Source organism: Durio zibethinus, chromosome 20, assembly GCF_047325235.1.
Source record: "Durio zibethinus cultivar Kanyao isolate XHJ-2024 chromosome 20, ASM4732523v1, whole genome shotgun sequence".
Classification (NCBI taxonomy): Eukaryota; Viridiplantae; Streptophyta; class Magnoliopsida; order Malvales; family Malvaceae; genus Durio; species Durio zibethinus.
Genome location: NC_143181.1, coordinates 10,580,324 through 10,652,412, shown reverse-complemented (window position 1 = coordinate 10,652,412; position 72,089 = coordinate 10,580,324). Strand labels below are relative to the sequence as shown.

The window sequence follows — 72,089 nt, the reverse complement described above, 5'->3', positions numbered from 1 at the left end:
TTAAGATGAACGTTTGAATTTTTCGATGAGTTTTCCAACAAATTTTGAATTTTGTGGTGGGATTTCGAGAAAATTTTCAAAAATCAATGGGTTTTTCAATTTTCGGTTGAATGTCTTGGGTCATTTTAGAGAGAGGGAAGGATGTTTGAAGCTAGAGAGAGAGAGGAGATTGGGGCTTCTGAAGAAAAAATAGAGACCTTGACTTAGATAACATCCTTACACGACATCATTTCTAAGTGCCAAAATTCATATGTAACCTGAATAGGATCCACGCGCCACCCTTAGTTCGACTTGACCCGATTACATGTTTTTATTTATTTATTTATTTTATATTTTGATTTTGATTTTATTTTTAGTTTTTTATGTATTTTATTTTATTGATTTTTATTATTTATTTTTATTGAGTAACTTATTATTTATTAGTCATTTTGCTAAAATTCTTTTTTATTTCTAGAAAAAACAAAAAAAAGTAATAAAAAATAGTAAACAAATATTTTCAAATAAATTCATAAATCCTACCAAACTATTGGAGAATTTTTATGGATTTAAATTGTATAGAATCCACCAAATTGTTGGAAAATTTCATAAATAAATTTTAAAAGAATAAAAAATAATTTTTATCTTACTAAAATATTGGAGGATTGCTTCCTAAATTAAGTTTTACCAAACTATTGGGAGATTTAATGAACTTTCTCAAAATAATAAAATTTTTATAAATATTTTCAAATAAAATCTCACTAAACTATTAGAAGATCTGCCTTAAAGTAAATCCTACCAAACTATTGGAAGACTTTACTAATTTTTTTGAATAAAATATATTAATAAATCCAACAGTGAAACCTCTTTAGAGTGAGATACTAGTCTCTATGAGTACTCTTGAAGTGAAAGAATTATCTTAAATTGCTATCAAACTGTTAGGGTAATTTTAAGATTAATTTTCAATATTAAATATCTTGGTAAATTATGAACATATTTAAGGCTTGGATAATTAGAAATCAAATTGGTACCATTCTTTGGTTAGGCGCTGTAAGGGTACTATAATCTTCTTTACACGTAACTATACTCTCGAACCTAAAATTTGGTTTCATTGATCAGAATCTACTATTTAAAGATACCTAAGTCAATCTTAGGACTCTTTTTTAAATGGGACAAATTCGATCAGGTAGTCAATTACACCTAAACAAAAAAGATTGGTGATGACTTTTAAAAACCATGTTTAGCAGTAGGTTCACAGATCTATACCTTATGATAGTTTGGCGACTTCACTACAAAAATCGAGAGTCAAACCAGTAAATGATTTCTTACTATCCAAGCCTTGCTTAATAAATTTGAGATTTTTTTCTCTTTTTCCTATTTCTTTTTTTTCATTGCTAATATTTTGTTTAGTTATTCATTTATTGTATATATCTATCATTCATTTGCATGTGCATAACATAAAGCTCTCCACCTAAGCTCTACCCTTAGGAGGAAGTGAAGTACCTATGCTTTTATGAAATTTCATGTCTCTGTCTGGGCCTACAAAATACTCCCACTCGATTGAACTCTTTCTGTTTGTAGTCTATAATGGGTGAGGATTGGGGTGCCCTACTAGTTTGTGATGGGCAATGATGTAAGAAACAATTTGGAAACCTTTTAGAAATGATCCAAACGACATATAGCTAACTTTAAGAGCCTAACCATAGGTAGAGCCATGTCTTTCCACCCTCTATAGTTAACCCAAAATTTAGGGTGAAGTTGTTATTTTACTTGCTTTATAGTGCTTATTTTGTATTTTTTATTGAGATGACTAATTAATTTTCTTATCTTCTTTTATTTCTTTCTTTTTGTGCATATTCATATCGCATATTATTCTTGCCTTAAAGATACTTTCAACAAAAGCTTTTATGGAACCCATAGAATGTTAGGTTTATGCCTCGTCTATACTTTTCCAATGTGACTTACCCATATATATGAAGTTAGAGTAAAAAAAGAAGCAATAAAAAGAAGGGGATTATTTATCGCCCGATTATGTCTCTACTTTGCCAAAGAAGATTCGTGTGCTCCTCAAACAAAATGATTTGAAAAGCTTATCATATATGTGGAATAGCATGGCTCCTTCAAGGTAGTAGGCATTTTGTCAGAAATTTAGGCATATTGCATATCTCTTATCAATAAAAGTTGATAACTCCCTTATTAAGGTAATGGTATAGTTTTAGGATCCTATTTATTGTTGTTTCATATTTAATGAGGTTGATTTGGTACCAATAATAGAGAAGTATTTGACTTTGGTGGGAATGTATCTTTAGTATCTCGACAGAGTGTATGTGGAAAAACATAAATTAGGGGATCATAAGAAGCTGGTTCATATTTTAGAGGTAGGAAAGGAGCTCATAGATTCATATATTCACGAAAAGGGAAAGCATAAGGGTATTCCATAGGAATGTCTCCAAAATTTCATTGTCAAACATCCAGATGATGATAAAAGAATGAAAGTGTTCACTCTAGCCATATATGAGATGGTTATTTTCCCTAAAGTCTTATGACATATTAAGATAGAAGTGGTGGATTTATTTAAATAGATTAAAAATGGGTGTAATCCTTTACTAGCTATATTGGCAGAAACCATCAAATTTTTAAACTTTTGTAAGTGGAATGACAAAGCATGTTTTCTAGGATGCATAAACTACTGTATCTATGGATAAAGAGTCATCTCAAATGTAAAAAGGGTGCTTTCTCTAAACTCTATTTTTGTAGTGAAAATCTAATTAGGGAATTCTATGAGAGTGAATAGCCAGAGGTAAAGACCCAAAAAGAATGGGAGTGTATGCTACAGAAGCTCATAACTTGTCAAGTGAAATGGTTAGCTCTATAGATGAATCGAGAACCTATGTTGTATCAATGTGGAGATGAGATAGGGGTTCTACTTTTAGGTTTATTGGGGTTAATTTTTTATGCACCATTGATGGTAAGAAGATAGCATGAAACGTTTTAGAGAATCAATGGTATAATCAAGGCTTGGAAAAACCCAAAAGGGTGAGCCCTTGACCATTTACTGATAGAGTCAATCAGGAATATTTGATTTAAAGAGCCAAGAGAAGCCAAGAGGTTGCACTTATGATCGAGGACTATTGTCAGTCAGTGAACCAGGAGATAGGTAAGGTACCTTTAAAGTTAGAACTTATAAGGAAGAAACATGAAGTAGAGAAAGAGAAATTGAAGAAAGAAATTTAAGGCTTTAGGAAGAAAATGAATAGTGAAAAGACAAGACAGATAAGTTAAAAATTTAAGTCCATAAGATTTCTAAAAAATGCAACAAGATTTAAAAGGTTATTAGAGAATGGGATGATACCTTTGAGAAGTTGATGGAACTGCAATAAGAACACAAAAGATTGTGCATATAGGTGCAGGCCAAAGAAATAAACAATACAAATCTAACTTGTGAAAATGAAAAGCTGAAAAAAAAATGTGCCCAGATGGAATATGATTATGTTGAAGCCCAGCATAAAAATGAAATGCTCAAAGAGTACATCCAGATGTTAAAGTAGAAGTTGAATGAGTAAAGAAATCACATAATAACAATCATAAAAAAGCACAAAGAATTATCTTATCAGATGTGGTTTGGCAATAGAGAAAGGTTGGGAAGGTAAAGGTACATAGAGCATCTTATAGCCCAAATAAGTAAGGTAGTGATCAGGGCAAGAGAAATGACAAAAGAGGTTAAGACATTGAGAGCTTTCGTCAGGCCAATAGGGGAGCATAGACAATGACTACTAAACTTCATTGAGGAAGCTAAGGATCAGTGCAAGCAAGTTAGGTGCTTTTACAGAGGGAAAATATTAACTTAATGTAAAACAGACTCTTATGGAATAAATGAAAGTTCACTTTTGTTGAAATCTGTAAAAAGGGTAAATATTTTTTTTTTATTTTTTTTTCATGCATTGCTTCACATTCATTCATCATCACTGATTTTGAATTGTGGTACTAAAGTGCAAGCATAGCTCAACATTCGTATAATACCTAAGTTAGAGTCAAGAAGATAGAGCAAGATAATGTAAACCATTTTGAAAGATTGGAAAAAACTTAAGAGATAATTAAAGGGAAGTTAAAAAAGATCTTCAAAGCTTTAGAAAAGATAATCAAGGGAAAAATAATGGGAAAAGATATCTCAAATGAAGTTACCAATTCATTGTATTCTCTAAGTTTCGATCCACATTAGACCCAAACCACTCTAAGCATTTAGCCACAACAGACCATATTCCTAAATTATAGCTACCTGAGAATGCTTTATGTACCCAGTCAAGGGAATGTTCAAAGTTATACCAATCCTGTCTTTGCTGAAAAGGTAGTTGAGCCCATCCAAATCCCTAATGTAGAAGAGACAAAAGAAAAGGTAAAGTTGCAGAAGGCTGCATCCTCAAAAGATTTTAAGGCTGATCAAGTCATGCGTATGATTGAAGAAAGATTGAGGGTTGTAAAAGGCATTGATTTCTATAGGTCCATAAATGCCGTAAGGCTTTGTTTGGTACTAGATGTGATGATACCATACAAGTTTAAAGTGCTAAAATTTAGAAGTATAACGATACTAATGTCTTATTACACATGTCATAATGTAATGTCGTAAGATGGTAGCATATGATGGTGATTAGAAACTGTTCATGCATATTTTTTAGGATAGCTTAACTGGGTTTGTTACAAGGTGGTATGTTCAATTTGATAGGACTCGCATAAGATCATGAAAAAATTTGACTCGATATTTTATCAATCAATATCATCACATCATAGATACAGCTTTTGATCACCTATCATTACAAGGAATGGAGAAGAAAACATCAGAGTCTTTCAAGGAGTTTGCCCAAATGTGGCAGGATGTTGCTGCTCAAGTAAAACTACCACTAACAAAAAAAAAAAAAAACAATAGTGCTATTTGTAAGCACTTTAAATTCATTGTACTATGAAAAAATGATAGGAAAATGACTAAAAATTTTCCTGATATTGTGATTTCAGGAAAAATCATCGAGAATATCATTAAAAATGGCAAACTTGAAGGAGAAGAGTTTTCTACTACTAAAAGAATGCCTAAAAAGAAAAAGAATGCCTAAAAAGAAAAAAAAATGAGGCTCAAGCTATGAGTTTCAAAGAGTAACAATACAAAAACTACCCTCAGCCAACCTACTTTACATATCACCATACTGTAAATCATGTTTTTGCTATACGCTACCAGCCAACTATATGACCTTTATATCCAACCACACTAAGGCCTTTTGTTCACTCAACCTACGTAATATGTGGCGTACAGGAATCATGGACCCGAGAAAGACCTATATTTGATCCTCTTCCCATAAGTTACACTGAATTGTACCAAGAGCTCTAAAAGAACTATCTGATTACTCCCATTTCTGCTAAATAGCTTGAACCTCCTTATCTCAAATGGTATGATTCCACTACCCATTTTGACTACCATTATAGGGTGGCTAGACATTCTATTGAGAATTACACTTCTTTAAAGCATATAGTGCAAAATCTAATTAAAGAAGCACTTTTAAGCTTTGATACCAATGAAAATTCAGCACCCAATGTTAGCCAAAATCCCCTACCTAATCATATAGTCAATACCTTGATAAGGATAAAAGGTATATAAAAAAAAGAGTAGAAAAGGTCAACATGCCATTTAGGTAGCTATATGATGCTTTATACGAGGCTGGATTGATACATACGATAACCTTATGTACCTATCATGAGAGGTATGTCTCAAATAAAAAATGCAAGTATCATAACAGAGTTTCAAAGAGCTTTATCGATACATGCAAATAATTTTTTAGTGAGGTTTAAAGGTTAATGGATTCATAGTAGATAAAGTTATATGAGGAGTCAAAAACCTCAAAAAATATTGAAGTGGCCATGACAGATAGATGGGTGCCTAAACCTATCACCATCCATTATAATGAGAAGCTAAAATTAGTTGGGAATAAGTTTGTTCCCAAACAGTAACCTTCAAAATCCCAAGTTTTCCCTTACAAAGATGAGAAGGTTGTACTATAAAAATATGGTTGTGAGGTAACTGCCCAAAGGCAAGAAGAAGCTATGCCAAAATCTGAGATTGCCAACATAATAGGTGTAGAGGACATGACCAAAAGTGGAAGATGTTATACTTCGAAGACCTTGGAAAAAGCAAAAAAAATGATGAAAAAACAAATTGGGCCTAAATTGATCATAGAGAAAGACATTCCAAAATCTATGTTAGAAAAAGAGGCCTATAAGTTTTTAAAGCTAGTGAAGCATAATGAATACTCTGTGATGAAACAATTGAACAAGATGCTAGCTTGAATCTTTTTGTTGTCATTCTACTGAACTCAGAATCACATCATAATGCCTTATTGAAGGCATTGAATCAGGCTTATGTGGCACACAATGTATCTATAAAATATGTGAACCATTTGGTGGGAAACTTAGTGGTACCACATCATATATCTTTCAGTGATGATGAGATTCCGCCTGAGGGTAGAAGAAATACTAAGGCTTTGCTTATCACTATTAAATGCAAAACCGCATAATAGCCAATGTTCTTATTGATAATGAATCGATTATTAATGTCATGCCTATGTTTACTTTGACCAGACTACCCTTTGATATGTCTCACATCTAAAGCAGTCATATGATGGTTTGAGCATTTAATGGAACCAGATGTGTAGTATTAGGAAACATTGAGTTACCCATATAGATTAGGCCATGTGTTTTCAATATAAAATTTTAAGTCATAGATATCTCTCTATCTTATAGTTGCTTATTAAGAAGGCTATAGATTAACATGGTATGTGCTGTTCCTTCCTCATTGCCTTAAAAGATCAAATTTAATGTTAAAGGCCAATTGGTGATTATAGTTGGGGAAGAAGATTTGCTAGTAACTCAGCCTATAAATGCCTCAATATGTAAAAGCTACAGAAGAATCATTAGTATGCTCTTATCGATCTTTCGAACCTGTCAACATAATAGGCGAAAGACTTTAGTTTAATAAAGTCATGATGAATCAGATGATCAATAAAAGTTGGAATATCATAGTCGATTTAGGCAAAAGTGTACAGAAGATAAGAGAACTACCAAAGATTAAAGATAACATCAAAAGATTGGGTCTAAGTTATGAAATGAAAGAAATGCCAGACAATAGTAGGAGGGTAAAAATAGGCCAATAGTTGTTTCCTATTTGAATGAAACCTTTATTCTTTGAGGATATATGTACCTAGGAGCTAAGGAACCAAAGTGAAAATAGACTTTCACCAAATTGTCCTTTCATATGGTAGGTGATAATAGCCAAAATAAGAAGGCATTGGTTTACGCATGCCCACCAGATTATAAGCTAAAAATTGGTGTGTCATCTATATACCAGCGGTTTCTAATTTTTTCTCAATGTAACTACAACTCCTAATTGTTTATGCTCAAAAGCATTAGGATGATCTCTTATGTTAGGGCCTTTTATTTTTCATTATTTTAATAAAGATAAAAGCATGCATTTTATCCATTTCTACTATTCCATCCATTTTCCCATCAAAGCATCTCACCAATATATCCTATTTTATTTAATTTCAAGTCCCTAAATGAATATGAAGGTAATCATGATAATGATCAGGGATTTAATTTTAAAAACTTAATTAATACTGATGAACTCGACATTAAAAAAGATTATAAAGAATACACTTTGTCTGTGGATTTAATGATATTAATTGAGTAAGAGAATAAATTTACACTTTGCCAGTGGATTTAATGATATTAATTGAGTAAGAGAATAAATTTATTGAGTCTCATTAGGATGTTATTAAGATGGTTAATCTAGGTGATGTCAAGAACAAAAAAAGAAGTCAAGGTTGGTACCTCACTTTTTAGCAATTGATAGACAATAATTAAAAGATCTATTTCGAGAAATAGATATATTTGCTTAGTCCTATCAAGATATGGTTGGGCTCAACACTGAAATAGTGGAATATAGGCTACCCTTGAAGCCTGAATGTAAGTTAATCCAACAAAAGTTAAGAAGAATAAAACCAAAGATGTTGTTAAAAATTAAAAAAAATGTGAACAAGCAATTCGATGTGAGCTTTTTGTAAGTGGCCAAGTATCTTGAATGGGTGGCTAATATAGTACCTATCCTCAAGAAGGATGAAAATGTACGAATAGAGCTAGCCCGAAAGATAATTTTCCTCTGCCTTACATTAATACATTGGTAGACAATACAACCCAACATATAATGTTCTTTTTTATGGATGGATTCTTCGGTTATAATCAAATAAAAATGGCTTAGAATGATATGGAAAAGACCATATTCATAACTATGTGAGGAACTTTCTGTTACAAGGTCACGCCTTTTGGACTGAAAAAATAATAGGGCAACCTTTCAAAGGGTTATGGTGACACTTTTCCATGATATGATGTACAAAGAGATTGAGGCATATGTAGATGACATGATTACAAAGTCTCAAAAGAGAGAGGACCATGTAGCCAACCTCAAAATATTATTTGAGAGGTTAAAGAAGTTTTCGCTCTAGTTAAATCCATCGAATGCATGTTCAAAGCTAAGTCAGGGAAACTACTAGGGTTTATAGTTAGTGAAAGCGGAATAGAAGTTGACCCAAACAAGATTCAGGCCATTCAGAACTTATCTCCGTCAAGCACACCAAAGGAGGTTTGAGGTTTCTTGGGTGGATTAAATTACATTTCTCGATTCATTTCATAACTTACTTTCAAATGTGATCTTATCTTTAAGCTCCTTCGATAGAACAACCCCAGTGAATGGAATGAGAAATGTCAAAAAGCTTTTGATAAGGTTAAACAATATATGTCAAACCCTACAATTTTAGGGCCACCTATTTTGGGAAGGCCATTGATTTTATATATAGTGGTAGATGAATAGTCGATGGGATGTGTGCTGGGATAGTAGGATGAATCTGAAAAAAAAAAGAGCTATCTATTACTTGAATAAGAAGTTTACAGAGTATAAGTCCAAGTATTCATCACTAGAAAAAATGTGTTGTGCTTTGGCTTTGATAGCTAAAAAACTCAAGCAGTATATGCTCTACCATACAACTTGGCTTATAACTAAACTAGACCTAATCAAGTATATCTTTGAGAAGCCATAATTGTCAGAAAAAATCACAAGATGGCAAGTGATGCTCTCAGAGTATGATATTCTGTATGTAAGCCAAAAAATGATAAAAAGAAATGCCATCACCAAATTTCTTGCAGATCGAGCCACTAACGATTATGAACCCATGAAACTTATTTTTCAGATGAAGACTTAATGGCCATCTTAGAACTACAAAAAGAAAATAATGATAAAAAGTCATGGAGGATGTATTTTGATGGGGTTGCCAATGCCATGAGGCATGGGATTAGAGCAATTTTAATATCTTCAACAGGTTAATACTACCCTATTACAGCCAGATTGGACTTCAGCTATACCAACAACATGGCTGAATATAAAGCTTGTGTTATGGGATTGCATACTGCATTGGACAGAAAAATTGATGCATTAAAGGTGTTTAGGGATTCAACCTTGGTCATTTATCAACTAAAAGATGAATGAGAAACAAAGGACTCAAAGCTTATCCCATACCATAAATACATCTTAAAGTTGTGCAAGCAATTCGAGATCATCTAGTTTGAACATTTACCTCATGAAGAAAATTATATCGTAGATACTTTGGCCACATTGGCTGCAGTGGTGTGAATTGGTAATACAACTAAAATTCAACTTAGCAAGTTAGATGTCAAGGACATGACAATGCATTGTATCAGTTTGAAAGAGGAAAAAGATGGAAATCCCTGGTATTATGACATTATGCAATATTTAAAGGATCAACAGTACCTAAATCAAGCAATAAAAAATGATAAGAGAGTCATGAGGAGATTGGCTATGAGATTCTTTTTAGATGGAGAAGTTTTGTATAAGAAAAGCAAAGATAAAGTGTTATTTCATTGTGTAGGTGCTTTTGAGGCTAAGAAGATCATTGGTGAGGTGTATGATGGTATATGTGGAGTATGTGCAAATAGACATATGATGAAAAAATAGATTTTGGAAGTCGATTATTACTGGTTGACAATAGAGAGAGACTACATTGATTATGCTAAAAAATGCCATAAATGTCAGATTTATGCTCATAAAATTCATGCTTTACCCACTGCTTTACATGTTATGGCACCATCTTGGCCATTTTTTATGTGGAAAATGGATGTCATTGGTCCCATCAACCCAAAGGTACCAAATAGGAATAGATTCATTTTTGTGATGATTGATTACTTCATGAGTTGAAGCTGCTTCCTTCACAACTGTAACTCAGTCAATAGTCTATAAATTCATTAAGAGAGAAATAATTTACAGATATGGACTCTCGAAGAAGATCATTTTAGACAATACAAAAAATTTTAATAGCAAAATGATGCAAGAAATATATGCTCAATTCAAGATTAAGCACCATAATTTAGCTCTTTATCGCCCAAAGATGAATAGAGCAGTAGAAGCTACAAATAAAAATGCCAAAAGGATTTCAAAAAAGATGATTGAGACATATAGAGATTGGCACGAGAAATTAGCTTTTGCTTTGCATGCTTATCGAACATTTATATGTACTTTCACCGAGGTAACTCCAGTTTCTTTAGTTTATGGAATGGAAGTTGTATTGCCAGTGGAAGTAGAAGAAGGTTAGAAAAAGATGAATGGGTCTAAGAGTACTATGAACAACTAAACTTCATTGAAGAAAAAAAGATTAGCAGCACTCTATCATGACTAGTTGTAACAAAAAAAAAATGATGAGAGCTCATGACAAAAAGGTTTGATCTCATCAATTTCGAGAAAAAGAGTTGGTGTTGAAAAGAATTATTCCTAGCCAATATGATGATATGGGAAAGTAGACTCCAAATTAGGAAAAACCATGATGAGCTTTAATTTTATAAAAAATGGATAAAGATATTTTCTTAGTCCCATAAATTCTAATGCCATGAAGAAATACTTTGCTTGAGCAAAAAAAAAAAGTATAAATTGAAAACCTGAAAGGGTAACTTGCACAAAAAAAAGTTTATTTGAAAACCCAAAAGGGCAACTTGAGCCCAAAAAAAAAAAGTGTTCAAGTTGAAAATCCAAAAGGGCTGCTTGAACTAAATGAGGGTTATCTAAGTTAAAAACCTGTAAAGGTGACTTGGATAAGAAGGATATGACATCACTTGAGAGGCAGACCAAAGACAATAAATTTCAAAGAGCTTTGAAATGTCGAGGCATTATATTTTGGTTGAGTTTTTGAAGAAATCCAAGATTTGTTATCATGATTATCTGATTGTTCATCTTGTGGCTCTACTATCCTAAATAGCCATCCTTATACACCTTTATTTTGTTTTGTTGCCATCATTTGTAATTTGTTTCTTCTCCAAATAAATGATATTCATTTCACCTTGTTTATGTTTACCTTTCCCTTTTACGCTTTACCATAGATAGAAGAAGTGTATAACTTGCATTTCATATTTTGAAATTGAGATAATGATTAATAATTAAGTAATATCATAAAAGATTGTGTATTACTTTGAGAGAATTGAAAGGGACGAAGGTCAAGGATGAAATTCTCAAAATAAGATAAAGTCATTGATTTTGAAAGCTTCTCCTAGGACAAAGATAAGTGCTTATCTTGAGCAACAAAGAATGATTTGTAATCTCCTTGCAAGAAATATATAGAATGCAGAAAAAAGCTATTGGAGCCTTAGTACTACGATTAATGTTTCATTTGCATCTTAGATAGGACATATACTTGCATCATTGCATTATCATTCATCACTGGTTTTGATCTCAGCTCATTCTGGATTATCATTGTGACTTGCAATTCAATCCTGGTCATTTGATCTCGACTTGGTTTAGATTGCTTTCCAAACCTGTAGTTCAATCTTGATCATCCAATCTCGACTTAGTTTAGATCATCTTTTCAGACTTGTAGTTAATCATGATCATTTGATCTTGGCTCTGTCCAAATCATCTTTTGATTATGGTTCAACTATGATCACCTAGCTTCAACCTTGACTCAATCTAGGTCAACTTCCCAGACTTGCGGTTCAATCCTGATCGTTTAACCTCAACCTAGTTCAGGTCAATTTTTCAAACTCATGATTCAATCTCAATCATTCAATCTCGGCTCTATCCAAATCACTTTTCAGACTTGCAGTTCAATCTCGATCTTAACTCGATCTAGATTGTTTTTCAGGCTCATGATTTAATCTTGGTCATTCAACCTCGACTCGGTTAAGATCAGCTTTCCTGACTCGTAATTCAATCTAGTGTCGTTTGATTTTGGTTTGATATAGATCATTCTTTTCTAGACTTATGGTTCAGTCCCTTTCATTTTTGCTTATTGATTTGACTCTTGTTTTTAGGCTAAAACATAGTGGATGTTGATGTCTTTGCATTATCCTTGTCTAACAGGGATGTGCAAAGAGGGGCGTTGTAGACACCTATCTGTGTCCAGGGTCAATCAGAGTTGATTTCAATTATTATTATTATTTGTTATTATTATCGTTATTATTACTAGTATTATAGTATAGTATATTCTAATACTATTATTATTATTATTATTATTATTATTATTATTATAGTAGTATGGTATGGTATGGTATGGTATACTACGTTATTATTATATTATGTTATATTATTATGTTATCATCATCGTCATCATTATTTTATTTTATTTTTTTTCCTTTTCTCTTTGGTCAGGGTTTGAATAAGGAAACTAAATTTGGGATTGATTGAAAACAAGGGGCAATTGATTTGCAAAATCAAGGACTTTTAATCTGGAATCAAATTAATTAGATAGATTTCCAGACCTATGCCAAATATCATAGTGGATAGAATCCAACCCTAAGATTCAAGCCTGGATTGATTCTGTTTGTTACCTAAAATCCCTACTGAGAAGTGCCTATAAATTAGATAGTGTTCATTTGAACAGGACATGATTGATTTTTAGGAAAAGAAACTTTGTGTTTAAATTTTAGAAAATTTTTGGGTAATTTATTTTCAAAATTTTGGTTTTGAAAGTTTAGGATTCTAGGTTTTGGTGATTATGAGGAGTTTGGATTTTTTATTTCTACTCTGGAGTATTAGGATTAAGATTTTTGGGTTTTTGGATTGAAGTTTAGCTTTCTGAAAAAACAAATCTGGGATTTTATGAAAAATTTTGGGTTTTGGGATGAATGTTTGAATTTTTTGGTGAGTTTTTTGTTGGATTTTGAATTTTTTGGTGGAATTCCAATGAAATTTTTCAGAAATTGAAGGGTTTTCCAGTTTTTGGTTGAATATCTTGGGTCATTTTAGGCAGAGTGTCTGAGCTAGAGAAAGAGGAGATTGGAGCTTCTGAAAAAAAAAAGCAGAGACCTAGACTTATATACCATCTCTACACGATGTCATTTTTTAGTGTCCAAATCTATGCGTAACCCAAATAGGATCTGTGCACCACATGTGGTTTGACCCGACTTAACCCGATTGCAAGTTTTTTTTTCTATTTTAATTTAATTTATATTTATATTTTATTTTCAATTTTTTTATCCATTTTATTTACGGATTTTTATTATTTATTTATTTTTATTGAGTAACTTATTATTTATTAATCATTTTGCAAAAATTCTTTTTTATTCCTAAAGAAAAAGTTAATAAAAAATAATTAAAAAAATCTTTTCAAATAAATTCATGAATCCTATCAAACTATTAGAGAATTTTCATGGATTTAAATTTTATGGAATCTACCAAACTATTAGAAAATTTCCTAAATAAATTTCAAAATAATAAAAAATAATTTTTATTGTACCAAATTATTGAAAGATTACTTTCTAAATTAAGTCTTACCAAACTATTAGAAAATTTAATAAACTTTCTCAAAAGAATAAAATTTTTATAAATAGTTTCAAATGAAATCTCATTAAACTATTGAGAAATCTGCCTCAAAGTAAATTCTACCAAACTATTGAAAGATTTTACTAATTTTCTTAAATAAAATATATTAATAATTCCGACAATAGAACCTCTTTAGAGTGATACTAGTATCCATGAATACTCCTAAGGTGAGAGAACTATCTTAAATTGTTAACAAATTATTGGGATAATTTTAAGATTAGTTTTCAATATTAAATATCTTGATAAATTATGAACATATTTAAGCTTCTATAATTAGAAATCAAACTGGTACCATCATTTGGATGGGTGCTTTGGGGTGCTATAACCTTTTTCACACATAATCGTACTTCCAAACCTAAAATCTAATTTTGTGGATCAGAATCTACTATTTAAAGATACTTAAGTCAATCTTGGGAATTGTTTTTAAATGGGACAGATTTGATTAAGTAGCCAATCACACCTAAATAAAAAAGATTGGTGGTGACTCTTAAAAACCATGTCTAGTAATAGGTCCATAAATCTATACGTTATGATAACAGATGCTTCTAGGAAAATATGAAAGGTTTGTATGTTCCTTTGCACACACTCATATTACTTTGCATGCATAAGCTCTATACTGAGCTCTATCCCTTTTTAAGAGAAAGGAAAGTAGCTATGCTTTTGTGAGGTGTAAACTTCCGTAATGGCTAGTGAAACACTCCCATTCAGATTGAACCCTTTCCTATCCTAGCTTGTAATAGGTGAGGATTGAAGTGCTGCATTAGTTTATGATGGACAATAATTTGAGGAATAATTTGGAAACCTTTAGATGTATTAATTCTCAGCCTAACATTTAGCAAACTTTAAAAAGACAACCTTAAGTAGAGCTCTACTGATCCTTTTTGTAGAAATTACCAGAAGTAGGATATGTGAAAAACACTCTAATATGGTAATAATGGTGTATATAAAACTAAAATTTTGAAAAAAAATAGGAATAATGATATAAAAGCATTTTTTTAAAAAAATTTTTGATGTATAATTTGATTCGCTTTATATTTGTCCAAATTGTGTATTTTCAAGAAATGTGTTAAAATAAAATTTATTTTTACTATCTAATAAAACAAAAAAAAGAAGCAAAAAAAATTTTAAAAATAAAAAAAAAACAACAAAAAAAAATTTTTTCAAAAAAAAAAAGAAATAGGAAAGAAAGTTTTTCTTAAATTCTTTATTTATTGGCCAAATAGAAAAGACAAAAGTGAAAAAAAAAAAAAAACCCTTTTGAATCCTAGTCATTCTATGTGGAATAAAAAAATGTGTGTTCTTAAATTTTTTCCCTTCTAAAAAAACAAAAGAGAGAGAGTCAATGTTGTTTCCTTTTTTGCATTTCATTTGATCTTGTTTACATACGTATTCATGTTTTTGAAGTTAAAAATAACTAAGATAGTACATGCACTACATTTCATGCACATATTAATAGATAGTATGTGTATTCCATTTTATACACATCTTAATAATATAGTACATGCATTCCATCTCATGCACATCTTAATAGATATTATCTACATTCTATTTCATGCATATCTTAATACATAGTATATGCATTCCATTTCATGCACATTTTAATGGTAGTGTCAACCTCATTAGGTTTGCATAACACAAGCATTGCACTTCATGTAGACATATCTCATGCGTATAATATGTCAATGCATCTCATATAAGTATGTTGCATCAGTCATAGGTATACATCTCATTACTCATGAAATATGTCATTATATTTCATGCATAAGTATCCATGAATGGTAGGATGCTATAAAACATACATTGTACAAATTGCATTTCATGAGAACATACCTCACACTCCTTCAATAGGACATTAGATTTCTTACATGCATATTTATGAGTAATGAAATTTTTATCATTTGGGGCTTTGTACATATAAAAATCTATTGTCTTAGACATTTTTGCATTTCATGACATCCTATTGCATCATCATCATAGTTTGGTGTGCCATGCAAGTTAGAAATTGTTTTATGGCATTCATTCATAAGAATAATAACATAGACTTTTTGGTTTAAACCCCTAAAATAAAATATCTTCTTAGTGGACATCACAAGGGCAAAAATAGGAGATCAATTGGAATCAAGGTGCATTAAAATTGAATCAAGAGGAATTTGAGCACAAGCTTCGAGAGATGAAGCAACAGATCACTCAGTTGGTAAAAATGGTTAAAGGTTGGGTTAGGGATAAGTTTATTTCTTAAAGGTCTTTATCATTTCCAATTCAATAATATCAATATCAATAGGTCCTTGCTAGGTCTAACATCTCTTAGAAAGATCCTAATGTATATGATGTCTTCAGTCAAGATTAGAGTTTGAATAAGTTCATGAAAGGAATGAATGACTTGACCACACAAATGATAGAACTTAAAAGTTTGATGTCCAAGACAGAGTCATTAGGTTTCATACAATTGTTATAATATATTGGTCCGAAAACTTGATTGCTAGCCGTAAAAATTTAAAATCATGAAAACATGACGAGTCACCACTAATCTTTTTTATAATGTGATTGGCTAACCAAAAAAAATTTATCTTTTTAATAAAACAATAAAATGGGTTTAAAGTTTATTAGAAAGTTAATTTTAGTCTACAAAAATAGGATTGAGTTTGGAGTTGATTATGCGTGGGGAAAGATTAGCATCTCTACAGTGCCCATAAATTTTGGTACTAATTAACTATGCACTATTTATAATTTTAGGAAAAAAAGGTCTTTATTTAAGATTTAATAATAATTCCCTTTTTTAAAGAAATAAAATCAATTAAAAATCCTTATTTATGAATATTGTAAAAATATTTAGATTAAAGAAATATCTTATAATTTTCCAACATCGAGGTGGAATAAAAAAATAATCATTTTTGTTTGAGATTCACCACAAAATTCCTTTAAAAGTATAAATAACATTCTTTGCAAATGATAATTTTGATAACTCTCCAATATCTAGGTAGAGTATCAGAAATTATATTTTTGGGAATGTTATTTTAATTTTAATTTTTATTTTAAATCAACTTTTGAAGAACCCCTTTTTTATTAAAAAAATGAAAGATGCTATGACAACAATAATTAAAATACATGCAGATGCATAATGAGTGCAAAAAAATGGATATATGCAAATGTGAATTAAATGATGATGAGATGCGAATTTAAGATCAGGTCATTAAATATAAAAAGACCACCTAGACTCTCTAACTTCTAGATAGAATTTAAGTGTAATTTTTTCTATTTAAAATCTTATTTTTTATTTTTATATTTAATTTTATTATTTTAGATTACAAAATTATATGAAAATTTTAAATGAAATAAAATTTCTTAAATAACCTATCATCTAGGTGCATTCAAGAACAAATTATTTTACAAAAAGTTTTCACATAAATCCTTGAATTTTGGGATGGTTTTGAGGTTTTGGGTAGATTTAGGGTTTCACTTAGGGTTTAGGTTTCAGCTAGGGTTTTGGGTTTAACTTGGGGTTTAGGGTTTCACTTTTAGGGTTTTCCATTATTTTTATGAACCTCTCTAAAAATCCCTAATATTTAGGCAAACTTTCGAAGCAAACTCGTTTTTCATCAATTTTCTAAAAAAATTGGATTTTATTGGCATTTTTAAAATGCCAATGAATACAGCAAGTAACATGCTTGTTAATAAAATGCAAGTGAACATGAGTGCATCACAAAAGTGCATGAGTAATATTGATCATATTTGAACAAATATTGAACAAGAAACAAATTAAATCAAAACAAGTTAATAAAAACTATATGCCAACATGATGGAATTAATTGACATAAAAATCTGACATAAAGTCATGGTGTCTAAGCTCAAGGTAAAGAAAATAAAATGTATGGAACGAGTACACAATATGAAATTTGGAAATATAAATATATATTTACATATATGTATATATACCAAAACCTATTATTAAAATTAATGAAAGGTAAGACAAGGGAATGATTTTAAATGTTTCAAAGCAATTTTTTTTAGAACAAAATAAAGCAAAACTGTAAACTTCCAAACTTCCTTGTATGATCATTAAACTCCCTTCAACCTTCCCCTTTCATTTTTTTTTACAACTTTTGTTTATTATTAACGAAACAGAAAAAAAATATGAGCAAAAAATATAAGGTTTTTGACCTCCCATAACAGCCAGAAAATAATACCAACTCATCCACCTAAACCAGTTTTTATTTTTGTTTTAAAACCTCTATAGATACTCCTCCATTCTCATGACAAAAACAGGCTTTCTTTTCATCAAGAAAGACTTTTTTTTTTTTTTACCGTCAAGCCAGAAAATATTAACAAAAAATGGAGATTAAGCTCCCATAAACAGCCCCAAAAACTAGAACCGAAAATCAGGCATACCTTCGCCTACTTCGTGTCTTGATAAGCTTTTAGTTTCTTAAAGTGACAATCCCCACATTGAAATAACAAGCATGAACCGAAAGGCTTCAAAGTCGTAATGACAGAACCACACGGTAGGAAGCAAAGTCAGAAAACATATCCTATGATAGTAGAAACAAAAGAGGACTGAAACCTGGTTTTAACACCTCCATACACAAACCATCGATTTTTTTATTTCTAAATAGGTTTCATTTAGACACCACACAAGTTAAAAAAGACAAAGAATGAAACCCCAAGCTTTCGTAATCAATCTTTTGTAAGCATACATCGTATATGCAGCAACCAAAACAAAGAAAACAAAAGCAATGCATGAAAGAAAAACGCATGAAAGTATGAAACCTATTTAAAAAAAAACATGACAGATTACCTTTCTCTTTTTTGTTTCTGCTCTGCGAATGTTTTTTCTTCCTCTCTTTTTCTTAGTTAACGCGTCTTGTACCGTCGAATGCTCCCTTTTATTTTTTCTGGTTCCGCTTTCCTTCAGGTTTTTTTCTGCTGCTGCTCGTCTCTTCTAGTTTTTTCCTCCCCCTCTTCGCCTGCTTCCGCTTTTTCTGCTACAGGTTTTGTATTTCTACTTTCTATGGGTATTGCCTTTTTGCCCAGCTTTTCACGTTTCTTTTCTGTTTTCTTTGCTCTTCTGCTCCTCACATCTTCCCCGCTGGCGTTCTTTTCTGCCAATTTTTGATCTTTTTTTTTTTTTTTGCTTTTTATTGTTGTCTTATTTTTGGCTTGTGTTTTCTCTTTCGCCGCTATTAGTCTTTACGTTCCTTTTTTATTTTCTGGTCTCTGCTTTCTTTTCCTGCTGCAGAGTTTCTCTTTTTCTCTTCCAGTTTCCCTGGTTTCTCACGAGCTTCCTCCTTTTTCTTTTTTTTTTTGGTTTTCTCCTTTCTGAATGGCTTTTTTCTTCTTTCTTGTTCACGCCTCTCACTTCTTCTTTCTCTCTGATTTTTCTTTTTTTACTACTGGTATCCTCAATCTTTCGCTGGCAGTTTCCTTTTTGCTTCTATGGTGTTTCACTAGTTTTTTTTCGCTTTCTTGCTATTGGCTTTTTCTCCCACGGTGGCCTGCCACTTCATGCAGCTTTTTTTTTGCAGTAGTTTTTTCACGTAATGGTCTATACATGCACTTGTTTCACGCATGGTTTTTTTTTTTTTTTTTTTTTCACGTGACTTTTACTTCCAAGCAAGGCTAAATAAGCCTCTTTTAATTCTTGGGGTTTGGGTTTGAGGCATGTTTTGTGGCCAACTTGAGCTTTTGATTGGGCTATGTTTTATGGGCTCTCATAATTTTATTTTGGGCCAAGCTTAAATTAGAGATTTTGGCTATTGTTTAATGACTAATTGTGGGCCATTAATGGGCTTTAAGGATAAGTATTTCATCGGACCTTTTATTGAGTCATTTGGGCATTCATTCGAGCTTATATAATGGGCCTCATTATGGGGCCCACATTAAGCCTCATATTAGAGCATTTAAAAATGGATCCGAAAAATGAAGGTCAAGTCTAATTGCAAAAACAAGCTTAGACAAAAATGATAAAATATCTCGAATAAAATTAGATATTTACCATTGTCCTGGTTTGTATATTTATGAGGATTAAGAATAATGTAAAGACAGAAAATAATTTCGTTCAAATGTTTTCGAGAGAGTTTTTTTTTGTTTTGTTTTTTTTTTTTCATTTGTTTTTGTTTTTGTTTTTTAGACTATTTAAAAAACTTGACCACTTGGAAATGAATTTAAAAACTTCTTTTAACAAAGGTTGCACAACTTTTGAAAATAAATTTAAAAGCTCTTTTGAAAAAAAGTTCAATAACTTTAGAAAATAAAATAGGAGATATACCCGAAAGTCTTATAAATCTTGATACAAAAAAAAATTCAGCTTGAAAAACTTACGAATCTTACCTAGTGGACTTAGAGATTATGCCTAAAGGTCTTATAAATCTCAACATATATGAATGCTCTTCTAAAAAGAGGTTTTGAAACTTTAAAAATTTAAAGCATTTTGCTTGAAAGACTTATGAATCATTCGAATTTTTGCCCAAAGTTCTTGAGAAATCATTTAAAAATTTAAAGTTTTGCCCAGAGGTCTTGAAATCCTTGAAAATTTTAAGATTTTACCTTGAGGTCTTTAAAAATCATTCTAAAATCTAAAATTTTATTAGAAATCATTTAGAAATTTGATATTTTGCTTGGAGGTATTTGGAAATCATTTAAAAATTCAAAATTTTGCTCAGAGGTATTTTGAAATTATTTAAAAATATAAGATTTTGCCCAAAGGTCTTGAGAATCATTCAAAATTTTAAGATTTTGTCCGAAGGTTTTGAAAATCATTCAAAAATCTAAAATTTTGCCTAGAGTTCTTAAAAATCATTCAAAAGATTTGGCCCAGAGGTCTTGGAAATCATTAAAAAAAATTTTTAAGGTTTCACCCTAAGGTCTTTGGAAATCATAAAAAAAAAATTTTAAGTTTTGCTTAGAGGTATTGAAAAATGTTCAAAAATCTAAAATTTTACTTGAAGGTCTTGAAAGTAACGTACTCATTCTCTTAATGCTAATCACTTTTAGAGTTTAAATTTTTTTTTTCAAAATTTTCACTTTTCATTTCAAAACATCTTATCTTTTAGATTTGAAAATGCCTAATATTTCAATTTTGTCTTTAGAAGTGTTCCACACCATTTCCAGAGTGTTTTAAATTTCAAAAGAACATAATTTCTCTTTCTTACTTTATTACCCAAAATTTGGCAAACATAACTATGATGCAAAAAATTATTAAAATAATTATGTGGATGCACACTTTACTTCATGCAAAGATGCAAATGAATGCTCTATGTGAATATGTTAATATCTCCTCTCAAATGCAAATACAAATGTCTTTTTCTTGATACCAATGTTCCATACAAATGCAAATTTCTATCCTAGTTATGTAGATATATTGCAATGATGCAAGTGTAAATACCTTTTTTCATAATACAAATGAAAACATGAAGATGCACATGACAAGACCTTTTTTCTCTAACTTTTAGATCGTATTTCTATCGATTTCTTTTTGCTCATCCAATTAGCTTTTCAACTTTCCCTCGAAAGGGTTTCTTCTTTCATTTTCTCATATTCTTTTCTTTATAACTTCACTTATCATCCTTGTGGTCTATTTACCAATTTCTACTTCATTATTTTTTTTAAACATGTTTTTCTTGATTTTCCTTTCATTTTCAACAAGCTTTCATACAAACATGCAACATGTATAACTTAATATGCAACATGTGTTTAGACTTAATAAGAAGACACATCACTATTCTTAAAAACATCTTTTCTTTCTTTCTTTTTCTTTCCTTTCAACATCGTTAATTATTTCATGAAAAAAAAAAACCCTTTTTTCTTTCTTGAATACATACTGGTCTGAACATTCTCACATTTCAATAATTTTTTCAAATATGATTTCTGTGTTCTTCACAAAAATTGTGATTGATTATTCAAAATTATTTTAAAAATGATTAACAAAATCCACCATACATAATTAAATTCTTTAGCCAAAGAGAAGAACATATTTGAACAAATATGGCTCTAGGATTCGCTTGAAAGTTGGCATTCCCTATTAGAAATGAAAAAGGTGATGATTTTTTCTTCAAATGGGTTGGATGGTTCAGCATGTAAATGCTTCAATTAGTTTTTTTTTTTTTGAAAGAAAGTTTCATGACTAGAATAGCATAAAAAAGGTATATACTTTTCCATCCAGGCTCATAAATGAAATATAATAATTTTTTCTTAAGACCACGAGTCTTTTGAAAATCAAACAAGTTCGACATTTTCTTTAGTATTTGATTATGGCATTTTGATTAATATCAGGGTCAGTTGTAGTGGGTTCAAAATTTTAGAATGATGAGGAAAGAAAGCTTAAATTTTCAAAATTAATTCCTCTTATACATCTCAAACTTTTGGGAGCTTCATATATTTGAATCTTTTAAAGGGTTTAGATTGCTTTTGGTTAGTATCACAAATGGCCCTAAAGTTTCAAGATTTGCTCTAGACTACCATTTTATAGGGCTTTCATCCTAGAGTCAAATTCATCTATTTATTTTTCTCTTTTTTTTTAATTTTTTTTTGTTGATTATCACACCATGCACTAAAGAACTTAAACTTATCCAAAATGAATTGATGATCCAAATGGGTAATTAGGTGATAAAGAAAAGTGAAAACAAAAGGTTCATGGGTTTAATGATCATTTCTCAATGAGAAGTTCTTGAATTTTAAGTATCTGTGCTTGATCTAATATAGACTTTCATAGGACGTAACGTAGGCAAAGGTTTAGGATTTTTAAATAATGGGATAAATAGGCCCAAAATAAATGTTTAAGGATAATTAAAACTAAAGATCATTCTTTCATTTGAAGGATTCACTTTGGGGTATATTCCTTATCATTTTCTTGTGCTTTTCACCCATTGATTGATTTTTTTTCTTCTTTTTTCTTTTTCTTTCTTTCATTTTTTTCCTTTTTTTTTTCTTCACCTTTTTTTTTTCATTCTTTTTTTTTTCTTTTCCTTTTCTCTAAGTGGATTCAAAAGTTTTTGGAAACTTTTATATTGAGCTTTTGCCCTCGACATATGGGATTCCTTTTGAACATTATCATTCTTAACCCCTAAATGCATCATTTTTGTCCCCTAGTGTGAAGAATGATCTTTAGTTAAGGTTTATTTTGAAAGAATATTATCAGGCTTAAAGAGGTAGTAAAGGATAAATTTTTATGTTTGTGAAAGAATGATGAAAAACAGCCAATTGTCATTTCAAGCATGGTCACTTAAATTGAAGAGTAGTTTCTTTTAGGAAAATGAACTTCAATAAAGGTTTTTCATTTCAAAAGGTTTCTTCTTCTTTTTTTTTTTTTTTGCTTTTCAATTTTGGCTTTTTGGACTTTTTTTTTTTGGCTTTTTCATTTTAGGCTTTTAGGTTTTTCTTTTTTTGTTTTCACAAAATTTTTAGATTTGTCAGGCTTTTACTTAAATTTATTCAAATTTCTTAAGTGCATAATGCTATAATCTTTTATCTTTTTCCTTTTTTTCCTCATCTTTTCTCTTTTTTTTTTTTGACATGCTCCCTATAACTCATACATTAATCCACTTTGCTAGAAATGCAATTTATGAAAGATGTTTTATTTTAACAAACCATCATTAATGAAAGTTATTAAAAAAAGGGTTATGTTTAATGAACCTATTTAAGGTGTCATATAGTTCATGTTGCTCCACAAAAAGAGACGAATCAGTTGATCATAACTCAAGTTGTCTTAAGGGCAATGAGTTTTTTCATTTTTGACCAACGTGCTCCTAAAACACATAGGCCAGGCTAATTTTGGTGTAAAAGGCTGAAAGATTAATAAGTCTGAGGTCATTTTACAAGGCTTTGGATAGCTTTGATTTTGAAAATTTTATAGCTACAACATAACATTGACAAATCAAGTTATCACATATGAATTCTTGAAAATGTCTTGTATGCCTGATCTTCTAAAAATCCCAATTTTTTTCCTTTTTCAATTAGCTATTTCATTGTTCAATGCCTTGGAAAAGAATATCACCCTTTGATATCATAATATTATCAGGTGAAGGCAATGCTCACAAATTCAAATTTATGAATTTTGAAGGGTTATGGCTGATGGATGGAATTAACTAAATGATTTAAAAAAAGGCGTTAAGGCATTTGACAAATTCCTAATAGTGATCACCAACCATTCTAAGACTAAAAATTTCCCTTTTATTGCAAAAGAAAACTTTTTTTTCTTTTCATTTTTCTTCACTCTCTTTTTTCTTTCCCTCTTTTTTTCGAGTCACTTCTCACTTTATGATTTCAAAAATTAGTTATGTGAGGCTTTTATTCATAAAAATAAAATTTCATAGAAAACTTCCAAAACATCCATTTCTTTCAAAATAAATTCTAACAAGATTAACCTAAATAACCCTTAGGGATACCATAAGCATGTCCCATACAAAATAAAAGGTCAAAGGTTTAAAAGAAAATCATCCTATCTTGATATTTCAAAACTCGAGACCTCTTTCCACATTTCAAATTCTCACATTTTATGATTGGATAATGTTAACTTCCATTGTTCCATAAGTTCTAGAGTCAAAGCACCATTCTTAATAAGATCTTCAACTTTTTCCTTTCAGCTGTCTACATTTTTTAATCAAGTGGTTGATTGCCTCATATGATAATCACACTTACCATTGGGATCATAACTTCTTACTAATGGATTTGGTGTTATTTTTTTAGGCACATTAGTGAGGGACCAACCTTTTATTAGCAAATGCAAAAGGTGAAAAATAGCGATTGAAAGTTTCTCTTAGTCATTTCTTGGTTTTTTTTTAATTTTTTTGTTGGTTGGGTGGTAGGCTTAAATGTAAGGATAAGATCGTGAATGGTCATTTGAGGATAAGGATTTGCTTGACAGCTCAAATGTTAGATTGGTTAAGAAAGATATGAGCTTTGAGATATATTACCTATGACAAGGAAATGAGTTGATTAAAAGAATAACGATTGCATATGATGAAGTTCTTAGGTAGATGCCTTTTAAGTGTGACTACTAGCACCTCTCTTTCATTCTATTTTGATGTACTTCCCTTTTCAACATCAATTGTATCTTTCAACTTAATCCTGCCATTCTTGATTGCATTTTCTATCATTTCACCAGAAATCACCATGTCAGCAAAGTTTTTGGAGACATTTCCAATCATTTTTTCATAATAGGGAGTGTTTAAGAAATTGACAAATAAAACAGTGATTTCTTTCTCTGTCAGGGGTGATTTGTACTTAGGCCATCATGTCTCTCCATTTATGTGTATCCTACTTGAAAGTTTTGGTTGATTTTTTCTCTATATTCTACATGGACAACCTATCTGGCATTTTATCTTTAACATGCTTGTATTGTGCTAGAAAGGCTCTTTCTAAATCTTTCTAAGATTGAATCTTACTTTAATTTAATTAGGCATACCACATTGCTACAGATCTAATGAGACTATTTTGAAAATAATGAATCAATAATTTGTTATTATGAGTGTGACCCGTCATCTTTCAACAATATATGGTGATATGAGCCAAAGAGCATTAGGTCTCATCATACTTTTCAAAGTTTAAAACCTTAAACTTGGTCAGTATGACTAAATCAAGCACCAAACTTAACTCATTAGCATCAATATTTTCATACACATCATGCCCTTTAATGCCTTTTAACCTCTCTTTCAGAAGGTCATACTTGTTTTTCATCTCTATATCATCTACCAATTTTAATACCTTTTTCAACTTCTCTCATTCTTTGGAGTCATCCGAGTTGGGTATTACTATGGGATCATAGTGAGTATTCATGACATTAACATTTATTTAAACTGAAGATGGTCTAGCAAAAGTACCAGTATAAGTGTAAGGCTGGTAATTTGCTAGTGTTGCTTATGTAGTATAAGAATTCTGAGCGTGAGGATATAGGAACACAGGCGGGTACAATGGTTCCTTAACAACACTTTTTTCCCTTATTCTAGATGTTTTAGCAGTTTTTTTTCCTTTTGAAAGCCCCGTTGCTATTTGCTTTAACTTCATTAATTATCTTTCTAAATCCTACCATATGTTCATAACCCTTTATCGTATCTCTTCTTATGCCTTTTCAACCCTTTCAAACCTAGTTGTATTCTTTCCTTCCATGATTTAAGAATTAGACTGGGTATTATGCCTGTGCAAACTTAATTCCCTTGGCTTCATTATCCTTGAATCTCTATTCCTTTTTCATGAATTAGAACATATGGTATAATATCATGATTATTATTATTATTATTATTAACTTGCATGTATGAAATAAATGTAATGTAATGCAATTGTGATACCTATATGATGTACGCAAAAAAATTAAAGATTATATAATTAAAATGAATCAATAATCAAAAACAAATAAATATTAGAAATAACATAAAGATCATATAATGTAACATAATATATATAATGTCTTAACTTTTGGTGATTTTCTAAAAAGGCGGCATGGCTTAACCCTAGGCAAGTTTCCTATGGCTCGCAATATGTTAGGTCAAGATTTATTCATTTAAAGGTTCCCATATCAAACCTTACATCATATTCATTACAAATTAATAAGGCACACCAATCCTCACCCATTACAAGCTACAAACAGAAAAAATTTGATTTGAGTGGAAGTGTTTCACTAGCAAATATGGCGGTTATCACCACACGATAGCGTAGTTACTTTACTTCCTCCTAATAAGGATGAAGCTTGAGTCTAGACAAAATGAATGAATTACAAAATAATAAAATCAAAACAAGATGATTATTAATATGGGATTTATTCATATATTTTTTTGAAAAATTAAAATAAAAGGAATTAAATTAAATATCAAATAAAACTAATTAAATTCAACACCTTCGATAGCACATAATTAAAATTTTTAGCCTGACTTTCGAAGTCCCTAGTGTAGTCACCAAGCTGTCATAACGTATTAATCTAGAGACTTGATCGCTAAACATAAAAACTTAAAATAGTGAAAAGATAGGAAGTTGCTACTAATTTTTTTTAAGGTATGATTAACTATCCAAAAAAATTTTATCTTTTTACTAAAACAATAAAACGGGTTTAAAGATTATTAAAAAAATAATTTTGGTCTACGAAAATAGAATTAGATTCAAGAATCGGTTATGTAGGGAATGATTAGTAGCCCCATAGCACCTATAAAATATGGTACCAATTAACCATAAGCTATTTATAGTTTTGGACAAAAATGGTCTTTATTTAAGATTTAATAATAATTCCCTTTTTTTAAAAAAGAAATCAATTAAAAATCTTTATTTAGGAATATTGTGAAAATTTTTAGATTAAAAAATATCTTATAATTCTCCAACATCGAAGTAGAATCCAAAGATAATCTTTTTTGTATGAGATTCATCACAAAATTCCTTTAAAAATAAAAATAATATTCTTTGCAATTGATAATTATTGATGACTTTTCAACTTCTAAGTACAGTACAAAAATTATATTCCACGAAATGTTATTTTAATTTTATTTTTTTTTGTTTGAAATCAATTTTTTAAAGAACCCTTTTTTTATGCAAAAAATAAAAAATACTATGATAACAATAATTAAAATACATTTATATGCATAATAAGTGCAAGAAAATGGATACATGCAAATGTGTCCTAAATGATGATGAGATATGAATTTAAGATCGGGTCCTTAAATATAAAAAGACCACATAGACTCTCTAACCTCTATGCAAAATTTAGGTGTGACATTTTGTATTTAAAATCCCATTTTTATTTTTTATTTTTTATTTAATTTTATTATTTTAGATTACAAAATTATATGAAAATTCTAAATGAAATAAAATTTCTTAAATATGCCACTATCTATGCGGCATTTGAGAACAAATTATTTTATAAAAGATTTTTACATAAATCCTTAAATTTTGGGATAATTTTAAAGTTTTGGGTAGATTTAGGGTTTCACCTAGGGTTTAGGGTTTTACCTAGGGTTTTAAGTTTTACCTAGGTTTAGGGTTTCACCTAGGGTTTTAACTTTTACCATGGGTTTAGCAATGCATGAGAAAAAAAAAGCATAAAAGTATGATACCTATTTTAGAAAAAAAAATGATAAATTACTTCATCTTTTTTGTTTTTGCTTTGTTAATGTTTTTTCTTCCTTTTTTTTTTTGGGTTCACACTTCTAGTACTGTTGAATGTTCCCTTTAGTTTTTTCTGGTTTGACATTCCTTTAGGTTTTTTTCTATGACTACTTACGATTCTAGTTTTTTTTCCTCTTTCTCTGCCCTTGCTTTTGCTTTTTCTACTATAATTTTTGTATTTTTGCTTGCTATGGTTATGCCTTGTTGCCAAATTTTTCTTGTTTCTCTATTGTTTTTTTTTTCTTTACTCTTCTGCTCCTAAAGTCCTCTCCACTAGCATTTTTTCTGTTAGTTTTTTATTTTTTTATTGCTATCTTTTTTTTTGCTTGTGTTTTCTTTTTCACTACTATTGGTTTTTACATTTCCTTTTTATTTTTTGGTTTTCTGCCTCATTTTCCTACTATTAAGTTTTTTTTCTCTTCCCATTTCCCTAGTTAATCATAAGCTTCTTTCTTTTTTTTGGTTTTATCCTTTTCAAATGGCTCTCTTTTTCTTTCTTGTTCACACCAATCTCTTCTTCTTTCTCTTTTATTATTTTTTTTTACTACTGGTATCCTCAATCTTTTCTACTCGTTTTCTTTTTACTTCTTTGGTGTTTCACCATTTTTCTACTTTCTCCAATTTTTTTACTTTCTTGCTATTGGCCTTTTCTCTTACGTTAATTGGCCACTTTTTTTTATAGTAGTAGTTTTTTCATGCAATGGCCTATAAATGCACTTGTTTGATGCATGGTTTCCTTTTTTCTCCACGTGACTTTTACTTCTAAGGAATGCTAAATGGGCTTCTTTTAATTCTTGGGTTTGGGCCATGTTTTGTGGCCAACTTGGGCTTTTGATTAGGCCATGTTTCATAGGCTCTCATAATTCTATTTTAGGGCATGCTTGGATTGGAGATTTTGGCTTTTGTTTAATGACCAATTGTTGGCCATTAATAGGCTTTAAGGATGAGTCTTTAATCAAGCATTTTATTCGATCATTTAGGCATTCATTCGAGCTTATGCAATGGGTCTCATTATGAGGCCCACATTGGGCCTCGTACTAATGTATTTAAAAATGGATCGTTAATGGATCTAAAAAATGAAAGTCACGCCTAATTGTAAAAACAAGATCAGACAAAAAAGATAAAATGTCCCGAACAAAATTAGGTGTCTATAACAACCTTTACCAACTATCACAAATCCAAACCTACACTTAAATCCTCTTAATGTCTATTTTCAACCTCCTCTTCAGATGTTTAGGAATAGACCTTTGAATTTTAGACAACTTTTGACTATCACGCACCTGAATCCATATTCTCAATCACCTATTTGGCTTCACATTCTACAACCACTTATTCAGCCTGCAATTCCCCAACCACCCACTCAATCAATGTTTCGATTTCTTACCTTTACACCTCTAGTCAATCCCTTAAACAAAAAACAAACAAGCACAAGATTGAACTTCATTGCTCTCATCCCCATTAAACCTTTTAAATCACCATATCCTAAAAGGTACAATCCTAATAACCGATGTGACTACCATTTTGGCAATGTAGGCCATTTCTTTGAGGACTGCACAACCCTAAAATACAAGTTGCAAGAATTGGTGAAAACTGCGTTACTAAATTTTAACACTTTAACAAAGTTAAATGTTGGTGGTAACCTATTGCCCAATCATGCTAGAGATACTACAAATGCAGTAAAGAAAGGAAGAAAGATTAAAAAGTGGGTATAAGAGGTGAGAACCCCTTTAGAGAAAGTGTATAATTGCTTGATCAAAACTTATATAATTCAACCATCAAGATTTGGGCCTAATCTCTGAGACTAAGGACAATCATCAAGATGTGGGTCTAATATCCAAATATCACATAATGGTAATAGGTCATCTAATTTAAGATGAAGATTTCAAGCAAGTGGTACAAGAATTGATGAATTTTGGGACAATGGAGTTTTATAAAAGGGAAAAAAAGAATGTGGTGAGCATGATATCAAGTCAGCCTTCAAGAGGTCTTTCATTTTGAAACCCTTGATGATTTTCTATGATGAGCTAAAACTAATTATGAATTAGTCAATTCCTTACCCTAAATTAGCAGTGGCCATGAATGTGCCCAAGTTGTTTCCTAACAAGAGTAACAAGGCAGTCTTGTGTAAGTACGATTATGATGTAGCAGTCCAGGGATCGAATGTCAGTGCTACCTTGAACAATTAAAACATCAAGGATACAACAAAAAAATCAAGGGTCAAAAGACATTCCAAAGAAAGTTGCACTGCTTTCAAGGATGAGCCTCATTCTTTTATCGATGTAGATCTTACAAGATTTAAAAAAATTGCTAGTGGCTATGATAGTTGAATAATGGGAGAGTCAAGGATCAAAATTCTAAGAATAGGGTAGTATTTTAAGTTTGTATATCTTTGAGAATGTTAGAAAGGGTTTGAATGTTTGCATTGAATTAATAGACTTTAAATTTAAGTTATGATACATTGCATTGTCTCATGAATTTATGAACTTTGTCATTTGGGTTTTTACTTTCTTTCAAAGTTTTGGATTTTTAAGATTTTTCCAAAAAAAAAATGTAAAAAGGAAAATTATTGAATTTTGAATAAAACCCCACATAATTAATTTCCAAAACTTAAAAAACAAATAAAAAAGAAAGAAAGAAAAAAAAGATGAGCATTTTCCTTTATAATAAAGGTGAAGGAAGTTTCAAAAAAGTTAACAATCACTATTAGAAATAAACTCATCAAATACCTTAAAAAAGGGAGTCTCGAAAGTGTTGGCAATCACAATTAAAAATAAACTCATCAAATATCTTCACACTTTTTTTCAAATTAGCTTATTGCACTTATCAGCCATAACCCTTAAAGAGACATGAACTTGAATTCATGAACCTTGCCTTCACTTGATAATATTAAAAGGGTGATAATCTTTTCCTAGGCAATGAACAATGAGTAGCTAGTTTCAAAACATAAAAAAAAAATTTAGGATTCCTAGAAGATCAAGCAAATGCAACATTATTTTTAAAAATTTGGATGTGGTAATTTGATGTGTCAAGGCTACGCTGTAGCTCTAAAAATTTTCAAAAATCATAGCCACCTAAATTTTTTTAAATGACCACAAACACACCAATCATCCAGTTCTTTACCTTAAAATTGTCCTTATCCAGTATCTTAGGGCATCATTAATCAAAAAGAAAGACCTAATTGCCCTTAAGGAAAGTTGAGCTATGGTCAATTCGTTTTTTATTTTGAAGTGACATGAACTCTTTAACACCTTAAATGAGTTCATTCAATATGACCCTTATTTTTTTCTCTCGCATTAACCTTCATTAGGGGTGGTTTATTAATAAAGCATCTTTCTTGAATTGTGGTGGGAGGCTAGCAAAGAAAAAAAGAAAGAAAGAAAAAGAAAGGGAAAAAGAATGAAAATTTTTTATTGTGACATCATGCACTTAAAGACATTTGAATGAATCCAAAAAAATAAAAGGATCTCAATAAAGAGATCGTAAAGAAAAAACCAGAGAGTCTAAAGAAAATTAAAGTCTAGAGAAATATCAAATAAAGAAATTTTGGAAAAGAAAAACTTTTCTTCAATTTTTTTCTTCCAAAAAGAATTGCTTTTCAAAATTGAGTAACTATGCTTGAGATAATAAATGGCCACTGTCATCACCCATTCATAAATATAAAAATTTATCCCTTATTATCCATTTGAGCCTAATAAAATTATTTTAAAATAAACCTTAACCAATAATTACCCTTTACAGTAGAGGACAAAAAGGAATGCATATAGCAGTTTAAGTATGGTAAAGTCTAAAAAGGGGGACCCTATATGCTGAAGGCAAAAATCTAATATATGATTCCTAAAATTTTGAATCTGCTCAAAGAAAGGGAAAAAATTGAAAGAATGAAAAAGTAAGGAAAAGGAAAGAACAATAAAGAAAGAAGAAAATGAAGAAATGAAAAACAAGAACTAAAGAAAAAAAAAGAAAAAATAAATGAATGGTTAAATGGAAAGCATGGGAAAATGAAAGAATACCCTAAAGTAAATCCCTTAAATGAAAAACATTTCTTGGTTTAATCACCCTTAATCACTTATTTTGTGCTTATCTATTCCTTTCTTTGAAAACCACAAACCTTGGCTTATATTATGTCCTTAGAAAAGTCTATATTGAATCAAGTATAAATGCTTAAAATTGAAGAGTTTCTCTTCCATGAATGACTATAAAACCTATGAACCCTTTAATCCTCCTTTACTACTTAATTAGCTATTTGGACTAGCAACCCATTCTAAACAAGTTTGAATTCTAAAATGCATGATGTAATAATCAAAAAAGGAAATAAAAAAAAATTAGAAGAATAAATGTGGCTCTAGGGTGAAAACCTTGTAAAAAGGTAGTCTAGAGTAAACCTTGAAAGCTTTAAAGTCCCAAAAGGTTTGAAATACACAAAAAAGATTAATTTTAAAAATTAGAGCCTTCTTTCCTCATCCCGAAATAACCTTCCAAAATTTTGAAGCCCATCACAATTGACCTTGACATCTATTAAAATGCCACATTTGGATACTAAAGAAAGTATTGAACATGTTTAGTTTTTAAGAGATTCATGCTTTTTAGAAAAGTTAATATTTCATTTGCGAGCCTCCATGAAAAACGTATACACCTCTTTTATTCCGTTCAAGTATTGAAGCCCTTTTTTAATAAACTAAAACCTTCACATGTTGAACCATCCAATTTGTTGAAAAAAAAATTGTCACCTTTATCATTTCTAATAGAGAATGCCAATTCCTAAGAGATTTCTAAAGCCATATTTGTTCAGATATTACATTCTCTTTAATTAAGAAATTTAATTATGTAGGGCAATCTTATTGAGTATTTTGAAAAAACTTTAAATAACTAGTCAAATATTTTTGTAAATAATAAAAATCATGTTTGTGAATCTTTAAACTAGTTCAGATTGAAAAAGGAAAAATATTTTTCACTAAAGAATTAATGTTGTTAAAAAGGAAAAAAGAAAAGAAAAAAATGTTTCAAGGAATGATGATGTGTCTTCTAGTTTTTGCAATCAAGTCTAAAACACATGTTGCATTTTGTATGTTGCATGTTGTATATTAAAAATGAAAATAAAAATGAAAACATGTTGAAAAAGAAAGAAAAATTAAAGAGTCTATGGAAAATGGTAAAGAAACAAAATAGAATAGGTGAAAAAACATGAAATGTTGAGTTGAGATCATTTTGGGAAGAAACGAAAGATCTAATTAGATGAGAAACAAGAGATAAGCAGAATTGAAAAAGAATTTCCTTTTGAAAAAGGGAGTATTTTTTATGTTCATGAAGTTTTTGCATTTACATGGGCATGGCATTTTTAAAATGAAATTTCATAGTTGCAGGAAACATTTGCATCGTTGGGGATAAATATTTGTATTTGCGTCCTTATAAAAGCATTTGCATTATTACATGTGCATCTTGGAAAAAACATTTGCATTTGCCAAGGGACATTGCATTTGCATTATGGTAGAAGGCATTGATATTTCACATCATAATGATTGATCATTTGTATTTCCTTGCTTGGAATAGGGTTTTGTGTTCGCATTTTGATAGTTACAAAAGTTCATGCGTTCATATTATTAAAGTTAAGGTTTGTATTAGCATGTTTGAATAAGTGCTTACATCATGCTTCATTGGGTTAGATATTTGTATTTGTATCTCTTCTGAGAATTCTTGCATCTATTACATTGGGGCAACATTAGAAATTGCATTTTGGTAAGAGTCATATACTTTTGCAATTTCATTTGACAAAAGAAATTCATTGGTAAGAGATTTTGCATTTTTATCTTTGCATACAACATTTGCAACATGAAAAGGACACTTGTATTTGCATAAGTTACTAGGGATTTTTACACTTGCATAAAGGCATTTACATTTGCATTATTATAAATGTTTGCATCATAAATACATTTGAAAATTTTGAGAAAAAAAAAAAGGAAAATTTGAATAGATGGAGAAAACAAAAAAAAAAAAAAAAAAGAAAAAAACAAAACAAAAGAAAGAGAAATTGAGAAGAATAAAAATGGATGTAAAAACAATGAACAAAAACTCTTAAAAAAATATGTCAAGAGTAAGAGTTTTTGGTGATGATACCTTTTTTTTCAATTCTTTCAGTGGTGATATATGAGTTTTTTTGCATGTTTTTATATGATCCATTTTTCTCAATGGTAATATCTGAGTTTGTTGCATGCTTTATAATGATTTGCGGATTTTTTATAAAATCATTTCGGTGTCGATATCTAAGTTGTCTACATGTTTTGGATATAATATATGGATTTTACTAAAACTTCTCGATGATGATATCTGAATATTTAAAACTCTAGTTGTTAGATCTCAGTGGTGATAGCTGAGTGTTCAAAGTCTAAGTTTTCAAATCTTGATGGTGATATTTAAGTATTCAAAATCAAAATTTTGGTAGTGATATTTGAGTCTTTGTCATACTTCTCGATGGTGATATCCGAACATCATTGAAATCTTCTAACGAAACTTTATTTGCATTTTTTTAGTGGTGATATTCGAGCATTCAAGTTTGAATTTTATTAAAATTTTCTTAGTGAGCATTCAAGTTTGAATTTCATTAAAATTTTCTCAATGACAAAATTTGACCTTTTCTTAAAACTCTCTCAATGGTGAAATCTTACTTTTCATTAAAACTCTCTCGGTGTTAAAATCTAGTCTATTTGTTAAAATTTCCTCGATGGCAAAATCTGACCTTTTCTTACAACTTTTTCTTAGTGGTGAAATTCAACCTTTCATTAAAACTCTCTTGGTGATGATATTTGAATTTTTCAAAATCACTCGATAGTGATATTTGAGTATTTATGTCTGAATATCTTTAAAATTTCTTAATAGTGATATTTGAGCTTTTTCAAAATCACTCATTGGTGATATCCGAGTATCATTGTTTGAATTTCATTAAAATTTTCAATGGGAGCTTTAGTACAATTCACTCGGTGGTGATATCTAGGCTCTTTTTGGTGCTGATATTCAAAATCATTTGCATTGACTCAATGGCGATATCCGAGTATCCAAGTCTAAATTTGCATCTCTTCTTGATAGTGATATTTGAGTATTTTTTTATGATGATATCTGAAGTCATTTGTATTTTCTCATTAGAAATATTCAAGTTTTCTTTGGTGGTGATCTCTGAAACCATCTGCGTTAACTCAATGGTGATATTTAAGTATTCTTCGATTGTGATATATGAAGTCCTTTGTATTTACTCAATGATGATATTTGAGTATCCAAGTCATACGCATCCACTCGATGATGATATCTAAGTTTTCTTTGATGGTGATAACAAAAGTCATCTCACTTTTTTATATTGTTTTTTAAAAAAACAAAAAAAAGGCAAAAAAAAAAAGCAAAAAGACACAAAAAAACCAAAAAAATGGAAAAAGGAAAATGAAAAAATGAAAATGGAAAAATAAATGAAAATTATTGATAAATTAAAAGGACGGGAAAGTGGGAAAATGAATAAATGAATGAAAAATGGAAGTGTTAGATGATGAAATGATGAATATAAGAATGATGAGGGAGAAATGAATGAATAAAGTGAAGAATAAAGAATGTGGATCAATAATGATAGATGAAATGGAAAATAAATGATTGGAGATAAAGGATGAATGATGATGGAGGAAAAAGTGATAAGCTATTTTTCATAAAAATCATTAGACAGTTGATAGAGAGATCAAGGGCAAAAAAGTTAATAAAGAAAAAAAAAACGAATAAAAGCTTGAATTGAAAGAAAATTTCAATTAGATGAGTATGATTTGAGTGTTGATAACTTACCTAGAACCAAAAGTTTGAAGATAGTCGTGGCCATGAAAACTATGTTCTCATTAAAAATAAGTGCATGATGTGAAAAAAATTATTTGAATCACCTGCACTATGTGTCTTGCATTCATTGCATCCATTACATGAAAAATGAATTTGACTTTTGAAAATATGAATACACCATTGGAAAATAATCACTTTTCAAGAAGAATCTAAAGAGAAAAAACCTTTTTTTTAAGAGAAACCTTGGTAAAGCCTTAGATGCAACCAAACTTCCCTTATTCCAATGGAGATTTTTTTTTAAGTTCTTTAGCCTATTTTTATAGGAACCCTTTTCCGAAATGAGATTTTTAAAGTTTCTTAGCCTATCTTTATAGGAACTATTTCAAAATGAGATTTTTAAAGCTTCTTAGCCTATTTTTATATGAGCTTTTTTCAACTGAGATTTTGAAAGTTTCCTAGCCCATCTTTATAGAAGCCTTTCAAAATGAGATTTTTAAAGTTTCTTAGCCTAACTTTATATAAGCCTTTTTAAAATGAGATTTTTAAAGTTTCTTAAATTATCTTTATATAAGCCTTTTCAGAATTTAAGATTTTTAAAGTTTTTAAAGTTTTTAAAGTTTTCTAACCTTTCTTTAAATAAGCTTTTTAAAATTGAGTTTTTTTTAAGTTTTATAACCTCCATTTAGAAAAGTTTTTCCAAATTGGGATTTTAAAGTTTCATAGCCTTTGTTTAGTGGAATTTTTCAAAAGTTTACAATTTTAAAGTTTCATATCTTGTATTTAAAGGAGTTTTTCAAAAGTTTACATTTTTAAAGTTTCAAAGCCTTTGTTTAAAGTTTTTCAAGATTCAAGATTTTTCAAGTTTTAAAAATCTCTACTGGCCTAAAAAAAAAACAAAACAAAAAAAAAAGCAGCAATCGAAAACCTTTCACCATTGGTCTTAAAAAAAATGATGTCTTGGTCTTTGCATTATTTTTTATATTAAAAAATATGTAAAAAAAGGTAGCTATAGATACCTAATTTTGTCCAGGTAAATTTTGGTCAATTGTAAAGCTCTTAAAATCTAACCTGGCTTAAATCCAATATTTTTGGAATTTTAACAGCTTTTTAAAATTAAATTTAGGACCAATTTGACCTAAATGCCCTAAGGTCAAACTTTGTCAAATATGATCAAACTAATGGGGCTTGAAAATGATATTTGTGATTTTAACGCACTAAAAATTATGATTGCACTTCGGGAAAGGTACAATTATCGAAATTTCCTTCAGGGGTATTTTTTTAATTTTATTTTCTCGAAGTTGGATTTTCATGAAAACTTTCCAATTACATTTAAATATTATTTCATTGTTTTATCTTATTTCATGATTTTTAGTACACTAAAAACCTTAATCACATCTCAAAAGATGTGAAATCACTAAAATGCCTTTAAGTGGTATTTTTATAATTTCTTTTCCCAAGGTTGGTTTTTCGCAAAATGCTCTAGATTAGGTTTTTATTTTATTTTATGATTTTTGATGTATTTAAAACTTTGATCACATCTCAAAATGTATGAAATTATCAAAATATCCTTTTGGGGTAATTTTGTAATTTGAACTCCTCGAGGTTGGTTTTTCACAAAAATTTTTAGATCATAATTTCATATTATTTTAGGATTTTTGGTGTTTTAAAATCATAAAAATGAGAAAGGGATCATGTTTTTCCAAGAAAATCGCATAAAAACTAAAAATTTTTAATAAAGGATAAAATGGTATTTTCACTTGATTCTAACAAAATTAAATATGCAACATTTGGCCATGAACATACTGAACCATGGGATGATATTAAAGGATTAAATCCAATAGTGAAAGGTGATTCTTTGCAAAAGACACAAGGGAGAAAGAACGACTATCGGATGAAATTTTCATAGAAAGGCTTGCATGATTTTACATTGGATATTTATTCATCCTTATGGGCTAGGTGAGAAAGGTTTTTGAAAAATGAGGTAGAAGTGGTGTGAAAAAAATAGTGAAAAAAAAAAAGAGAAAAAAATTTGAAAAGCTTGAAGGAGGTATAATTTCTACTACTTGTTTTTCTTTGCATTTTCATAGCTTTCCATAACATTATCCATATTTTTAATATCATTTAGCCTTTAATTTTTCTTTTTTTTTTTAGAAAATCTATAGTTTTTCATCTATTTTAATCCAAGCTTGAATCAATATTTCGTCCAACTAAACAATAATTTGATTGAAACCAAAAAAATTAAGCAATAAAAAACAAATCCACCATTAATATGCTTTTGGGAGGTTTGGCCAACCTCCATTCCTCCCATAGTCGAACTTCCCTTGGCTTGTTTTGGATGATTCCTTGCTTTAGATTATGTATATGGATGTTTGGGTTATTGGTTTACTTGTTATTTACATGTATGTTGGTTAGTTTAGTGGTTTGTGTATAATGTTTTGGTTAATGTTCTTGTTTTAATGGATCCCTTTTCGTTTAGTTTATTACATGTTTGATAAAATTCCTCTCATGATATAAATGCCTTCATATGATGATTTTACAAATTTTTCATGCATGATTTAGCTAAATATAAGTGGTAGCATATTGCAAAAAGCTTTGGGAGTATTCGACCAAGCTTCCCCATACTTTGGTTGAACCTTCCTTCATTGCTTATGACCAAATGTTGCATCATATCTTACTTGTTTGCATGTGTTTTGGTTTGTTCATAAAATTTTCTATGTGTTTGATCAAATTTTCAATGAATAAAAGTGTTGGATTGGTAGACTTTTTAGTGGTTTTATGTTTGTTGGCATAAGTTTTAATTCAAACCAAAAAATGGTGGAACATGTCTTTAAATATTCTAAAACCCTTGGTGTTTGATCTATTTTTGCAATATTTTTACATACATGTTTAGTTTGTTATATTTTTGTAAAAATGTCTAAGTTTGTAATATGTTTGTTTTCATACATGGTTCATGAATTAAAGTTAGTATTTTCATTAATGACATTTTTGTAATTTTTGTTACATTACCCCCGTACATCAAAGTTGGTATTTTCATCAATGGCATTTTAGTAATTTTGTCAAATGCATCAAAGTTTGCATTTTTATCAATGGCATTTTGGTTATTATGCATTTTTCACATAAACCCCAATTTTTAAACCCTAAATCAAAACCCTAAATCCCAAACCCCAAATTAAAAACTTAATCGCAAACCATAAAACCTAAACCTTAAACTTGAACCCTAAAACTAAACCCTAAATCAAACTTTAAAACTGAACACTAAACCTTAAAATCTAACTTTAAATCAAACCCCAAACCTTAATCATAAACCCTAAACATCAAACCCCAAACCCTAATCATAAACCCTAAACCCAAAACCTAACCCTAACCCTAACATTAGACCCTAAACCAAAACCCTAATTCCAAACCCTAAAACCATAAACCCTAACCTAAACCCTAAATCACCTCTATATCTTAAAACCACTTGATCCCATTCATGCATTTGCATTTCATTTTATTTTGTTGTCACATGCATTCTTTAATTATCATGTATTCATACTTTATCATTCATGTTTAATTATCATATATACATCATATTATTCTTATTGTTATTATGTTCATGCATATTGCATAGGTTTTATAAATGAGGTTTTTCAAAGGAAAGTGTTTTAAAATAAAATAATATTTCAAGTAAGAATGACCTTTGAGATCTAGCCTAAATAGATGGGGACTCTCAACAGTTATTATTTATGTAAGGTATTATTTCGGTTATGGGGGGCAATTTGAAAACTTCAAAGTTAAAGATATTTTTTGAAGCTCTACCTAAATATAATAAAATGGGAAAAGTGTGTTTATACTTAGGATGTCTAAAATAAATTGTTTTTGTTAAAAAAAAAACTAAAAATGATTTGCTTTAAAAAAATTGATTTTTGGAATAAACAAATGAATTAATCTATAAACATTAAAGTGGGACCATATTTATCAAAATCTAAGAATAACATGTAATTAATTGGTATCGTCTTCGATGGGAGCTATAGGGGTGTTAATCTTTCCCTATGTGTAATCGACTCTTAGACCCTACTTTGATTTTGCAAACCACAAAAATGATCATTTAGTAAACTTTAAATCCATTTTAAATGTTTTATTAAAAGGATAAATTTTTTGGGTGGCTAATTGATGCCGGGAATTGATGTTTGAGATGTGGAGATTAACTACAAACAAAAAAACTTACAAAGAAAACAACTCATAAGGATTTGAATAATGGTAGAATATGATTATTTGATTAAAAGAGATAAAAGTTCACCACCAAGACTAGAAACTAAGGGATACAGAAACATCACCCTAACAATTCTAATCAAGGATATAGAATAATAAAAGTTCATTACTCTAGGAAATCCACCTAAGAGATACTGAACTTGAAGAATAATCTAAAAGATTGCTTAAGGACAAAGAAAACTCTATTCTATCTTTTACCAAAGAATAATAGAAAATATATAGGCTAGGAATATCTTCCTAAGCATGGAAACTTTTAGATTGCATTGCTAGAATCATGCCTAAAATCATGAGATTTGCATGTGAACATAATCTGTCCATTTACTCCCGCAGATTATATGATAATAAACCTAACCACAATTCCATTCATATTCATGATCTTCTTTTTTAGCTAATGTGAATGCAATCTCTCTAGTCTAGCCCACCTTATTTTTGCATTTATTTAGTATATTTGGACCAAGGATTGACCCATCTTATTTTTAGAAAAGTCTACCTTAATCTCAGTCCAAATTGTATGATATGCAGACACTCCGATATCAATCTTCTCTGGTTGAAAAAAACTTGTATTCAAGTTTAAACTAATATTCTTGCCATGGTAGGGTGACAACTCAGCAACATTAAAGGTGAAAGATACTTCATAAGTATCAGGAAGCTCTATCTTGTAGGTATTCTTCCCAATGCATTGGAGGATTCTAAATGGACCATCTATCTTAGGTTGTAATTTACCAAACTTCCCTAGAGCAAATCTTTCTTTTCGCAAGTTAATCCATACCAAATCATGTTCTTTGAACTTCACATGTCTTCGATGCATAATTTTTAGACCAGTTTTTACTACCAAATCTAAACCAGTTCTGATACCACTTGTCATAAGTCAAGACTTAAACTCCAGGCTCGCACAACTTTAAAACTTAGGAATTAACTTTTTTGCATCCCAAACTAGCCTAAACTCGAAATGGTGCTCGGGCACTTAAGACTATAGGGCTTGGATACTTAGAATGCTATAAAAAACAAGGTATAGTAAATGCTTGAAGAAAGGCTTAAAAGAACAATAGTAGTAGAGATGAACACCTAGAAGAGCCCAAGGTGATACGGCTCGGTGCTATCCAATTTTATCAAAAGGGTGAAACCTCTTTAGGAGTTAAAGAGAAAATAGCAGTAGAGTGCCATAGCATAAGTCCTAAAGTATAGCCAAATCTTTTAAAAAAGAGTGTGCAATGAGCAACTTAGAAGAAACGAAAGAAGCATCAGCTGTACGAGTAAAATGGACGTAGCATAGGGTTGATGATACTTAGATTGAGAACAACGGAGATCAAATAAAATACTTTTTTGGGTATGGGATTGAAATGTGGGAAAACTGGTTCATGGGTTAGAAGATAGAGCTAATGTGCATAGAAATGAGCAGTTCGGGCATAGCAACCCTTTAGCAATGAGTGGGGGAGAATGTCACGATTTGCAAGAAAGACTAGGCCTAGGGGTTTTCTCCAAGATAAGGAGTAATTTAATTCAAGTAAGACCAAGTCAGAATGCGAGGGAAAATAGGCCCAAAGGTTCAATAGAGGTCTTAGAGGCAAGACCATGACTTAGAATGGGTGTATAGGCACTAAAACGAGCTCTAAGAGCTCAGGCCAAGGGATCTGGTTAGGCAACTTTGAAATAGACCCCACCATGGGCACAAGTGCTAGCCCAAAAGTAGGTAGAATAGATCCAAGCATGGGCCTAAAGAAGGGCCCCTTGTGGGCACTATTGAAGAAAAAGTCCCACCTGGTTCCAACCCTAATCTAATAGAGTCCTTGTAGTTTTGAACTCTCCTATTGTAATCCTATGCAATCTCTTGTAATCTCTAGACTCTTTATAAGCCTTAGGATATGATTAATCTAGCCATAGATGTAAAAGGGCTTCACCTATAAATAAAGGGAGACCTTCATTATACACTCCATAACTTGAAGGAATATAAGTTTATTCTTGCTTATTTCTCTTGTTTCTCTTTAGATTTCTATCAAACACTTAATGTGCAGCCTTGTTTGAAAGTAACGCGAGTGGCTGGTCTTAGCGTATTGAGTGCTTGAGCACTGATCCAAGTGTTAGACTGATCTAAGACATCGGATATTAATGGATATTCATATACTATTAGAAAAATTTTATTTATACTGATGATTGTATAATGTGTTAGTATAGGTATTATATATTTTGACAATATTAAAAATTTATCAATATAAATATTTTTTACTGACATAATTTGACTATTAGTATAATCAAGTGTTAATATATAAAATTTTTTTTAATGCAATAAATGATGATCAAGCCTAACTTAATAATTCAAATCTCAACTTTTGCCTAAGTTCAACCTTAATTAAAAAAAAAGTTAAGTCCCACTTTTATATAAAGAAATTAATAAAAATTAATTAATGTAATAATTATTTCTTTTAAAAAAGTTATAATATAAAAAAAGTTAAATAAGTGTTGGAGTTTTGAAAAATTTTGTAATAATATAAATCAAAACACAACGTATTTTTATTAGCATTATTAATGTACAAAAATTTCAAACATAAACTGAAAGGCTTAGAAAAAGGGAAATTTTATTTATAGTCATAGTTTTGCTCAGTACATATTTTTTTTACTAATTACACTCATATTTCAAATAAATTCTCTTAAAATTACTTAATAAAACCAAGTAAATATTTTTGTAGTACACTATAATCCTTTATTCAAAATTAAATACCTTCTTATGAAAAATTTTAGTAGACAAAATATCCATATCTTTAACGCCTGATGATTATGTTAGTATTTTTAATAATAAAAATTTTTAAAAATTAATAATTTAATTAAAATTATTAAATAAAAATAATGTGAGAATTATATTTTTATAAATTATAATAAAAAACTAAAATTTAAAATTATTTCAAGTACATAAACTATTCTCATAATTTTTTACCTCCTTAATGGACAAAGCAAAAGAAAACCTGTACCCAAACACTGCCTCTGTTTCAAAAGTTACGATTCGGTTGTCAAATCCAAACAGTATTCTAGACAACTCTGGAAGAACAATAAGAAAAAAAAAAACAAACAATAAAATGAAAACATCGTTAAATAAAGGGAGCCTGTGAAGAGAAAAAAAAAAGGAAAAAAATTTGGAAAATCGTTGAGAAAAATCGAAAAAGCCAGTTCCGATGGAGAAATCAGGAGGAGCTGCACCACCGTCGGTAGAAAGCTCGAGGGAGCTACAATGCGTAGGCAAAATGGAAATCGTAAAACCGAAGCCCGCTGGTTTTCTCTGCGGTTCGATCCCTGTTCCAACTGATAAATCCTTCCATGCTTTCAACTCCGCTCTCGTCCCTTCCTCCCGCCAATCGTAAATATACCCATTTTCCATTTCTCTTTCATGTTTTCTTATTGATTTATAATAAGTTTTATGTTTGACTTGTTTTTTTCCTTCTGTTTTGGGTGTCAGAGTAAGTGCGCCGAGGTATCGGATGCTGCCGACGGAGACCGACTTAAACAGGCCGCCGCTCGTCACTAATTGCCCTGAAAAAGTGCTTCCAGTTGGGGCCGTACAGTCCAAGGTTACTGGAGGTATTTTTTTTTTCTATTTTTGAGACTTGCTAGTTTAAATGTTAGCTGTAATTCTGAACTTTTGTAAAAGAAGAAAAAGTATTAGAAGTGGAAAACGAAAACATTGCAGCATTTAGCAAGAAAACCATGCTTATTTTTGAGTGGTAGAACAAACCTAAAGGGCGGCCTATTGCATTTGTCAAATATGCATAATTTTGAACTTATTTTGTGGATAGATTGTTTTTGTGACTTGAAACCATTGCACCCTCCAGGTCACTATGGGTGTGACATATTCCGATTAGAGCATTCTTACATTCTATCGCAACCATTTTCAGAATATTGGTTCTTAGATGGTGTTATACTATTATTTCTTGATATTATTCAAAAAACAACTTTCCAGTTAGTCTAAATCGAGGTGCGAGGCTTGTTCAAGGTGCAAAGTTGCAGGGGAACTTTTGCCCCTAATGGAGTGTTAGCATTTTAGTGGAAGCTAATGCTTACCATTGGATATGAGAATTCTTGTTTAACTCCTTGTGCTACTATAGTTTCCTTGAAATTTGACATGATCAAAGATAGTCTGGTTGAAACACTACTTCTATGTGGTCAACCAATAAATTCCCTCACTTGAGAATGAATCAATACTTATAAAACTTTTCAATGAATTTGAGCAAATGCATTTCACTCTCTAAGTTAGGATTGGATGATCTTTTAAACAATGATGGCAATCTAAAGCCTTTCATTTAGTGGCGGCACATGGTTTCTACCCTGCATAGATTTTTGTCCATCCAATCTTTGTTGAAGTAGATTGAATGATCTCAGTTGCTTATTGATAGGGCTTGTTTGGGTTTGGAGACTAATAAGTGATTGTCTTTCTATCTTTTGTATTAGTTTTGTGCACGTTTTGATAATGTGGCTTAGGCTTATATTATAGGATCTCTTGTTCATGTAAATGGCTGACCACAAAGAAACACAAAGTTTCTATAGGAAAAAAAGGAGGCTTCTAAAATTAATTTAATAAGGGGAAAGGTGTCCGGACGTGTTTGTTGAAGGATGGATAGGACAGGTGTCAATAACTTGCTCATCTGTGTTTGGTCTCTTGGGCTTTTGCACTTGCACATCCAAAGCTAGTGGCATGAGATAAAGATTGTTAAAGAGTGCTTAATTAAATATTTTCTTGATTCTAGTGATAAAAAAATTAGTATAATGGTGGTTGACATGAGGGGCAGCTTGCGATTATTGGTTTCTTGAAGGCAAAGAGATATGGGTGTGCATTTTGGTTTACTTAATTTGGTCGAGTTTTTGACAAAACTGAATTGATAAATTACACATTATTTATATAACAGATATGACAAAAAGTTTTCTGTATAAGCATTAACCAAATTAGTCGAATTAACTGTATTTAGGGTTTAGGGTTTAGATGGTAGTGTTCTTTAGCTTATCGGCATAGTCGTTTTGACTTTTGAGGCCATTCTAACTATGATTTGATAGGCAAGAGATTGCTGGAAAGTGAGATGAGATTATTGAAGGAACCTAGTTTCTTGGTGTTAAGAGTTCAAAATTAGGCTTAAAAATAAAAAAAAAAGAAAAGAAAAACAAAATGGCATCTTATTTGCTTTGTGGTTTGAAATTGGTCTTCCTTGCCTGCTGTTGTCTTAAAATTCAAATAAAGTTGGCAAAACTAAAGTAAATATAAAAAGTATTGAAGATGATATTCTTGGCATTAGACTTATAGTTACTTATGTTAATCTTAGACCTAGAGTTGGGCTGCATGATACATTCCTTAAAGTGCATTTTTCCTGCTGGTTCCTTTGGACCTATCTTAAAACTATTAAGGCTGCAAATAAAACTGATAAGAACTATATTCTTTTGTTAGCTGATGAGATTTGATAATCCCCGCATTTAGATTTAGTTAAACAATCAAAGAGTATGTGGCAATAGTAGCAGCTTATTGATATGACGGAAACTTGGACTCGTCTGTAATAAGAGAGTAGAGGAAATGCTGTGGTCACTGAGCTTTTTCTTTGTTTCTCTTTCTTGTGTCAATTGTTTGTAAGTTTAATAATCAACAACTGTTTATGGTGCTCCAGAAGTAGAATGGTCTACTATTATTGTTGTAATTCTGATTGGAATTCTTAAATGAATTATTGATTGAATAGGATATCTGATTATGTAAGTTACTTCATGCTACTTGTTAGCTGTGCTATCAATCAAAACTATCTGATATTTGAATCCTATATTGTGTAGCCCATGTTCTGTTTTTGAGAAAATTTTATATGATAGATCCAATGTTTCAACTTAGTTATGACTACATAAAAACTGAAAAATGATGCACATGTGTGACAATGAGAGAGGAGGAACATATTAAACCCTTTCTTCTTGCCTTCTTTCTTGAATTTGAAATATCATTATATCTCTATTTTCCACTTTTCTTCGTTCTTGCACTAGAAATGTCCTGGTTCCTGTTGTCAATTTCAAACTGTTTTCGCTCCATCGTCTGCATTTCTTCTTTCTTGAGTTTGAAATGTCTAATTTTTTTTTTATCTGATTTTAGTTTTTTCTGCGGCAGATATAATATGGGAGGATGATGCTATTGCATCTAGTCTCAGTAGGAAGTGTGAAGCACTTGCTGTGTCTGGTTTGGTGGAATATGGAGATGAGATAGATGTGATTGCTCCAGCTGATATTCTAAAGCAAATGTTTAAAATACCATATTCTAAGGCTCGATTATCAATTGCAGTCCACCGTGTTGGACAGACTCTCGTTCTGAATACAGGGTTTGTATCTTTTTATAATTGTTTCGTTTTTCATTCTGTTAAAAGTTTGATGTAATGAGGTTTTGGCATACTGCAGACCTGATGTGGAAGAGGGAGAGAAATTGGTTAGAAGACATAGCAATCAATCAAAATGTACAGATCAATCTTTGTTTCTGAATTTTGCTATGCATTCAGTTAGAGTGGAGGCCTGTGATTGTCCACCTACTCATCAAGCAACACCGGAGAGGCAATCAGATTCTGCTGTCTTTCCTGGGGGAGAGACATCAAAATTTGTGGCAGAGAATGACGATATTGCTCGAAAAGAAAGATTTGAGCACTGTTCAGAGTACTCAGAGGTTAAACGGGACGGGTTCCTTTGGGGTAGTAAGAAGGGTGACAGAAACAAGAGCCGTGATCCTATCAAGAAGGCAACACATGTTGGTGAAAAGCCTAGATGCTCTGTGCAAGAGTCTGAAAAGCACAGAAGAGTTGGCAATAATGGATTCTTAAGAGTGTTATATTGGCAATTTCACAATTTCCGAATGCTCCTTGGTAGTGACTTGCTTTTATTTAGTAATGAAAAGTATGCTGCTGTGAGCTTGCACTTGTGGGATGTTACACGACAGGTTGTTTCCAGTAACTGGAATTTAATTGTGTTTGTATTTTTGGAGGATTTTTTTTATTGTTTTTCTCCGAACATTGCAGGTTACACCATTAACCTGGCTTGAAGCTTGGCTTGACAATGTCATGGCAAGTGTGCCTGAGTTGGCCATCTGTTATCATCAAAATGGTGTTGTCCAGGGTTATGAGCTTCTGAAGACAGATGATATATTTTTGTTAAAAGGCATTGCTGAAGATGGTACTCCTGCTTTTCATCCCCATGTTGTTCAGCAAAATGGCCTTTCTGTTTTAAGGTTTCTTCAAGAAAACTGCAAGCAAGATCCTGGTGCTTATTGGGTATCATTATCTTTTCTTTTTATATAAAAAATCCATTTCTTGCATGTCTTAAAATTTACATAGTGAACTGTGCTTATTCTTTGTGTTTTACAGCTATATAAAAGTGCCGGTGAAGATGTAATTCAACTTTTTGATCTTTCTGTTGTTTCCAAGAACCATTCTTCTAGTGATTGTGATGATAGCTCAAGCTCCTTGCCTTCTCTAGTACATAGAGGGAGAAGTGATTCTTTATTTTCACTTGGAACTCTCCTCTACCGCATTGCTCACAGGCTTTCACTTTCAATGGTGTGTAAAACATATAACTCTTATCAGTAGATAACCCCACTTCATGTAATGATCTGCTAACTGTGTAGATGTTATTGGTGCAGGCAACTAATAACAGGGCCAAGTGTGCAAAGTTTTTTAAAAAATGCTTGGATTTCCTGGATGAACCAGATCATCTGGTATCTATGCTTTCTAAACTAAATTTGTGTTTTGTTCAAAGAGCAGTTCTTTAATTTATTTTTATTTTATTAGTCATTAATGATTGGAAAACATGGATACTTATTATCAGATATTCCTAAATAGGTTGTACGTGCATTTGCCCATGAACAATTTGCCAGGCTTATTCTGAATTACGATGAAGAACTAGATCTAACATCTGAATATCTTCCAATAGATTGTGAAGTTACAGTTACTGAAGTTGGTGAGGTGGACCCTTTTAACTGTTTTTCCGAATCTGCTGTCCATGACTTTTCTGTGGTTGCTGATAACAAACTAACAGAAGATGGAACAGAATTTCATGATTTAGCATCCGAAGTTTCTGTAATGATGACTTTGGAAGCAAATATATCTGTCCCCAACAAAATGATAGCATTTTCTGATACTGGGTTGGGAGATGAAGAAAATACCTTGTCAAGGTTTCATGGTGATGAGAACTTCATGGTATACAACATGTCTTCAACATCTGATGCTTTAGTTCAGCCTGTTACTGATCCAATCTCCTCTAAGCTTGCAGCAGTGCATCATGTTTCTCAAGCTATCAAATCTCTCAGATGGATGCGCCAACTGCAAACCTCTGAACCACGGTTAGTCAACCAGGATATTGGTATTCATGATCAGCTACCTTCATCTATGAATTTTTCTGTTTGTGCTTGTGGTGATGCTGATTGCATTGAAGTTTGTGATATTCGAGAATGGCTTCCAACATCCAAACTGGACCACAAGTTGTGGAAACTTGTTCTTCTCCTTGGGGAATCATATTTGGCACTTGGACAAGCTTACAAGGAGGATGGTCAATTGCATCAAGCTTTGAAGATAGTGGAATTAGCTTGCTCTGTTTATGGATCTATGCCTCGGCAACTTGAAGATACAAGATTTATTTCCTCAATAGTTAAATGCTCACCATCTGATACAAAGTTCAATGACAGAGATAAAAAGAAAATTTCATTTACTGGTGATGTGAAAAAAGTGAAATCCAACTCTGCTGACAACTGCTATATTGTGGAGCACTTCTCATCCACATATCTTTTCTGGGCAAATGCATGGACACTAGTTGGAGATGTGTATGTTGAGTTCCACATAATTAAGGGTCAAGAGATCTCTGCTCAAGCAGAGAAAAAACCTTCTACCAGAGAGTTGAAAATGTCATCTGAAGTTGTGAAGGAAGTACAAAGGCTCAAGAAGAAGCTGGGCCAGTATAATCACAATTGTAGTTCATGTTCCTTGGTGAATTGTAGCTGCGAAAGTGATAGGGCCAGCAGTGGTAATAGTGCAAGCAGCAGTGGCGGAGATACACATGCAGTAACATATGGCAGAAAACATGGCAAGAGATCACGTGGTAATAATGTTCCTAACACACTTTTGGGAGGCAATGAAGATAACAATGGTCATCAAAAAGTAAAGAGTAGACAAATTCCTGATAATAGACAGTTTCGGCACACTGGAGATGGTGACAACATAATAAGAGCTATTACTAGTACAGATGAGCCTGGTGTAAATTCAATGGAAACTACTAATTCTAAAAGAACGGAGGCTTCGTTTGAAATGCATGACAAAAAGTCTGAAGTGGCCATCCAAAATGAAATTGCTTTAAAAGAAACTCCCAAATTGAAAGATGGTGGCATTTTCAAGTACCTTAGGAATACTGTAGTTGCAGATGCAGAACACAATCTCTTATCTGCTTTGAGCTGTTATGAAGAAGCAATAAAGGCTTTGGGTGAACTTCCTTCTGGTTCAGCAGATCTACAGTCTGTTCTGAAAAAGAAAGGATGGGTTTGTAATGAACTAGGTCGAAACAGGCTTGCGCTGAAAGAGTTAAGAAAAGCTGAACTTACATTTTCAGATGCAATAAATGCATTCAGAGAAGCCTTGGACTACACCAATATAATATTAATATACTGTAATTTGGGTCATGGCAGACGAGCATTAGCTGAAGAGATGGTGACGAAGATGGAAGGTCTGAAAATGCATGCAATTTTCCATAATGCATACAAACAGGCTTTGGAAACTGCAAAACTAGAATATTGTGAATCACTTAGACATTATGGGGCAGCGAAGTCAGAAGTGAGTGCTATAGTGGAAGAGGCATGCTCTGTGTCAAGTGACAGGAGGAATGATGTCTATACACAGTTTGCGCATACATATCTGAGGCTTGGGATGCTTTTAGCGAGAGAAGATACAACTGCTGAGGTTTATGAAAATGGAGCTCTTGAAGCTATATCTATCCCACATGACAGAAAAGCTAGGAAAGAGCTGAGGAAGCATGAGATAACAGCCAACGAGGCCATTAGAGAGGCATTGTCAGTGTACGAATTACTGGGTGAATCACGTAAGCAGGAGGCTGCTTACACATATTTTCAGCTTGCTTGTTACCAAAGAGATTGCTGCTTGAAATTTTTGGCACCGGAACATAAGAAAAGTAGCTTGCCAAAAGGTGAGAATGGCGTTCACCAGAGGGTCAAGCAATATGCTTCCTTGGCTGATAGGAACTGGCAAAAGGCAATAGACTTTTATGGTTCTCAGACACATCCCAGCATGTACTTGACTATTCTTATTGAGAGATCGGCTCTTTCATTTAGCCTGTCAAGCTATTTGCATGCAAACATGGTATGTTATGAAGTTTTTATTTACTATTACTCTCAATTAAATATTTGTAGTGTTTTGCTCGAGATTATTTCTGCCAAGCTTTTTGTTATAGGAATAAACAATAGCTATCCTACTATTTTCTTTTCTATACAGTGTTTTGTTGCTTTGCTTTTTTGAATTTCTCTTTAGAAGGCATTAAAATGATTTGGTATCTTGCTTGTAACAATTTAAATGTGATCTTATCTTTCTTAATCATTTTGTATATAAATGACAAATTCAAGTAGGATTTCATGTGATATTTCGCCAGAGAATTTGTGATCCTTCTACATTGAGCTCTATGCAACTGATTAACTGATTTCATGTTATATGAAGTTGATATGGGTACGGATTTAGAGGTTGGGAATGTCCGATACTTCTGTTTTAGGATAAGTGATAAATGAAAATTATATTTGATTGCCTAGAGCAAAAATTGCCTTGCATCTGCAGTGTAGCCTTATGTAAATGAGTAGTGTACCAGAACAGTCTTCTATATTTCCAAGACAACATCTTTTATGTTCCTTATCATGACCTTTTTTTTTTGTTTTTCTTTTTTGTTTAGAAAGCATTGAGATATAGTCTCATGCTAAGTTGATAGTTTGCATGGTTGTATATCTTGGAGGTGTTATAAAGCGCATCTTATTCTGCTGGTTGTTCAAACCTTTGACTAACAAGCTAGCACAGCCTTAGCTAGGTTAGATTCCCAAAGGCATATTGAGTGAGGTCTCAATAAACAATCATAACAGTAGTATTGACATCTCTTTTCTATCTACGAAGACTATTAGCTTGTGTTGCAGTTTTTACTAAAAAAACATAACAGAGCTTGTTGATGTTGCTCACAATCATGACAAGAATTATAGCAGCATTGTTTGTCTTTTTTTCTATGAAACTTTGGTTGATTTTTTATTCTACACGCTTTTTGGTATTAACCAGCATTATGCTCTGTCATGCCGGTTGTTTAAGTTAACAGCATATTCTTCATGCTAAGACTGCTATTAATTCACTCGAATAGCATTCACTGGTGCAATACGACATTGAACCATATAGCCAATAGCTGAAAAAGAATTTATTTGTTTTGTTAAGACTGCCGATCTTGGCTTGCCAACAGTTAATTCACCAGTGATACCTTACTCTCCCCCCCCCCCCCCCTCCCATTATTTTTGTACATTTTTTATGAAGCAAGCAGAAACACATTTTACAATAAAATTTTCATCCCATTTACTAGAGATGCTGATAAATGGCTTTTTCTCCAGATGCTGGATGCATTGTCCCACCTACTTGAAGCACGCCGTGTATCGGAAGCATTCTCAAATTTATTTAGAACAGACTACCCTGAATTGCATGCAAAATTTTGGAGTCAGTTACAGATGCTTTTGAAGAAAATGCTGGCTATGTATCTCTCTATTAATTCAAATAAATCTACTTCAGATACTCAATCAACTACAACATCTAACAGGTCTGGAGATGCTGGAAAGCTCAGGGAGCTTTACAAAATGTCTTTGAATTCTACTGACTTGAGTCAATTGCATGCAATGTACACCTTGTGGTCATCATAATCACTAATCAGGAGCGAAAACATGCATCCCATGGATATTTCATCAGATATTGTTGAATCTTATGGATTCAGACAGCAATGTATATTGGCAAATGACTTGTAGAATCTTTGTTCTCGGATGATGATAAGGACATTGAAAGTATTGTTGATTCGAACTGGTTTACTGGTTCTGCATCTTGCTGCTCTTTGTTCTTGGCTGGGATTTTCTTATGGCAGCTAAATAATAGTGCTTGACGAAAGGTTGTGAAGTATCAAGACGCGTCTGCACGGATGATCACTGCTTTTTTTTTTTAAACCGTTTTGTTTCCCTTTTGTCTTTCAGTTCATCGAATCCCTGAGGAATGTAATCAATTTTAGCTTGAGATGTGCCACCAGCCAAATTGTCTAAAAAACTTGCCCAGCGAATATGATCCAATTTCAGTGGGGGTGGTGTTTGCGGTGTGGTGTTTGAAACCTTGATATAATTTGTAATATGTGTTTTTTGGGACCTTTATATACTATACATTATACATTGTGCTTGTTCTTGCTTTCTCTATTTAATCCACATATGGTTAGTTCGATTGGCAAGGAAAGGAATTGGATTTCATAATTTATGTATATTTATCATGTGTATTTGTGTAAAATATATGTTAAATATAAAAATTATTTTATTATAATTTGTGTGGATATTCAAATGTAAAACATATTAAGGGTCAATCTTTTTATTTATATCTACATAAGTTTTTATTTTAAATGAAAGATTGATTTGTGTTAAAAGGATATTTAATTAAAAATTAAAAATTAAAAATTAAAGGTTTATTTGAATATAAATGAAAAGTTAAAGTTTTATTTAAGCATAAATTAAAGGTTGAAGATTTATTTGTATAATAAATATAAAATTTTATTTAATTAAAATGATAAAATTTATTTATTTTTTATTATTTTTGTTTATTTAAAATATATCTAATCAAAATCATACTACTAATATATTGGAGACTTTTACCCTTTTTTTTTCTTTGTGATCAAATTATATTTGCTAAAAATAAAATAATAACCCCATCTTCATTATCAAAATTTTGGTATTATTTAGATTTGTTAATTCGTATTATTATATTATATAAAATATTTTATTTATATAATATTTTATACAAAAATAACGTATTATTATTTATATTGATATAAAAATATAAAATAAAAATTTATGATTTTATTAAATTTATTTATATTTTTTTAAAATTTAAATTATATTATTTTTATATTTTTTAATTATATTATTTTTATATCATATCATTGAATTATATTTTAAATTATCAACTCATCAAAATTTCGGTATTATTAGTGTATATAAAACTTTCACTACCATAAAGTTTTGAGCTTTGTTTGCTTTCCATTATTTGGTTATCACACGTACTACCAAGTCATCGAGTCACCAATACAACTACAACGACAAAATCCCAAAAAACAGGAACACTGAAGAAGAGAAAAAAACTGGCAAACAACAGGGAAACCAGAAGAGAAAGAGAAAGAGAAAGAGATCTCATCTGAGATATTTGTGGCAATGAGTAAGAAAATCACATCATCATCAACAACAACAACGCCCACAGGCACAGTTTTGCCATACCAAACCCTAAGACTAAGGGACCATTATTTGTTAGGCAAGAAGCTTGGGCAAGGCCAATTTGGCATCACATATCAATGTACCCACAAAGCTACTGGCACGCTTTACGCTTGCAAATCAATTCCAAAGCGCAAACTTTTATGCCGTGAAGATTACGATGACGTTTGGAGAGAGATTCAGATCATGCATCATTTGTCTGAGCACCCAAGCGTGGTGCAGATCAAGGGAACTTATGAAGATTCTGTGTTTGTTCACTTGGTTATGGAGCTTTGTGCAGGTGGGGAACTTTTTGATAGAATTGTGGCTAAGGGTCATTATAGTGAAAGACAGGCTGCTAAGCTTATCAAAACTATTGTTGGTGTTGTCGAGGCTTGTCATTCTGTTGGGGTTATGCATAGAGATCTCAAACCTGAGAATTTCTTTTTTGATTCTCCTGCTGATAATGCCATTCTCAAGGCTACAGATTTTGGCTTGTCTATCTTCTATAAGCCAGGTTGGTTCTTGGGTTTTATTTTGTTTATACGTTAGTTTTGTTTATATGCTTAAATGATTTATGTATATACGGAAAAACCAAGAAATAGCGTTTTGATTTTTTTCTGACTTTGGATTGATTTTCGGATTCGAAGTTGGGGACTTTCTTGATTCTTTGATTGGAAGTTCAATACCTTGTTGAAGGGTTATTGTTGAGTATATGATATTGGTTGTTTCCATGATTGGGGTTTTCTTTTAATTTTTTTTCTTTTTTTTTTTTTGGATATTTATGTTTCGTCACGTTGATTGATTCACCGAATGGTCTTCTGATCATGTTCATTAGATCAGTTCATGTTAGGATATCTCATATTTTGTATGTAGTTTTGGAAGTTCATTTCTTTAAAATTGCGTGGAATGTTGGTTCTGGTTTGTTTGTTCTGGTTTGTTTGGTTTGAACGATGCTCTGTTATACATAGTCCATTAGTTTTCTAAGAAGGTTTCTTATTTAGTTTTTGTCCATAATTAATGTACTAAATATCTAATTCAATTGGATACAACGTAAAACCTTTTTTAACATTAGCCGGGATGGTTCAATGACTACCAATTGCTTGGAAAACTCCATACTGATGTCAAGATCAGCATCACTAAAATATCAGGTTGTGCCTCAGTACTGAATTCTGCTTGCTTGTATGAATCACTTTCAAATTTCTTGTGCTTGGAAGAATCCGTAGGCTTCTTCACAGGATGGAAAACTTCACACTATCCCATGTGCTAATGCTTTCCCTTTGTTACTAATGCCAAGATCAGCATCACTATAATATCAGGTTGCGCCTAAGTACTGAATTCTGCTTGCTTGTATGAATATCATTTTCAAATTTCTTGCGCTTGGAAGAATCCCGAGGCTTCTTCAAAGGATGGACAACTTCACACTACTGCATGCGCTAATGCTTTCCTTTTGTTTTTCTGTAATTTTTCCTCTCATAGTAAATGGGGGTTACATTTTCTATTCTTTTCCCTTCCAGGAAAATAGTTTTATGATGTTGTTGGGAGTCCCTATTATGTTGCACCAGAGGTTTTGTGCAAGCATTATGGACCAGAAGTAGATATATGGAGTGCTGGTGTTATCCTTTACATCTTGTTGAATAGCGTTCCGCCATTTTGAGCAGGTGTTTATCTCAATAATCATACTTCCTGCAATAGTTGGTGCCATTCTTATGGTCTCATCTCGTAGGGTGTACTTTTCTTCTCTACTCATAAAAACTGAATCAGGAATATTCTGACAGATTGTACATGGAAAAATTGATTTTGTATCTGAGCCATGGCCTAGTATCTCTGAAAGCGCAAAAGATCTGATGCGAAAGATGCTTGAGAAGCACCCAAGGCAAAGAATTTCTGCCCATGAAGTCCTATGTAAGTCATTTGAATATTATATGTCATCTATATTTTTATTTCTTTGCAATAGCTCGGGAATGACAATGTCTTACCTTTATTGTTTATGTGTAAGTCCCAACAGTTGGTTGATTTATGCATCAGGTCACTCATGGATTGTTGATGATAAAGTTGCCCCAGACAAACCTCTGGATTCTGCTGTTTTATCATGCCTGAAGCAGTTCTTAGCAATGAACAAACTTAAAAAGATGGCTTTGCGTGTATGTGGTTTTCCTGTTTTATCTTCCAAATGATCTATACTTAATAGGAAAAATTTCCGTGGAAATCTGATTGTGAAGTTAGTTATCTGCTATACTGAATTTAAAATTGCATCTTCTTGCTGAAGGATTTTTAATGCTGAATTCATGTTGTGACTTTTAGAAAGTGACTTAGGATATCTGAAATTAGAATGAAGCCTGTCTTGGGCACCAGGAGAATAAAATGATCAAAAGCTTCTGATTAACTGTTTATGAAATGAATGATATCTGGCATAAAATGGTCATTCTGATTTTGTAGAAATAAACATAAGAGTCTGCTAAAATTGAGTGTGTAATAAGATGATACAGATCTTAGCATACGAGTATTAGTGTTATTTTTGTTCTCACACTGTAAACTATGGAAATGGTCTTTTGAAAACATACTTAAAGTCTGAAGTACAGATTTTGGCATAATAAGTAAACAGTAGGAGAGGAAGTATAACTAGGTCTGCCAAGATTCTTGAAGCTTTTATTTTGGCTTCCTTTTAAACCAGAACATTGAAGATATAACTTGCAGTTTTTGTTAGCATGGTGTGGTGCTGTGATCTAATTCATTCTGCATAGAAATAGTTTGGCATTTATATTTGATATGGTACCCAACTATTGTTTATTTTAATATTCGCTCACAAGGCCTTACCAATTTTTATACATATACAAGCTTTTCCCTTTCACTTAACTTTTGATGTTTTGAATCTGTGGCATGTTTTACCCAAAATGTTTGCCTTGAATCAAACCCCAGGTTTTGCCTAAATGCTGCTTAGTTAGATGGAGGCAGGGGTCTGGGCTTTGACAGGTTTTTAGGTGGAGGCATTTATGTTTTCCATAATATTTAAGTATCATTAGGAAGCTGTCATACTAAATGATCGCCCCTATGGCGGACTTCTCTTTCTACTGCAATTAATTGCAGTTGAAGTGTGGTGGTAAAATCTCAAACTTCCAAAGTCAATCAATCTTCTTGAGCTTGATTTATATTATATTTTGGCTGAGGTTCTTCTGATAAATCATACTTCAAACAAACAGCCAAACAAGGGGAAGAAAAAGAACAAAATAATAATAATAATAATAAGGGCCTTTCACCCCAAGAAGAAAATTCATCATGAAGGGAGTGCTGGGGTTAAGAAAGAAGCAAATCTAATGGTGGTATAAAAGAAGTATGTTATCAAATGAGTACTAGTTCACCCATTCATATTTTTATTGTTACAATGATTCTGGGACTGTAATCATCTGCATGGTAGAGCAAAACATCCATTCATCGTTTTTGTTTGTCCTGTAAAACGAACCTTTGGTGTTGGCTAGCTGGTAATTAGTTGGGTGGAGGCTGGGTCTGGAATTTAACGGTTTTTGGTGGAGAGTTACATTGTCCATGATGTTATAATTGTTGTTAGTCACTCAACTATAGCCTCTGTAGTGAAAAGCTCTTTCGGCTGAAGTTGGTTGCTGTAGAAGTCAGGATCGTAATATCTTAAACTTCCAAAAATTTAACAATCTTCTTAATGTTGATGCATATTAACTTTATCTAGGGCTTATGATAAAATACTACCACAAACCATCCTTTCTCCCCAAGAAGTAAATTCACCATCAAATAGCTTCGTGAGACGTGCAAGGGGCGGGGATTGTTACTAGAGAGAGGAAAGAGGAAAGAAGGCAAAACTATTGTAATTCTATTTTACTCAAAATTTATTTTCCTTTTCAGTTAGTTAGTTATGCTATAACCCATGATTGTAGAAAAGTAGCTTATTTCTCAAAGTTCAACGATTCATATTCGTAGAATGATTCTTTAACTCTAGTCAGCTGTATGGTAGAATGCAACAATGAGTTATCGTCTTTGTTTTGTCTGGCAAAAGTCATGCATGAAATACAAGCAGTTAGAAGAATTAAATATATTTTGTTGATTTTTATGTGCATGTGAAAAATACCATTTCCTTCTAACATTTATATATGTTTCACATTCATTTTTTACGATGGAAAATAAATTCTGTTGCAGGTCATAGCAGAAAGACTCTCTGAGGAAGAAATTGGTGGCCTGAAAGAGGTGTTCAAAATGATTGACACAGACAACAGTGGGACGATAACATTCCAGGAACTCAAAGATGGTTTAAATAAAGTGGGCTCTGAATTAATGGAACAGATATCAAGTCTCTAATGGAAGCTGTAAATATACTTTTTTGAGTTACTGAAAATTAATGTTACTTTAATGTTTTCTTTTTTACTCAAGCATCAGATTCTCCTATGTTATAACATGATTGAGTGACTGATGACAGTTATAAATATTGCCTTGGGAAATTTGGCAGGCCGATATCGACAACAGTGGAACAATTGACTATGGTGAATTCCTTGCTGCTACATTGCACATAAATAGGATAGAGAGAGGAAAATTTAGTTGCTGCTTTCTCCTTTTTTGACAAAGATGGTAATGGTTATATCACCATAGATGAACTTCAACAAGCTTGCAAAGAGTTCGGTCTAGGTGATGTTCATCTGGATGAGATGATTAAAGAAATCGACCAAGATAACGTAAGTATCCCTGGTAGATTGGACCTTCAAATTCTGAAGTTACTTTTCACATTCTGCATTGTGAAGTTATATTGCCATAGTTTTCAGGTATCGTCATCATGATCATATCTTCACTATTGATTCATTTCAGCTGTATGAATTTTATCATGGAGAGGAACTTGTAATGTGATTTGTATATTGGAGAAAGAAGTGAGTAGAATAAATCTAGTTGCCTAATAGGTGTGAAGGATAGGACTAGCAAACACATGGAAGGAAATTAAATTACCTGTTTTTTCCTTCCTCATCCTTTTCCCTATGAAATACAGTCTTAGTGGTTGCTGTAGCCTGTAGCCCCTTCATTTCTCTGTCTCTTATTTGCTTTCTGTTCCCTATACTGTGTTCTTTATATTTTGCTGAACATTAATAGTTTAATATAGTGGCAAATTGAAAAACTGAAGAAAAAGATTGCATATGTTAGCCTCGGTTGTTGCAGTTAGGGAGATTTATTTATTTATTTATTTGGGTACTTGACTAAGAGTCCGGCACTCTACCAACACCCATGTGGTTACATATTTTATATTCTTGCCTCCAACAAATGTGACATGTGGGTTTTTCTTCAGTCCTTAGCTCTGAGAACGTCCTCAAGCATTTTTAATTTAGATAAGTGATAATGTGATACTCCATTTATCCAAAGAAAACAGAGTGACCTGCTATGAGATTACAGAGCTTATGACAGTTATTTTTGGGCTGCAGTTTTAATAACTGTGTGTGTGTGTGTGTGTTATTATAGTGCTGCTAGCTATAAAAGGTCAATATCTTTGAATCATTTAACATCTGTCTGAAAGTGCATGATATGGTCATATCAAAATATACTAAAATCAAACCCGGAGCTTAGCTCGGTTAGTTTATGCATTCACTCTTAAAAAGCAGCATTCAGTAGATTTAGAATTCAAATCTCAGCAATTATAACCTTTTCTCTTATCTCCAGGCTGCGGTTTCTTTTGTACAAAATAAATATACTAAAATCTATCAGAATAAAAATCATTATAATTTCTTATTCCCAACTTTTCTTATGATTATATAAAATTGCAGGATGGGCGAATAGATTATGAGGAGTTTGCTGCAATGATGAGAAAGGGTGGTGGGATCGGAAGAAGCAGAACCATGAGAAGCAACCTGAACTTCAATATAGCTGAAGCCTTTGTAGTGAAAGACCTAACATGTGATACAAACTGAAAATCAATCTCCTTTTGTAGTTAGCAACATTTTGTCATAATGAAATCGAAGGTTAATGACACTGATTTTTCGTCTAGCTTCCTAGGATGTCTATGGTTCTTTAGATTAATGATTGGATTTTATTCAAACTGATGTACTTTTATCTAAGAATTCTTTTTTAAATGGACGAATGATAGAGTTGGAGCATGCTTGTTCTAAGAGGGGTTATCAAAAGGCATAACCAATGTCTGGTTGGTATAGTAATGGACGAATGTTGCAGAGAAACAATTCGTTTCCTGATTACAGTTGCATCAACAGGTATAGAACCATCTTCAGTTGCATTTTCATACCAGACGCCGTTGGAGGAACAATTTTCTTAGCATTATTTCTCCAGTTCCAAATAAGCCAGTGTATTAGCAAAGAGACTTTACCCAATTCCAGTCACCAATCATGATGGATTTGTAGTCAGTCAAATTGACGTGGATCCGTTCTTTTAGATTACCCGACCAGAAATTGATTTGCTTTTCATGAATAATAAGGGTTGTCCATATGACTTTGGCTCTTGGACAATCTCTTAATATGTGGAGCGTTGATTCAAAGGGGTCCCCACAGGCCATGCAGCTAATATCCTTAGTAAGATATCTGGTTTTTCTATTGACGTTGCTCAAAATTTTATCATTTGAGACCAGCCACAGGAAAAGCTGTATCTTTGGCTGCACCTTCACTAGCCAAATAAGTTTAGCGTCAATACATACGTGGGAGGCATCCTTGAATAAGCTTCTGTATGCTGACTTAATTGAGAAAGAGCCTGATGTTGTAAGTCCCCAAATTCTTCTGTCGGGTATGTCAACTACCGGCTTGACTAGAATGCACACAATAAAGTTTAACAATTTCTTGTAGGAGGTATTCTAGTAGCTTCTCCTCATCCCACCCGCTATCATTCGTGAAATCGCGGACTCTCAGTTCCTCCATGTTTTTATTCAAGGCAGGAGAAATAGTATCTACGAGAGGGGATTCTTTGCTGCAACATTTATCGAACCAAAACCTGACATTTGTCCCATCCCCAAGTCTCCACCTATACCTTCTTTCAAGTAGCCATTTTCCGTTCAACATGCTTTTCCATGTGTTAGAAATGGTGCCAGTTTTCTGGGCTGACCAAAGTCCTCTATTATTAAGATATATGTTCGTCAGAACTTGTTTCATAGGCTATTTTCCTGTGTCAGAAGTCGCCAGCCCATTTTCGCAAGGAAAGTGAGGTTGACATCTTTGGATATCTTCAACCCATGGCCCTCGCTTTCTTTTGGTTTGCAAACCGTTTCCCATTTAGTAAGGTGGAGTCGTTTTTTGTCTGTGGAGCTTCCCCATAAGAAATTAATGTTGAGTTTGTCGGTATGATCACGTACCGTAAGAGACACTTTCTGTACGGTATAATTTGATCGACGGTAAATAAATTATTTAGTCTCAGTTCAATATAAAATATATTATATTTAATTATTTAAAATAAATCATTATAAATTATATATTAAAAATAATTTTAATAAATATTAAATTTAAAATTTTTTATGGAGGATGACAAACCTGTGATCAATTGAGCTAAAAAAAAAATTGAATGCGGCACAGGTAGATTGGGCGAGAATAGATCTACTCGCCAATGGGAGTTTATCAATCTTCCTACCTGCAAGTCTAGTTTGGACTTTTTCCATCAGGTGCCAATAAGTTTTTTTATTTACTCTTTCATGGAGTTTAGATACCCCAAGATATTTACCGAGGTTCAATGTCCTTTGGATATTGCTGAGTCTGCCAAAACTCTCTAGCTAGTGTCTCCCGGTTGTTTTTTGATATGAAGATCTTGGATTAAGTGAAGTTGACTGTTTGTCCAGACCAAAAGCTAAATTATTCTAATGTTTCTTTGACAATCTCGACTTTGTCTAAAGTAGCATGGCAAAAAAGAACCAAGTCATACAGCAAAAAAAAAAAAATGTTTAATTGGTTTTCATTTTTTCCGTTCTTATCTTCTCTTGGATCAGATGAGATAATTTCTCCATGCCAAGGACAAAAAGATAAGGTGAAAGGGGATCCCCTGTCTTAGTCCTATAGATGGTAAGAATTGCTCCGATTTTTCTCCCTTCCATAAGACTTCAAGGGAAGCAGTAATTATGCAACTCATAATAAGAAAGGTGAGAGAGTTGTTGAACCCAATCTCAAATAGGATATCCTTAATAAAGCTCCAACTCATTTTGTCATAAGCTTTTTCAAGATCGATTTTCCAAGCCACTGCTCCCACTTTCCCTTTCTTCTTTTTACGAGAATGAATATTATCTACACTTTGTCTTCCAGGTACAATGCTGCTATGGTTAGGGGAAATAAGAGTGGGAAGGACTTCACAATTTCTATTCACCAGGACTTTTGAAATCACTTTGTAGACCACATTGCAAAGGCTCATGGGGTGGAGCTGGTTGATAAAAAATTGATTCAGGATCTTGGGAATTAAGGTAATCAGTGTTTCGTTAAGGCCTTGGGGAATTCCTTCTTTCCTGAAAGCATCCCGTGATGTCATGCCCAACTACATTCCAATTTTTCTGAAAGAAACAGGCTTGAAATCCATCCGGGCCTCGGGCTGTATAGGACCGTTCTTGAACAGTGCTTCCTGATTTCCTCGTCTCTCACGGGCCTGTGAATTTCTTCGATATCAGTTTGTTCCAACAAAGGAAATGTTGTGGCTAAATTGGGTTTTTCATATTCTCTCCCAGGCTCAATACGAGGGATTTAAAATGCAAAACTGCTTGTTGTTTGAGTTTCTCTTTATCAACGATCCATTCACCATTACTTCCTTGCTCTTACTCCTTCAGATGAGTGCTAGGGTGTGGAAATACCCGTGTTCCTATCTCCAGATTGAATCCATTTTGCACTTGATTTATGGAACCATAGCATTTCCTCTTTATTTTGTATTTCAGAATACTCAGCTTGGAGTTTTTTCTCAAGCTCAAACAAATAATGGGGTGAAGTAGGTTCCAAGATCTTCTGTATGCAATTTCGTTGAAGTCCCCTCCAATCACCCATGGGTTGTCTTGCCTTTGAGCTTGATTTCTCATATATGCCCATAGTTCCTCTCTCATAACATTTGCAAGACTGCAGGATACTTTAAATAATATCCAGTTTTTATTGTTGTGATTAATGGAGATGGTAATCGCTTGGAAGAAAGTATCCTCCACTGTTACATATATCCACTTCTTAGTCATTCCAAAGTAACCATAACCCCCCCAAAAAACCAAGGCCTTCGACGATTTTCCATTTTGGTAAGCCAATGCGACTGATGATCTTTACTGCTTTTGAGTTCTGAACTCGAGTTTCCATGATATCTATGATGGTAGGTCTGTGTTGTTATTAGATCTTTAATAGTTACAAGAAACTTAGCACCTCCAGCTCCTAACTTTCCAATATAGGATTTCATAAAGATGTTTTTAGTGGGAAAGGATTTAAACACTAAGCCCATGGGCTTCACCCATGGCTTGGTCTTCTTGGCAGATAAGACCTTCAGCTGAAACACATTCAACGTTGCCATTTAATGTAGGGGCACCACAATGCTCAATCTTCATTTGTTCAGAATCAGTCGAGTGATCATCAATTTGGACAGCTATCTCATGTTGACTTGGGGTGGTATTATTTGGTGGGGTTGGTGTTGGGGTACTATGATCATAGGGTGAGGATCAGGTAGCTCGGCAGTACTCATTGATGGGGTAAGAAGAGGGGAGGGTAGTGGGTGGGATGGGATAGGTTTGAAACGGTGAAGAAGAGGAGCTCAATGCGGAATTTGGTCTGGGTACTGTCTCGGGTTTAAAGGCAGAATTTTTCTTTGTTGTTTTTGTGGAGCTGCAACAAGCACCTTTATTAAAATTAGCCCTGGTAAAGGGGAAATTTATTGGTATGTTGGATTTTGACTGGGATTTGGAGCTCCAAAGATAATAGTGGGGTTGGAGGGAGGAACATTAGAGATATCTTGAAGAGTATTTGTAGACACTGAATTTTGTTCGAGGGAAGAATTCGGTCAGTTGTAAGGTTCTTAAAATTTGATCCGATTCAAATCCAATATATATATATATATATATATATATATTAATTTTAATAAGTTTTTAAAATTAAATTTGGGATCAATTTGATCTAAAAACCTTAAGGTCAAACTTGGTTAAAGTTGATCAAAATCAGTTAAATCGAATTGAACTCAAGTCAGTGTTTCAAAATTCATAACCAAATGAGATTAATCAGCCTTGAGAATGATAGTTATGATTTTGAAATATTAAAAACTTTAATTACACTTTGTGAAGGATAAAATTACTGAAATACCTTTTAGGGGTATTTTTGTAATTTAATCTTCTCAAAATTGAATTTTCATGAAAACTTTCAAATCATATTTAAATATTATTTTATAATTTTTGATGCATCAAAAACTTTGATCGCACATCGGGAAGTAAGAAATTAGGAAAATATCTTTAGATGTATTTTTGTAATTTAATATTCTCGTGGTGGGTTTTATGCGAAACACTCTAGATAATGGTTTTATATTATTTCATGATTTTTTGTATATTAAAAGCCTTAATTGCACATCAGAAAGTGTGAAATTACTAAAATACCTTTAAAGATATTTTCGTAATTTGACCTTTCCAATGTTAGTTTTTTGCAAAGTGTTCTAAATTATAGTTTTACATTATTTTATGATTTTTGGTACATTAAAAGCCTTGATTGCAACTCGAAAGGTATGAAAGTACTATAATGCCTTTAAAGGGCAATTTCATAATTTAACCTTTGTACGATTGGTTTTTCACGAAAACTTTTAAATCATAATTTTATATTATTTTAAGATTTTTGGTGCTTTATAATCACAAAAATAAAAAAGGGATCATGGTTCTCTAAGAAAAGTGTATAAAAGGTAAAAACTTTCTAATTTGAGGTAAAATAGTCTTTTCTCATGGTCTCAGCAGCATTAAAATTAACCTTTGATCATGAACATTCTAAATTGTGAAATGATCTTAATGGGCTAAATCTAATGGTGAAATGTGGTTTCTTGCAAGAATAAACAAGGGAGAAAAGATGGTCAATACATGAAAAAAGGCATCTAAGGGCTTGCATGATTTTTGCATGAGATATTTATTCATATTTTAGGGCTGGAAGGGAGGATAAGGCTATTGGGATTGGCGTGGGAAAGGAGAAAAATCAAAAAAGAAAAAAAGAAAAAAGAATTTGGAAGCTTGTTTGGAGGTATAATCTTCACTAGTTTCTTTCTTGTATTTCATCACATTTCATTGTATTTTCATCTTATTTTATATTATCTTTTCATTATTATTTTTTTTTTGTTTTCTTGAGAAAATCTATAGTTTGTCATCTTTAAATCAAAGCTTGAATCAAGGTTTCATCCAACTAAAATAATAGTTGTGTTTAAAACAAAACGAGATCAAGCAAAATTAAACAAATCCACCATTTAAATGTCCATAAGAGGTTTGACCAACCTCTATTCTTCCCATGGCTGAACCTTCCTTGGTTTGTTTTTCTTGTTTATCTTATTTCAAATAATGTTTGTTAAAGTGTTTAATGCTATACTATGTGTTACATGCATGATTGTTATTTTGTTTTAATAAGTTTGCATATGGTGTTCGGCTCATGTTTATGTTTTTATAGTTTCTTCCTTTAATGGTTTACTATATTTTGATAAAAGTCCTTTTATGATAAAAATATCTCTATATTATAGTTTCCATTGAGTGCTAAACATGTTGTTCTAAGCTAAATAAGACTGCATAATGTTGGAAATGATAATGAAACATTTGGCCAAGTTTTCTCAATGCCTGGCCAACCTCCCCCTTTAAAAAATGGCTAAAGGTTACTTATTGTTATGCTTATTTGGATGTGTTTTTGGTTTATTCATTAAGTTTTTTATGTGTTTGATTAAATTTTCAATGAATAAAAATGTTGAATTAGTAGACTTTTAGTGATTTTTTCTTGTTATTTACATGAATTTTAAAATAAAAAAAATGGTGAAACATGTTTTTAAAATTTTAAATTAGTTTTGATCCATTTTTACTATAATGTTGCATATGTCATGGACTGCGTAGGTCCGAGACCAAGTGGGTCATGTAACAAGACTTGCTTTAGATGGTAAGGGCAATAAACCAAGAAGGATTAACACTAAGGCCCTAAAGACACATACTTTACCCTAGTGTGAGGGACAACACCAAGATTGAAATGTAGGAATACACTCGAGGTGAGTTGCACGGTGTTAGGGATGAAGACTACTCGTTTAAGGGTTCTAGAAAGCCCCAAGATGTGGCGCGGGTAGTTAGGCACAAAAAGGCCTAGAACTGCCTAGAGAGAAACTAGGTACGTGGGTATAGAAAATCTAGAGATGCTTGGAGGTAGGTCAAGTGCAAGGGCACCGAAGGTTCCAAAAAGGCTAGGCACGAGCACAGTGACAGGCGCCATAGCGCCCACATGAAGAAGTTTCTAAAAATCCTAGTTGCAGACAGATTGGTGCCTAGATGAAGAAGGCCCTGGAACTCACTTGTTGTAGGCACTCAATAGCAGTGCCCGAACTCTTCCATACCCAAGGGCTCGAAAGGGAGCCTGAAATCTACAAATCTTTAGAAAGGCCTTAACTAACCTTATTAGAGCCCGGGTACCCTAGAACTGTTTAGAAGGCCTATAGTGGCCATATATTAGGATTCATTGTAACCACAAGTACCAAGGGGGCTCAAGTATAAATAAGAGAGCCTTCCTCTTATTTGTAAAGAAGCAATAAGTAATAAATGACAACATAGATAAGCAAAAGTGTGAAGTGTTAGGGACTTAGGCTGTTAGCCTTGAATTGATCTTTATTTTGAAATGATAAAATATTAAAGCTAAATAAACTTGATCAAGATTTTGAAAAATGATTTATTTAGTACATGTTCTTAAGTTTTATATTTTGGTACTAAATAAATAATATGATTTTCAAAGGTTAAACAAACCTTTCTTTGTTTTCATATTTCTCAAATCAAATCTATCTTTAAAGATTATTTATTTGAGCTTAAATGAAAGTCCAATTGTTGTTTTTAAAGTGAACTTATTCATTTTGGACTTAATACAATTTTGATAATCTTGGTTTTGAGAAATAAATTAACTTAAGAAAGCTATTTTACAAGAATAAAATTTTCCAACATCGAACTTTTTTTATTTTTCTGTATTAATTCATAAAGTCTTAATATTTAAATTTTATATGGTTAGAAAGCTCTTTGAGTCTACTTTCTAATGGATTAAACAAAATCAAAATCCAAATTTTCTAAAAAAAGATTTTGAATTTTTACTAGACACTCTGTAGTTATAAAAAAAACTGCACAAGGCGTAAATTTAAAACTTCACTATAATTCGTATAAAATGAATTCGGTGATGAACTTTATATGGATAGAAAGCCCTCTAAGTTTAGTTTCTAAATCTTCAAGCACTTTATGATTTGGATTTGTATAACTCAAGTTATGATCAAATTAATAAGTAAAGTACAAAATACGAAACTACCTCCTAGCATGGACAGGATTGATCCCCTCTAGAAGAGATCGATTGGTTTTCAAACAGAATGCTCCCAGGATCGAAAATCCAGAAAAAAGATCTATCCCCTACTAAAGGGATCGATCGGTTAGGCTATTTTCAAAGGGAAATTGGTTCAAAACATGAACCAATCGATCCCCTAAGGGAGGGGATCGATCCCCTGAAGGCCAAAATCACTCCAACGGGCTATTTTTTCAAGGATTCAATGGCTGCTTTCACTTCCTAAACACTTTCAATGGCTACTTCTTCAATTTCTCTATAAATTGGACACTCCAACACACCAAGAAGATTGATGAATCAAGAGAGCAAAAGCCAACAAGTAATATTTTCATTCTCTTAAATAATCAAAAGTTTTTAGAGCTTCAAAGTCTATATCTTTGCATTTATTGTATCCAAATTATTTTTGTCGTTCATTCATCATTTTCTTGTCTATACCATTGTATACTTCAAATTAGCAAACACCCAACCTTTTAGAGGTTCTTAGAGTTTGTAAAACACTTCAAAAAATTTGTATTATGTGCTTATAAGCTTAAGGGGGAGGATAACCCTTAAGAGTGTGTAGTGTTGAGTTTATAAAGCTTTGAGAAGTTTTTTTGTAATCTTCAACACATAGTGGATTAGAGCCTTGGTGTGAACAACCAATAAAGAGGATATAGGTGCCTTGTAGAGAAGGATCGAACCTTTATAAATCATTGTGTTTGATTTCTTTATCCCTATCTCCTTATAATTTATTATTGTTCATATTTGATTTTAAGGTCATTAATTGTTATTGTTTTCATTATATTTTCATCAAAAGGGCTTATTGTCTTAATTTCCATTCAACTATATTGAAATCATTATTTGGGAAGAATTTGGAGAGATCCAATTCACCACCCTCTTGGATCACCATCTAACCTATAAAGGTAACAATTGGTATCAGAGCTTTGGTTTCATTTTTGTAGGTTTAACCACCTTGAAAAAAGATCCTATGGCTCAATTTTGGTTCCAAGATGGTGAGAAAGTCCTCAAAGCTCCTATGATTGATAAATTTAAATTTTGTGAATGGAAATGAAGGATGAAGATGTGCATTATGGCCTAAGATTTTAGAGCTTGGAATGTGATTGAAAAAGGGCTTGGAACTTTTTCAAATGATGCAAACTACATGAGGCAAGTGATGGATGATGCCAAGGCCAAGTGCTTACTATATGGAGCTCTTGACTCTCACAAATTCAACTTGGTATCAAAGTATCCAACCTTAAATGAGATATGGGAGAAGTTGGAGGAAATACATAAAAGACAACAATCCAACCGAAATACATCATGTCTCATGGCTCTTGAAGATTCAAAGGTATCATCTAATTCTATTGATTCAAATTCATATGCTTTTGATGAATTGCAAGATACTTATAATGAGCTATATGTTGAATGTGAATCAATGAAGAGGAAATATAAGAAAGTGATTTCAAAGTTGAATGTAGAGAATGAGTTTTTAATGAATGCAAAAAATGTTTTGAAAAAAAAAATGAAAAATTGAAAACAGATTTTGAAACCTCTCAAAGTAGAAATGAATTCTTAGAAAAAGAAAATTTTGATTTGAAAAAGAAATTTGATGATTTGATGAATGAAAAATAAAATCTTTTAAAGAATTCATTTAGTGCTAAAATAATTAAATACAATTTTTATAATTTTTATGGTCATACTATACATACTTGTCCTATTAGAAGAAAAGTTTCATTTAAAATTAGGCAAGTATAGGTTCCTAAAGGAACAAGAGACTTGGTCACTAACTCTAAAGGAACCAAATCAATTTGGGTATCAAAAATCAAATGAGATTATCTCTCGTAAGTATGCTAGTGCAAGGAGCTACAATGTGAGATTGAAGATTGAATACTCTAGACACACAATAGAGATGGGTAACCTCTAAACTTTTATTTGAAAAGAATTTGAATTTGGTTACCTATTCTTGATGAAATTTAAATGCTTGATTGATTACGCAAAATTTGGTTGCCTATTCTTGTTAGACATAGAATGCTTAATGGATATTGGTATATAGCTTATTGATATATATTAAATATACTAATTTTACTTGAGAAAATGTGAGCTTGAATTGAACATGCATTTATTTTGCTCTTAAGTATGCTTGAGATACTTGTTGAAATTGATTGTGGTGTTAAATTACTATTTGCTTAAATGATTTTGGCATAATGAAAATAATTTTGTGATTTTTATATATATTGATTTGTGATTGTTGAATATGCCTATATGACCATGTTGATTAAAATTACTCAATTTATTTTTAATGCTTGGATAGTGTGAAATATTTTTTTAAAAAACTTGATTGCTATATTCTAAGTTGTTATAACTCTTGATTTGTGAATTGATGAACATCTTGTGCTTAAATCATATATATTATTGATGTTTGATTGTTCATCTCGTGATTTCTTATGAAATAGTCTTGAAATATGCTTTAATTATTTATCCTTATTAATTCAAGATGTATTTCTTCTCTTATGTTGATGAATTGATGAACATTATGTGCTTAAATGGAATATATTGATTCTTGATTCATCTCTAGTCTTGGTCAAGATATATGCTTGTATGATCATTAATTCAATTTGACCTTAATGTTTGTGGTTTAAAATGCTTGAATTGTCAACCTTTTGATTTGTGATTTTGAATATGATGAACTACTTGCTTGTAAATGATATGTGTTATTGGTTCATCTATTATTCTTGTCAAGTGTGTGCATATATGATAAACGTGATTTTTTTTTACTTGACATGGTTGCAACATGACTTAAGTAACTGAATGTCTTATGATACTTATTTTTAGCTTAAGTCATTGTTGATTATGGCCTATAATTTGTATAGATATATTTATGCTTTTGTGCTAAAAAATTTCTTGAATATGTTTTTGATGATAAATATGTCTTCCTTGAGTTTTTAGTTTTGATATGGCCTAAAATTTATTTTGGCATATTCATCGGTGATTTATTGAATATGTCTTCTTTGTGTTCAATATTTTTAAATGATCTAGAAAAGATTCATATTTTGCACATTATATGAGAACTTTAGCTTTAGTGCCAATATTGTGATATTTGATTCTTAACTTGATATATGACTTCTAGCTTAAGTATATATCTCCCTTGCAATTGACAACTTGTGCTTAGTGAATAAATTTTCTTTTGCCTATAATGATTTAGAATATGGAATTGTTTTCTAACAATTGGTATAATTTTGATCAATTGATTTTTTTGATGCTTCTAATGAAAATCTTTTGTCAAGAAATTTTTTTAAGTCTATGCTAAGAGAATTTGAAATGAGCATAAAGAGCCTACATTTTTAGAATTTCAAGTATAGAAAGCAAAGCATGTCATCTTTATCTATCAAGCTCAAGTACATCAAAGACTTAGCTCAAATGATGTGGATTGGAGAATTCAAAGCCAAATGAGCACAACAACAAAGCTTGATATGGATTGAGGTAAATGTATCAACTTTATGATATGATGTATAGTTTGAATACATATACATGCTTGCTTTAATATGTGCAAATATATGATTTTGTGGTTGAATATATGAACACATTGCACAAATTAATCACCAAGCCACTTGGTAGATATTGTTCTAATTTTTTTTAAGGCTTGGATTGATTAATTCACCTTCACTAATATTCATGCCTAGTTCTTGATTACTTTGATTAATAGTTTTAATTGCATGAATATTCATTTGAATCTTTGGACATGGATATGAGTTAAATAGATTGATTTCTTTAAACATGTTCATTGATTGAGTCTATTGAGATAGCATGTACCATATTGTGTCTAAAGGTTTACATTTTTTTGGGTATATTGTTATACATGTTTTGAAATGTTCTTGCATATGCTTGTGTGATTTTGTTTGAAATAAATATATGTTTGATTACTTGCATATGCTTAGATTAATTAGATTGCTAAGCATTGAAATAATTTGGATTAATCATGCTTTCATTATTTATTTGCTATAGCATATGTGCTCATCATGTTTGGAGAATCATGCTTATATAATCTTTGTTATGACATGATGATAATTGAACCTCATTGCTCATTAGTACTCATGATTTATTATATACATATGAGCTTTCAATTCTTGTTTGGATAGGACAGCTTATGAAGGATTATTACTATCATTTATGCATGTATTGAATAAATCTTTCATATGCTTGAATTATGTTTATTCTATGAAAGTTGTTGAATAAAATTGCTAACAATTGGTAACAATTGATATCAAAATTGCTAGACTTTTTGTTTTAACTTTTATAGACACTTGTTTATATGTCTATCCTTGATATAGCTTGTACCTTTCAGGTAAAATTATGTGTGCCTTAAATTGATTAATCCTTATTTTGAAAATGAGGTGAGCTTTTATAATACAATTTTGCTTGATTTGTTTTGTGATAACAATTGATATGCTTCTTGATGACATATCTTTAACAATTGGTATGAGCTTGTATGCATGTGTTTGAATTTATGCTTAATTGTTATTGATGTTTTAAGTTCTAAGCACATCTTATCCTAACATGATTTATGAGTAGATTGCATATCATTCATTATCCTTTGCTCATAAATTTCATGTAGTAAATTTGATGACTTATGCTAAAATGCTAAAATTGGATACATTTATACTATTATGCTTTTGTGCTTGAATACATGTATGTGAATTTCATTGTGCATATTACACTTGATTACATGCATTCAAAATACTCTTGATATTATTGGTATCAAACACTTTGTCCCATGCCTTGAATTGATTTCTCTTTCTTTTGAAATGACAAAAAAGGGGAGAGAGTTTAGAGATATCTCTTCTTGTATGCTTATAGCAATTGATATAGGAGCTTAAACATTTGGTATAAAAAGCATAAACAAAAAGGAGAAATGTTTATGAATATATTTGTTAATGATACCTCTTTGTGTTTATTTGCTAATTAATTTGCTCATGCCTTTTTGTTATGACAAAAAGGGGGAGAAATATCATATAGACAAATTTGCTTGTGCTTGACATGCATATGTTTGATTGTGCTTATTTCATATATTTGACTAGCATATGTTTGTTAAGTTGTGTTGATTAGGATGCACAAATTGAGGGGGATTTTTGCCATTGGATTAGGATGCACAAATTTGCCATGC

The 72,089-nt window shown here is 31.7% G+C and overlaps 1 protein-coding gene and 1 pseudogene across 3 annotated transcripts; both read left to right on the top strand.

The window, feature by feature from the left end:
- Positions 1–43,106: 43,106 nt before the first annotated feature.
- Positions 43,107–52,457, top strand: LOC111315777 (uncharacterized). Of its 2 annotated transcripts, none has more exons than XM_022917782.2 (9): positions 43,107–43,355; positions 43,455–43,576; positions 46,122–46,329; positions 46,406–46,934; positions 47,014–47,265; positions 47,359–47,550; positions 47,634–47,708; positions 47,833–50,352; positions 51,621–52,457. In XM_022917782.2, exons 1-9 carry the CDS (start codon positions 43,174–43,176, stop codon positions 51,921–51,923), a joined length of 4,383 nt encoding a protein of 1,460 aa, XP_022773517.1. In that variant the 5' UTR covers positions 43,107–43,173; the 3' UTR covers positions 51,924–52,457. The 2 variants fall into 2 exon arrangements, with proteins under 2 accessions (XP_022773517.1, XP_022773516.1); XM_022917781.2 differs by having other exon boundaries at positions 46,107–46,329.
- Positions 52,458–53,276: 819 nt separating this feature from the next.
- Positions 53,277–59,532, top strand: LOC111315776 (calcium-dependent protein kinase 11-like; annotated as a pseudogene). The gene is made up of 7 exons (XR_016330834.1): positions 53,277–54,012; positions 55,013–55,156; positions 55,248–55,400; positions 55,524–55,639; positions 57,660–57,826; positions 57,967–58,189; positions 59,261–59,532. The product of XR_016330834.1 is annotated as a calcium-dependent protein kinase 11-like (transcript).
- The last annotated feature ends 12,557 nt before the right edge of the window (positions 59,533–72,089 follow it).

Coding starts and splice junctions, on each gene's coding strand:
- LOC111315777 (XM_022917781.2), top strand. CDS start 43,174: ATGGAGAAATCAGGAGGAGCTGCACCACCGTCGGTAGAAAGCTCGAGG. Junction 46,935..47,013: donor TGTGGGATGTTACACGACAG/GTTGTTTCCAGT, acceptor CGAACATTGCAG/GTTACACCATTAACCTGGCT. Junction 47,266..47,358: donor AAGATCCTGGTGCTTATTGG/GTATCATTATCT, acceptor TGTGTTTTACAG/CTATATAAAAGTGCCGGTGA.